This window comes from Cyprinodon tularosa, unplaced genomic scaffold (assembly GCF_016077235.1).
Source record: "Cyprinodon tularosa strain WSP-4 unplaced genomic scaffold, ASM1607723v1 ctg78, whole genome shotgun sequence".
In the NCBI taxonomy this organism is placed as follows: domain Eukaryota; kingdom Metazoa; phylum Chordata; class Actinopteri; order Cyprinodontiformes; family Cyprinodontidae; genus Cyprinodon; species Cyprinodon tularosa.
Window position 1 is genome coordinate 1,906,817 of NW_024039540.1, and position 60,948 is coordinate 1,967,764.

At 39.6% G+C, this 60,948-nt stretch overlaps 2 protein-coding genes across 3 annotated transcripts; one reads left to right on the forward strand and one right to left on the reverse strand.

The window, feature by feature from the left end:
• Positions 1-4,560: 4,560 nt before the first annotated feature.
• Positions 4,561-11,229, forward strand: LOC119773709 (protein C19orf12 homolog). Its single transcript, XM_038270828.1, is given in 4 exon segments — positions 4,561-4,739; positions 6,942-7,069; positions 7,072-7,092; positions 10,831-11,229. Coding segments are annotated over 4 exon segments (591 nt in total). The 3' UTR covers positions 11,094-11,229.
• A 2,178-nt stretch (positions 11,230-13,407) lies between these two features.
• On the reverse strand, positions 13,408-59,903 carry LOC119773720 (AP-2 complex subunit alpha-2). Of its 2 annotated transcripts, XM_038270840.1 has the most exons (23): positions 59,639-59,903; positions 54,414-54,482; positions 52,008-52,150; positions 46,707-46,900; positions 42,050-42,179; positions 37,961-38,062; positions 37,768-37,876; positions 37,516-37,666; positions 35,698-35,866; positions 35,331-35,468; positions 35,065-35,247; positions 32,289-32,386; positions 31,809-32,040; positions 26,462-26,626; positions 25,352-25,441; positions 24,768-24,901; positions 24,341-24,423; positions 24,103-24,192; positions 21,334-21,457; positions 19,575-19,691; positions 18,004-18,073; positions 16,791-16,925; positions 13,408-14,015 (listed from the first exon to the last, which is right to left on the reverse strand). In XM_038270840.1, exons 1-23 carry the CDS (start codon positions 59,703-59,705, stop codon positions 13,938-13,940), a joined length of 2,871 nt encoding a protein of 956 aa, XP_038126768.1. In that variant the 5' UTR covers positions 59,706-59,903; the 3' UTR covers positions 13,408-13,937. The 2 variants fall into 2 exon arrangements, with proteins under 2 accessions (XP_038126768.1, XP_038126770.1); XM_038270842.1 differs by lacking the exon at positions 25,352-25,441 and having other exon boundaries at positions 59,639-59,899.
• Positions 59,904-60,948: the final 1,045 nt, after the last annotated feature.

Here is a 60,948-nt window from a genome sequence, read left to right on the forward strand (position 1 = left end):
TCCAATTGAGTCATTGGAACACCTTATAATTATAACAAATACTTTTGTAAAATAAATTTGCATTTTTATTCCAGATCAGCTTGAGAGATATTTACTTCTTAAAGAATTGTCAATAATTTAAAAGCAAATTCAACCTAATTTATTTTTATAGAAGTTATTTTGCTCTACATGCATATAGATTTATTTACCCTTAAAGTTTAATGTAAATCTTAAGGAATTAAGGATAACAAATTAAACTTTAGCATTTAAATAATGACACAGGTCCTTGCTTATTTGAACAAATGTCCAATCATTGTTAAACAAACAAAATCTGTTCATTTGATTTAATTTTTAAAAATCTGTTTCATGACACTTTATTTGTTGTGATATTTGAACCTTATATCAATCCCCTTTATTACCAATTTAAACAGCTATGCATTAACTCTAACACATTTAACTCCTACTTTGTTTTGAAAACAGGTTAGGGAAGAGAATGAGCCACAGAAACTAGAAATTGTCCTTATTTTACAGTTTAACCTTAATTATTCCCGCATTTCTATTTTACCAAGACAAAAATAACTAAATTATCATTTCACAAATGGACAACATACAATAGAGTGGATCCACAACTATAGACAACAGATAAGACAAACTAAACACAAACAAATGGCCATAATATAAACTTTCCAATTATTTATACGCAGGTAATTTAACTCTAGTCTATAAACTATTCTGGCGTATTCTGCTGCCGTCCCTCAAAGTTAAACTTTGAAGCCCAGTAAAAAGCATTATCAATCATTTATAACTTTGTGTCAGGTGCTATTTAAGTCCTAATTCTGAAAGTTAGGATGTTTTTTTTCTTTTTTTTTTTTTATCATCCTAGATTTAAATCCATTAAGCAGGTTTTATTCTTTTTTAAACATACTTGTTTTAAATGTGCCAAAAATGATTATTATTATTTCCACTCTTTCAGAAAAATATGTCACTTTGAGTCAAATCCTCAGGAATTATTTCTTTTTTGCAAATCTGCCATTTTAGTTAATGAACTCATAGCCTTTATGTATTTTAGTTGCATTTTCCAAACTACAGCCCATATATTTGGTTAACTGTAATGTTTATTTACAGGTGCTGGTCATAAAATTAGAATATCATGAAAAATAGATTGATTTCAGTAATTCCATTTAAAAAGTGAAACTTGTATATTATATTCATACATTACATACAAACTCATATATTTCAGATGTTTATTTTGTTTAATTTTGATGATTACAAATGACAACAAATGAAAATCTCAAATTCATCATATCAGAAAATTAGAATATTACTGAAGACCAATAAAAACAAAGGATTTATAGAAATGTTGGCCAACTGAAAAGTATGAACATGAAAAGTATGAGCATGTACAGCACTCAGTATTTAGTTGGGCCTCCTTTGGCCTGTATTACTGCAGCAATGCGGCGTGGCATGGAGTCGATCAGTCTGTGGCACTGCTCAGGTGTTATGATAGCCCAGGTTGCTCTAATAGTGGCTTTTAGCTCTTCTGAATTGTTGGGTCTGGTGTATTGCATCTTCTTCTTCACAATACCCCATAGATTTTCTATGGGGTTAAGGTCAGGAGAGTTTGCTGGCCAATTAAGAACAGGGATACCATGGTCCTTCAACCAGGTACTGGTAGCTTTGGCACTGTGTGCAGGTGCCAAGTCCTGTTGGAAAATGAAATCTGCATCTCCAAAAAGTTGGTCAGCTGCAGGAAGCATGAAGTGCTCTAAAACTTCCTGGTATGTGGCTGCGTTGACCCTGGACCTCAGAAAACACAATGGACCAACACCAGCAGATGACATGGCACCCCAAACCATCACTGACTGTGGAAACTTTACACTGGACTTCAAGCAACGTGGATGAAGTGCCTCTCTTCTTTTCCTCCAGACTCTGGGACCTTGATTTCCAAAGGAAATGCAAAATTTACTTTCATCAGAGAACATGACTTTGGACCACTCACCAGCAGTCCAGTCCTGTTTCTCTTTAGCCCAGGCAAGACGCTTCTGACGCTGTCTGTGGTTCAAGAGTGGCTTGACACAAGGAATGCGACAGCAGAAACCCATGTCTTTCATACGTCTGTGTGTGGTGGTTCTTGAAGCACTCACTCCAGCTGCAGTCCACTCTTTGTGAATCTCCCCCACATTTTTGAATGGGTTTTGTTTCACAATCCTCTCCAGGGTGCGGTTATCTCTCTTGCTTGTACACTTTTTTCGACCACATCTTTTCCTTCCCTTCGCCTCTCTATTAATGTGCTTGGACACTGAGCTCTGTGAACAGCCAGCCTCTTTAGCGATGACCTTTTGTGTCTTGCCCTCCTTGTGCAAGGTGTCGATGGTCGTCTTTTGGACAACTGTCAAGTCAGCAGTCTTCCCCATGATTGTGTAGCCTATAGAACTAGACTGAAAGACCATTTAAAGGCTTTTGCAGGTGGTTTGAGTTAATTAGCTGATTAGAGTGTGGCACCAGGGGCCATCAATTTTGAACCTTTTCACAATATTCTAATTTTCTGATATGATGAATTTGAGATTTTCATTTGTTGTCATTTGTAATCATCAAAATTAAACAAAATAAACATCTGAAATATATGAGTTTGTATGTAATGTATGAATATAATATACAAGTTTCACTTTTTAAATGGAATTACTGAAATCAATCTACTTTTTCATGATATTCTAATTTTATGACCAGCACCTGTATTTTAAACATTGAAGTGATGAAAATCGCTGATATCATTGTTCATATGTTTTAGATTATATACATGTGTATTAATATTTTTGGAGGAAAGGAAAATAAAATTCTCTTAGTTTTTCATTTAGTGAAATCTAATTCAGATTAAACTGACAAATAACTTTAGATTTGATCCTATTGGATTTTATTATTCTTTCTTTTTCATCTATAAGGTGCTACTTTGTTTATATTTTCATAAGTCAGGGCAACCATCACCTTTTCTCTGTCTTAGTCACAGGGGCGGATCTAGAAAAATATTTATGGGGTGGCGAGAGGGGGGCAGGAATTTTTGAGGGGTGGCAACATATGGCATTTGTTTACACTGAATTTAATCACAGTTATCACAGTTTGGTGAGAATAGTATGTACAGTACTAGTGTTTCATGTGAAACAGTTCATATTAATAATACATCGTACAATGTGATCTCACTTAATAGGAGATAGAAGAATGATAACACTACTTCTAGAGGGGCCTTATGACAGGAAAGGTATTAAGGTAAGACACAGGTGCTGAGGTGCAGATGTGTGAGATTGACTGTAAGAGAGGCAGCTTTGCAGCATTTACACAAGAAGAAAGTATAGAAAGAAAAAGTTCCCCATCAGAGATCTATGGACTGAGCTGCACTAAAGTGAGCAGAACTACACAGTAGAAATAAATGGGTCAAGGCACCCAAACAAGGAACCAGACATCCATGTATTGTTTACTCTGAACACACATTTACCCCATTTGTTCCTCAGTAACTTGACATACAGCAGTTACGGCAACATGAAAGGGACATTTCATGCATGTAGATATGCTGTAGATAGAGCTGCTGTATCAACAATTCAACAAAAAGGCAGGTACTGTATGTTACATCAAAAATCTCCACAAATCTGAAAAGAAGCAACATAAAAATACATTTTTCTTGCAGTCTGAAAAAGTACAAAACATTTTGTGATTAGGTTCATACAGGTCATTTCTGGATAGTTTTACACCATATATACTAAAAAAAGAAACAACAACACTGCTTCATATTAAGCAGGATTTACACCAGTATCACATTTTTAACTTTTAACACTTTTGGTTTTATTAAAGGAAATATCAGATTTCCTCAGGTGCCAAAACAAAATGTAGCAGCTCTGTAAAGGTTCACCAGAGCATAACATAAAAGTTGACATGACTATAACAGCTGAATGCGGTGATTTCCCTGCTGCTCAGCAAAACACTTCACTAATTTATTTAGATCCAATGCCTTTGTGCGTTTTGATTTGAGTACAACCAAACTGATCGTCTCTTTTCTGTCATAGTTGACCCCAAATATGTCTTTATGAGCCTGAGACGTCAGGCCTAACTAACATCATGGATAGAGGAATATCGTTCCGCAACCTGATTTTTATCATCTCAAAATCAGCATTGCAGCTATGCTAGCAACATTGTGCTTTCATTATGATTTCATTTCTCGATAGATAGTTAATCAATTTTTACCTGTTTCATCCCGTGTCTCCTCTCCCCATCACCCCTGGCTCCCTCGCTTTGCCCCATTCGGTTTTCAAACTAATCAGTCTCAGTCGCTCTCGCGTCATCTCGTGCTGCATTCACTGCAGTCCGACATTAGAAATTAGCGGTCGTAATTCTCAAATTATCCATAATTTATAAGCCCTACTGCCAACTGGAGTGGCAGCAGGGATGGTAAGCTGTCATTTAGGGAGGCATTTGCCACCCGATGCCACTCCAGTAGATCCGCCTATGATTTTACCTTTTATCTGTCATCTGAACGGTTCATTTATACAGCCCCAAAGCCGAGAAACGGAGCGTGGCGTGCCTTAACTCAAGAAAATGCTAAAACAGGCTGTGGTCAAACCAGTGGAGATGGTATCAGAGTTCTCCAAACTGCGCACTTCTCAAAAGAGCACTCCACAGAACCCAACAAGGGAACTCATGGGAGTGGCTGCCACCGGAGCTGTGACTGCTTTGAGTTGCCTGTGGCAGAAAGGAACCGCTCAGAGCAAAGAAAGGTAATAATGGGACCGGACCTGCCGGTGGTTCTGTTCGGCTCAGAGCGGCTTTAGTTTCACTTTCAGTCCAGGAAAACAAAGCAGCTCCAGGGACCCCGGCCCGAAATGCCACTGGACCGAACCTGCTACGGTCCCTGGTTCTGGGTTTGGCCGTTAATTCTGAGTAATTTTAATTAAATCTCAGCGTTTTATACGACATGAAAAAAAGAAAAAAAAAATTACTATGCTATTTAGTTTTTTCTCTAAATTACCATAAATGTATTTATTTTTTCTCAGTGATGTAAACTCAGATACGGTAGCCCAGAGCGGTCTTGTCCCTCTGATACTTTTTCACGGTGGTTTTCTCGAGAAAACAAGTACATTTTCTCATTATCTAAAGATAATGGAAGCCCCTATGTCGTTAAAACGAGATGATTGGTGTGTGATAAAACTGATTACATCCTTCAATACCACAACAACAGCAGAGGATTTATAAGTCATGACAGCCTATGTGTCATTCTGTAACGAGATCATTGTTGGTTTGATGATTTGCTTCCACTTCTGATTAATAAGCAATTAGACCCATGCCTCCGGTGACTTAGCACTGGGTGTTTTCTGAACAGCCCCGTTGTTTCGCCGATACCAGGTATAAGATGCATTATACCTTTTTCATCAAAGTCATCAAAGGTCAGTTAATATCTGTTTTTGCTGCACAAACCAGCACAAAAGGAGCTGAGTTAATTGACACCCACTTTGCCTCATTTGAAGAAGGTGTGGGGGGGCTGGTTGACCTTTGATGACCTCTAGAAACATCTCTTTATATCTTTAAATTGATAGCGGCACAAACGGAAATTTTTGCTGCACAAACCAGCACAAACGTAGCACAAACGTTTGACACTAATTCTGTCTAATTTGAAGATGGTGGTGGGGGGCTGGTTGACCTTTTGACCTTTACATTTTCATTAATATCTTCAAAGCCAAAGCAGCACAAACGACAATTTTTGCTGCACAAACGTAGCACAAACGTTTGACACCGATTTTGTCTGATTTGAAGAAGGTGGGAGGCCAACTTCACTCAGGTGATGCACCTGCCCCCAAAATGAGTCCAGATTTAAGATTTTCCAGTCGTGCGAGAATCTTTCAATCAGCTCGACCAACAGCCTGATTGTGAGTCGTGTAGTGTACAGGGGGTATGAGCGGCGAACAGCCTCTCACTACCATCTCCCGATCAGGAATCATGAGGTTGGGAGAAAATCTAACATGTTTGATTTTCTCCCGACCGTCGTGGGCAAATCGCTCAGGGCGTAAACAAGGATTTTTCTTTTTCTTCTTCCTCTCAGATGTAAACACAGCAGCATGGCAGGGATGCAATGGGTGAAATGCAGCTCTGTCTGTAAAATTAACAGACTGTAGTAGTCAGGTTTGCTCAGCCATGTCTTTTTTCCAAATATGTCGTCACCTTTTTTTTTCAGGGCTTTCAGCACAAAAATGCACAAATTGCCAAGGCAACGCGGTTCACTATAGTGAGCTTCATATTCCCCTTCTATTTGTTTGGCTTCCGAATAGACGCGTTAGAGCAGTTCGATCTCACTGCGAAGCTGAGTCAGACGTGGTTTTTAGTCGTACAGTGTGAGCAGGTAGATCGCATCAGAGAACATGAATCGTGAGCTGCGAACTCGCACTGTATGACTAAACCCTGCGATTAGTCGTACAGTGTGAGCAGCTGCTGCGTGCAATGATAGAAAAAAATCACACAGTGTACGCTGGACTTAAAAAAACAGATTTGTTTCTACTGTATCCCATGCAATCCATTCATCCACCACCGCCTGACAATGAGTGAAAAGAAAGAGGAAACTAAAAACTGATTATTTGTGCACACACGGTACTGCAACTGCACAACTCCAGGCCCAGCAGGTATGGATGGACTGGGAATCCATGGCTGCTGGCCGGCCTCATTCGTTACTCATACAAGTTAATCATCTCGTTATCTTGAAAAATCAATAACTGTTTTCTCGAGATAACGAGATAATTATCTCGAGAAAAGAATTCATGGTTTAACTGTGATAACGAAATAGTTATGTCATTATCTCGAAAAGAGAAGGCAAGGAAAAAAAGTTGGGTATGACTGCTCTTGGCTTCCATACTCAGACAAATGTTTTTTTTCCCCCTGCTTAGTTTCAGCAGACAAAACCTAACCACTTTTCTTCTCCCTCTGTGCTTCAGCGAAAGGAAGGCGAGGCAAATAGAGGACGTCATGTGTCTGTGCTGTGAGCTGTCGGCTCATGATCAGATCAAAGTGGGGGTGAAAAGCTCGGCCAAAGCAGCGGTTGTAGCGGGGGGCACCGTATTTGTTGACCTGCAGGGATCCTAGTTGGTAAGAAGCTGGAGGCGGTGATTCGAGGGGCCCAGAAAGAGCCAAGAGGGGCCTAGAATCAGGGACATTTATAGGGTGCGTTTAAATTCATGGGCTGCATCCTCCAAGGACACGGCCTACCTGGACTGGATCATTTTCAAGTCCATGAAAATAAGGAGACCGGAAGAGTTGTGGCTGTGAATTCAAACAGGTCCAGCCTTCAGCGGCTTTCTCCGCAGTACGCTCTGTTGCTTAGCAACCGTGAATGTTGACACACAAAGCAGGAAAATAATGAATATCAAAACTGTTTTGTTTAAAAAAAAAATATTTTTTTCCAGAAATAAAAGCGAATGTATTGATAGAAACCTTAGTCCTTTTGCACATCTCTGATGTTGCTGCTATTTTCAAATATCCATAACTCTAAAAATATCAATAGCTGGATATTGGTTAATTATTCTCCAGGTGCACATATTTATATTTTTAAAACACTTTACAGTACAGGATTTTATTGTTTATCTTTTAACTCTTCTCTGTTATTATATTCTTATACATTTTCTAAGATCCACATTTGTGTGACCATTTTTTTCTACAATTTTTTTTTTGCTGCTGTAAACATCAGAATTTCCCCATTGTGGGACAATAAAGAGATTTTCTATTCTAGTGCATGGGTAGAAAAAGGGTAGAAAGATATAAGTAAATCAAACAATGTATTTATAAAAAAATATATTTGCAAAATCTCTTATATTCAACAACAAAAAATACATAGTTAAAGGAATAGTACACCCAAAACATGATTAGCCTTCATTTTCTACTCACCCCCATGCTGAACAACACTCTGGAGTACTTTTTTGATATCTCAAATGCATCTGGAGATCGGGGAGGCTTCTTACTGTCTGCTGACATTCAAATAATGGAGGTCTATGGTGACCGAGACAGAAAGGTCCATAAAAGTCCACAAAAAACGTGTCAATATTCCTCCATACTGCTCGTCCAATGTATTCCAAGTGTCCTGAGTGGGTAGCATCCAGAATTTACTCGAAACGAAGTCATTTAGAATGTTTTTAGAGCATAAACAGTAGTGTATAGGATTTCCTAAAAGCGCGTTCACGAGTCTACGGAAACCGCGGCAGACCAAACCAGATGAAAGTGCGCATTCAGCTCGGCAAAGAACTCATGCTCTTCCTCAACACTGAAGTCCTCAGACATTTTTCTTTCGTTGTTTCTTTCTTTGCACAGGTAAACAGCACATTTCTTCTTCTACGCTTGCATTATCGGCAGAGCAGACGCTGAATGCGCACTTTCATCTGGTTTGGTCTGCCGGCTTCCGTAGCGTCGTGAACGCGCAGGTGCGCGCTTTCAGGAAATCCTATACACTACTGTTTATGCTCTAAAAACATTCTAAATGACTTCGTTGGGTGTACTATTCCTTTAAGAAAATTTTGCAAAATAGCAATTAAAAAAAATCAGATTTATAGTCCCCACACAGCAGATGTATTAAAATCTGTTCTTAAATGTCAGCCAAACCCATTTACATAGTAAAAGATAAAAACCTTTAGATAAATCAAACATTACAGCCACATATCTGAATCAATAACCATTAAAACAAATATTTACAGTCATTTCAGACGGAACTATTCATACTTGTATTATATTAAACTGGACTTCCAATATTCACCACTGTACCTTTTCCCTCTGATCACGGAGCAGCCGGTTTGCTTGGTCTCACAATGAATCCTGGGATAACCAAGGAAAGATAGGATACATATGACCCATTGTTCAAATCGGGTAAAAAGAAGGACGCATTTGTAGGGCGCATAACTAGAAAGTCTCACTATGACGTAATCATCCTTCGAATCTGGCCTTCGGAGGACGCAGCCCATAAATTCGAACCCACCCATAGAGTGAATATTGTTTCATTATTGATGCTAAGACCATGTTTTGTAAAAGGAAGTTTAGAAGAAAAAATGAAATCCAGATTCTTTGACAATAACTTTTAGCTCTTTTTCTCAGCTTTTAATTTTGTAATTTTTTTCATTTTTTCCAAATGTCTGTTTTTTCCAGATCACCTAATCTTAACTTTCACTCTAATCCTTTGGATTGGAAAAAAAATGCAGTTTTATAAGAATATAATGTAAAACTGTATGAAAACCAAAAAAGAAAAAAAAATATGAAAATGCTTTAAAATTAAAAAATCTAAGGAAATAGTAGCAATTCTCAAAACTGTTATTGAAAACAAGAAAAGAAACATGTTTCAATTAGAAAAACTCAAAAACAAAAGATCTGCCTTTTTGATTTTAATAATTAAAGACATGCTAAAGTTATTCTCCACAAAAACTTGCTGATCTTCCTGCAGAAAACAGAAATTATGGTCTGTGCATCTATCTACTGTACCTCTATATTATAACTAGCTGTTGTTACCACGGCAACCAATTAACGTTGTTACTTTGGTCACTGGACTTCAAAGTAAAAGCATAATGCAGCTTCTTGGTGAGTTGTGTTTAACCCTGAGTTTTCATCTCCATGACGACGCAAAGCATCACAATTATTTTCCCTCTGGAAAGGTTCAATCCTCATCATTTAGCAAGAAGTGACAATCTGATACAAACTGATCAGCATCGCCTCCTGTCTTAGCGGGAAAATACGTCTTTTTTACTACTTGTAAACTATCATTAATCTACTTTAGTTATCATGACCCTAAAATGTAGCTTTTATTTTCTCTTCTTTTTCCAAACTCCATATCTAATTTTTTTTCCTTAAAGACACAAACTTCGATTAACTGATCTTTTTTTATAGGAATGAGTTCAGACCTGCATCGGTTTCTGGAACAACACGGCTTCACCACCATTTAACAGCCCAGTTATTTGAGTTGGATTCAGAAAATCAAAATAAAGATTTAATGGCCTTTATGCACAACTCCACTACTTCCTGAACAGCCGCTCTTTTGTTTTCTGTCTTTTTCTTCTGGATGGACTGATTAATGCAGGTGTGTCTGGCCATGGTTGGTGAGGTCAGACTCACCTGGATTAATCAGTTCATCCAGGAGAAAAATACAGGAAACAAAAGAGCTGATTTAAGGAAGTAGCTCAGCGCTGCCACCCGGTGGCAGCAGCAGCACATGGCATCAGGCTGATATTTAAACCCATTAGATGGGCCAGTACCAAACAGGGCCCCAAAGAACTGAACCAAAGACCCTCCGTTCCTGCAGAGGGTCCGCCACATTAAGGCCCGTCCCAAACCACGCAGTGGGTGGGCAGAGTGGACCGTTCAGCCCTTAGATAACGAGGCAGCATCAGTGCAGGCACTACAGAATGAACAATCAAAGGGTTAATGATGTCTCATTAATTATTTCATAAAGCTGGAACCAAAATGTCTCTTCTGACTCTTGATGCAGACCTCTGTGTTAAACTGCAGTCAAATGAACCAGTATTGATCAGCATTGAGGTCATTTCTAGAACCAGTGAACACATATTAGCTGATGGAGGGAGAAATAGCTGACATCATCCAGCTGATGCATCGTCTGTCCTGTTTGGTTCTAATGAACCAACAGCAGCTCAGATCCAGTCTGGTATTTAAAGCTGCATCATCAGCTCATCCATGAAAATCCTTTGGAAAAGTTCCCCCGTTCATCCAGACCAGGTTGCAGACGCAGACAGGAAACGTCTCTCTGTTCATTAGAGGAGGAATTCCCATTTTTCATGCTATCATCAAAGGTTTTCTTCCTGCATCATAAAGCTGTAACCAAGCCTCTGTGTCTCTGAGGTGGAGCGGTGGGGACTGCGCTGGGCTGGGTGACCTGCGAAACGTTCAAGCCTCTGCCTCAGATCCTGATGAAGCTTTCTCCGCAGCAGAAGCAGGAGCTCTATACACAGATCAAAAACGACCTGGGCAGCCTGGACTGGTTGGACGCCGAGGAGCTCATCCAGCTGGTTATGGGGAACGCCAGTCTGAAGCAGCTGGTCATCAACTCCCTAATCAACTACGTCACCAAGAAGCTCAGTGTTACACTCACAAATGAGAACTGAGCTTCATGGAGGAAGATCACTGATCTCTATTTATACACTGGATTGCTGATATCCCGAAAAGAGGCTTTTTTTTTTAAGTGTTGTATTTCTCATTTGAAAAAGTCATGTGCTGAAACATCCATCCATCCATTTTCTGTCACGCTTATCCCAGTTAGGGTCAGGAGGGGTGCTGGTGCCCATCTCCAGCAGTCAATGGGTGAGAGGCGGGGTCCAGCCAGGACAGGTCTCCAGACAAACAACCATTCACACACACACTCACACCTAAAGAGGATTTAGAGAAGCCAATTAACCTAACAGTCATGTTTTTGGACTGTGGGAGGAAGCCGGAGTACCCGGAGAGAACCCACACATGCTGATACAAAATGTAATTACCACAATGTCATCATTACATGTCTATTACAGGTACATCATCAATTTAGCACTTTTGGCACTTCTGTATTACTATGCTCCATTAACACATTCATTTTGTTGTGATGGATTTTTAAAATATGTTATATTACATGATTTATATACTTCATAATGACTATGCAATGAGATGTGCCTATTTTTTTTTTTTCATAAGCTACGGTAATCCACGTGATGAATTTATCTTTCTTTAAAAGTCTTAGGTCCCCCTGAAAATGAGAACATCATTGTTGTTTGATGTTTTAGAGCACATATTGTTTATGTTGCGACCGGTCTAATAGGGACTACCAATGTGGCGGCCAGTGGCTTCAATCCAACCCGTATTACCAACGGGCAATCAGCAGTGCAGTGAATAAATAGAACCTGCTAATAAACAGAGTAAACGTGCTTAAAGCTGCTCAGTGATTAGGAAGTCTTATTAATTCTGAAAAAACAGAAAAATGCTTTATTTTCTCTCTGAAATCTGAATAAAAACATTATTTCTTAAATCTATGAGTCTGTCTAATCCACAGATGGAGGCAGCCTGTCACTCCAGCCTTCATCCACTAGATGGCAGTAAAACTCAACACGTTTGGAGTTATTTAGTTTTTTCTTCAAAACTTTATTTTGAAAAAACCTCAGACTGACATCATATCCAACCATCAGCTCCTGTCTCATTTCCAGCACATTTGTTTCCTTTATTTTCAGGCACATAAAGCGAGGAGTAAGGCACCTTTAATGAAGGAAGAACAAAACGCCTCTGATGACTTTCACTCCTTAACAGGATCCTTTCAGCTTGTTAGGCTTTGAGCAAATGTTTGTCATCCTGAAAACGATTGAAAACTATTTTATTATTTTTCCCTTTAAATCTTAATCAGTTCCCAGGTTTATTTATTCCATCTTTTGTTTCTGTTTTTATTACTGGCTTAAACAAATAAATGGTTCACATGGATCGGTTGTTCATTTTTACAGTACGATCAGAAATCAGCACCGTCAGAAACTGAATTTGACTAAAACCTGTTTTCTAATTATTTTTTTTTTAGTTAAATGTAGTTTTTAAAATGAAATAGTCTAAAAAATGAATTATAAATCCAGAAAATTCAGACTCCTTTGAATGAAATTCCTTTTCAAAGTGATTCATTTAATGTCAGATTCAGTCAGACGGTCCAGGTTTCTGTCCGTACTTCCAGACCTTTCCATGACCATCACCTCATCAGTGGTTCTTCTCCCAGAATCGGCTCCGTTCAGAAGTTTGAGCTCCGACTAACCAGCATGCTGCTCAGTCAGGCTAAAGCAATCAAACCACTCAAAGTTCACATTTATAACGTCGGTATTAAAGTTCGGCGAGCAGAGACGACGTCTGGAAGTCAGACATTCCTACATGTCCGGTACCGATCTGTGAGGCAGCTGAGCTTTAATCTGTTTTAACTTTTATCACCTAAAAATATTCCCAGATGTTTGCTAGCATCATTTCCTCAGAAGCAAAAGGCAGCGATTCGGTAGCTTTGGGATCAGAAACAAGCAGCTGGAAGCAGCAGACAGAACTAAAAATATAAATTATAAGCGCACCGATTGAATCGGCCGATCAGCCTCGATTTCCTGAACTTTATTAGATCGATATTTCGACAAGTCTGAAAATCCTCCTGTCATTGCTCTAAACTTTGGTTGATATTAGAGAAGTTTTGATTGCTCCACAGGTACTGATGTTGATCAGTGAGGTTAGATTGGAAATCGATGCATCAATAGCATAAATATGCAGCCTTTCTTTGTTAGTGTTTTCCCATCAGCTCTGGGTGCAGGCGGCTTTTGTGGATGAACCAGTCGGGGTTCAGTGGAGCCGTTAAGGCGGCGGACTTCCTGCCTCTGGTCAATACTACGGAAACCTGCAGGCAAAATACTGACTGCTCAAAACTTCCCAATAGAACCCATCTTCAAAAAGTCTGAATTTTTTTAATAATTATTGATCCCATAGAGAAACAGGCCTCCATCTTGTTTGATCTCAAGCCGTTTTACAAACATCTGAGTCTTAGTTTAATAATTAGAAAATATTCTGGGTCACCAAAGATTCCCAAACAGGAAACAAAACTGAGGATTTTCTCTGAACAAACGTTCCTCCTGTTTTAAAAAAATGTTGAACTGTCCTGGCTTCTGATGTGATCCGTTCCTTTAAGGCACCGAGTGCAGAGCGATCGTGTAACAGCCGAGTTTAACGCCACAGAACAAAGATGGAGGATCTCCAGAAGCAGAAACTCCTCCTCATCACCAAGCAGCAGCAGGATGAGGCTCAGTGGGACACAAACACTGGAAGCTTTAAAGCAGTCAGGCTTCAATGGAGCTTTGTGCAAAAAAATAAATAAATACTAATCAGTTCAGATAAGAAGCAAGTAAAACAACACGTTCACTGTACAATATGACATTTCTGATGTGAAGTAAGAAAAGTGTAAAAGAATCCATGTGGGTCTAAAACTGTTCTGAGAGCAGCTCACACAGCCGCTGAGATACAGACTCCTTACTGGTCCGCAGGGTGAGGCGGTACATCTGGAAAAAAACACACGGAGAGACCAGTTACAGCATCTCTGATGGAGACAGACGTCTGATCCATGCATTTCTGTTGGATTTTATCAGACAGAGCGACTAAAAGGGAACGGCTTAAAAACAAACCGATGAATATTACAGAGGCAGAGCGCCTCGTGTCACTAGCTGATCCGCCCCGGAAGCACGATCCATCGTACCATGAGCATCCTGATATACAGGTGCTGGTCATAAAATTAGAATATCATGAAAAAGTAGATTGATTTCAGTAATTCCATTTAAAAAGTGAAACTTGTATATTATATTCATACATTACATACAAACTCATATATTTCAGATGTTTATTTTGTTTAATTTTGATGATTACAAATGACAACAAATGAAAATCTCAAATTCATCATATCAGAAAATTAGAATATTACTGAAGACCAATAAAAACAAAGGATTTATAGAAATGTTGGCCAAATGAAAAGTATGAACATGAAAAGTATGAGCATGTACAGCACTCAGTATTTAGTTGGGCCTCCTTTGGCCTGTATTACTGCAGCAATGCGGCGTGGCATGGAGTCGATCAGTCTGTGGCACTGCTCAGGTGTTATGATAGCCCAGGTTGCTCTAATAGTGGCTTTTAGCTCTTCTGAATTGTTGGGTTTGGTGTATTGCATCTTCTTCTTCACAATACCCCATAGATTTTCTATGGGGTTAAGGTCAGGAGAGTTTGCTGGCCAATTAAGAACAGGGATACCATGGTCCTTCAACCAGGTACTGGTAGCTTTGGCACTGTGTGCAGGTGCCAAGTCCTGTTGGAAAATGAAATCTGCATCTCCAAAAAGTTGGTCAGCTGCAGGAAGCATGAAGTGCTCTAAAACTTCCTGGTATGTGGCTGCGTTGACCCTGGACCTCAGAAAACACAATGGACCAACACCAGCAGATGACATGGCACCCCAAACCATCACTGACTGTGGAAACTTTACACTGGACTTCAAGCAACGTGGATGAAGTGCCTCTCTTCTTTTCCTCCAGACTCTGGGACCTTGATTTCCAAAGGAAATGCAAAATTTACTTTCATCAGAGAACATGACTTTGGACCACTCACCAGCAGTCCAGTCCTGTTTCTCTTTAGACGCTTCTGACGCTGTCTGTGGTTCAAGAGTGGCTTGACACAAGGAATGCGACAGCAGAAACCCATGTCTTTCATACGTCTGTGTGTGGTGGTTCTTGAAGCACTCACTCCAGCTGCAGTCCACTCTTTGTGAATCTCCCCCACATTTTTGAATGGGTTTTGTTTCACAATCCTCTCCAGGGTGCGGTTATCTCTCTTGCTTGTACACTTTTTTCGACCACATCTTTTCCTTCCCTTCGCCTCTCTATTAATGTGCTTGGACACTGAGCTCTGTGAACAGCCAGCCTCTTTAGCGATGACCTTTTGTGTCTTGCCCTCCTTGTGCAAGGTGTCGATGGTCGTCTTTTGGACAACTGTCAAGTCAGCAGTCTTCCCCATGATTGTGTAGCCTATAGAACTAGACTGAAAGACCATTTAAAGGCTTTTGCAGGTGGTTTGAGTTAATTAGCTGATTAGAGTGTGGCACCAGGGGCCATCAATTTTGAACCTTTTCACAATATTCTAATTTTCTGATATGATGAATTTGAGATTTTCATTTGTTGTCATTTGTAATCATCAAAATTAAACAAAATAAACATCTGAAATATATGAGTTTGTATGTAATGTATGAATATAATATACAAGTTTCACTTTTTAAATGGAATTACTGAAATCAATCTACTTTTTCATGATATTCTAATTTTATGACCAGCACCTGTACATCCAGGTTTCCATAAACAATTTAATTATAGAACTAAAATTACTTATTTCTATCCTTAAATCACTAAAGAACGCTTTTACACACCTTTAAAAAATGTTTTATGACTTTTTCTTATTTTTTTTATGCCTTTTGCATTTACTTTATTAAACTGCACTGGAAATAAATCTAAATCTAGATAAGTCATTTTTTCTTAAAATAAGTTCATTTGTTCTTGGATAAGGGAGGTAAAGAGACATTTTGCCAATGGAACAAGACAATTTACACTTAAAATAGGAAAACATAATTGTATTTTAAGTGCATTTGATCTAATTATCTTATTTCAAGAGGAAAACTGTTAATTTCATTGGCAGAGGACTTCATTTATCTACTCAAATTAAGGGTAAATACACTTCATTTGCTAAATTTGTACATTATTTCTAGATCGTTTTTCTAGTGTGACATCATCCGAAATGTTCACACTGCAAAAAGTTTTTTTTTTTAAAAGAAGACAATTTACATTTAAAATGAGAAAACAGATTGCATTGTCTTATTTCAAGTGCATGTTATCGAATTATCTTATTTTAAGACTAAAAATACTCATTCCATTTTCAACCTGCAATCTCATAGCGGAGGGAAGAAATCATTTTATGAAGAAAAATTTGAGCGAGCGTGGAGCCATTTCGACTTTGAGCGGTGAAGCAAATGAGCAAACTATGGCAAGCCAAGAGTGCCACTATTCCCATCTAATTATCATGTTAAGATTAAAATTTGCCTGCTAAAAGTGCCCATTTTCCAAAATTTCACCGCTTTTTCCGGTGTCTTTTACCAACGAGCACTGCTTTTTAGGTCCGTCATGATGGTCCCGCAGTATGGAAAGCCATTTGGTCCAATTAAAAAACATAAATAAATGGGACTTCCACTCCAGCTCTGTGTCCTTGTTTCAAACATTGATCTCTGTGGCGAGAGGAGAGAGTTTTACCTGTGCTTGTGTGTTGGGCTCCAGCCTGAGCAGGCAGCCCACCTGAGTGGTCTTAGTGTGGATGATTCCAGCCCCGACGAAGTTAGCAGGATTGGGATCCACGCCGTCCAGCAGAGCCACGCCGAAGCCCAACAGCTGAAGGGAGGAAAGAGAAGGAAGAGAAACCTTCATCAGAAAGATCCTGTCCCCAGTAGCTGCTGCTGATTCATTTAGGCTGAGATTGCTTTTTGTTTCCACTTACAGATTGGAAAAATTATCAATAAATAGTAAAAAAAAATATTAAATTAGGTGTATATACCCTGAAGATTCAAAGGGTTTTAAAGGAGATGCACATTTATTACTTTATTATGATGATTTATTCCACTCTTCTTTAGTACAGCTACACTGCAAAACATTGAACTCTAAATAAGTAATTTTTTCTTAAAATAAGTGCATTTTGTCTTGAATGGAGGTGGTAAGTGAGACACTTTGCCAAAGGAACAAGACAATTTACATAAAAAAAAAAAAAAAAAACTATTGCATTGTCTTATTACAAGCACATTTTATCCAATTATCTTATTTTAAGTGTACAAATACATTTCAATTTGCAAATCATCTCATTTACTTAAAAAAATTAAGGGTAAATACATTTGATTTAAGAAATTTGTACTTATTTCCAGATTGTTTTTCCAGTGTATGTTTTATTATGATCAGTAACATAATTAAGAATTTCTTTTCCTTCATCACTTATTACTTTATTATTTATATTTTACATATAAAATAAAAGTGGGTGTTGCCAGGTGGTTTTTACCATCCTTGTAATCTTATCCATGAAAGAGCAGAATTGTAATAAATACATTAATATAAATGTCCTATAAAACAAATAAATGTACCTTAAAATAAGTAGATGCAAGTTTATTTATTATATAATTAAAATATTAATGATATAAATAAATTGAAAATGCACCATTTGATATTTAAATGTCCAGTTAGGATATTTAAAATGATGAATCAAATGATTGAACATTACTTTCAATTTAAAAATGAAAACATTTACATAGATTTACACATAGATGTAGAGCAAATTAATGATAGAAGTGAAATGTTTGCTCTGCCGTATCCATAAAACCACTCTGTGCTACAACTAGACACTGGACTGTTTTGTGCTCATTTCCTCTTTTTTTTGGGTTTAATCTTAACAGCAGTATTTAACACTGAATGTCTCCCTGTTTACCTTGGCTTTGGCAACGTCTGTATCCATCTGGTTTTTGGCTTTGAAGATTTTCTGCACCTCTTGTTGAGGGCTGAGCACAAAAAACACAACAAAAAAGAAAACCTTAACTTTCAAAGAAAGGTTTTCAATTACTTCAACTTTTAAAACACAAACCTTATGAGGTAAAGTACAGAAGCGTATTGCATTCACCAAAGAAAAATTAATCGGACAGCTTTTCTCATAATTAAGAGCTTCTGTTCTCATAATTTAGAGATAATATATCACATTTAGGAGATCAGGAAGGACAGTCATTGCATTGCTGAGCTACGCTACATGAAACCTAAACAATGAGTGGGTTATCAAATTTAATATGTTTTTATTTCCATTTAGGTATGCGACAATGGGAAATAATGTGGATGGAATTAGTTTTAGTTTTTCAGCATTGCGCAGCAAATCCTTAGGATTGTTTAGGTGAAAAAGCCCACTCTACTCTGACTTACTGGCAGTCACACTGTTCCTGCAGGAGCAATTAAACCAGCACAGGATGCTTAATGGTTATAAATGGATGCATCTGAAATGCATCCCAGCTGGCTTGGTGTCGTCCCAAAGAACTGTCCACTGAGGCCTTCTCAAAATCCTACATCAGAGGTCACGGAATAGCGGACTGAGGTCCGGATCCAGAACCACCTGTTGGCTAATCAGGACCCAACCTGATTTAAAACATTTATACCGCATGTTGTCTGATGACAGTGTCTAATTTCACTTGCTGTCAGTCTGGGTTGCTGCTGCTGCTGCTACTTTTAGACACAGCAGGCAAACCTGTGGCAAGCCGGGCGATGGGAAAGAAGGAGAAGACAATGAGAAAAAGAGAGCAGAGAAAGTGTGGACTGCTGGAAGAACTGTGGTGAACTGGTGAAAGAAAAGTGAAATGGTGCTCAAAGATGACCCTGAACATTTAGAGGATGTTTGGCTCAACCTGCTACTGTGAAGTAGGATTCTCCACCATGAACAGAATCAAAAATAAATACGGATAAATATTGGTGACCCCTGATCTAGATCCTCAAAGAATACAGCTGAGGCTTCAGAATCATTTAAAACGACCAGGTCCTAGCTTCATGTCGATTCATATGAAAAACTAAAACCATACGGAATCTGTTTTAATGGAGCTGTTGAAGGATTTTGGCGTACGGTCATAAGGCTGCATGCTTACACCACAAGTAGCAATCCCCGGGTTAGAGCTGGGTACTTTATTGATGAAGGAGCAGGAAGTTCAACACTTATCAGGTCAGACCTCGGTACAGAGAACTGTTCAGAGGAACACATGCAGATATTTTTAAGTAGTAATCATGAAGACCAGTTTTCTGAGAGATGCTTCATTACTGGCTCAACTAATCATGACCAAATATATAGAGAAGATCTCGTTATTATGATATATTTTATCATAATTATCAGATACTGATCTGGTAATTATGAGATAAGCTGTGTGATTAGTTTTTTCTTTGGTGAAGGCAATACGCTTTGGTAGTAAAGCGACACCTGGAACCTAAAACGGTTTGATTTATTCTGTGAAGGATTGGAGGATTCAGGCTTACGCTCCGAGCTGCTTCCAACGTTGGAAGAAGTCCTGGGACGTCATCTCAGTGGGCTGGAAAAACTTATTAAGCATCACAGGCAGTTTGACTGTGATGTTCTGCAACGTTCCGCCGTATCTGTTCTTGCACATAAAGCAGACAGTTTAGGGAGGGAATTTTATGACATTATTGTTGCAGGAAAAAAATATGTTTTATGAATGATAAAAAACAATCCAGAAATAAAACTAAAAGTTTTGTAGAAATACTTTGTGTTTTTTTTTTTTAGATTTAAATGTAAACTTTTTTTTTCCCCTGATTTCTAATTTTTCTCATATTCAATTTTTTTTCCTATTTGAATTCTATTCAAGCTGCGTTATTCAGTCACATTCTCTTCTTTTCAAACCCCAAAACAAACACAGCAGTAAAACTGTTGTTGCCAACATCCAGCAGACCAATAGAAATGTGTCTTTGGCCCCCAGTCCACAGGAAGCCCCGCCTCCAGAGGTGCAGAGAATGTGATCTGGAAAACCCAATTTGAAATAATGCAATACGTAAAAATCTCATAAAACAAAAATAGGGGGGGGAAATAACTTTACAAAAACCATGAAGTAATTTGATAAAGTAAGATTTAAAATTGTTCTAAAAACACAAAATTTGAGAAAACATCAAAGTTACTCTCATAAATTTTTTTTTTATTAAGATGGGCTTTATACAGGAAAGAATAACTCTAATTTAATGTCTTTAATGCTCTTAGAAATCATTTTAACAATAATAATTAATTTCAACAAGTACCCATGACTCTCAAATAAACAGGGCAAAATGTTTCGTCATCTTTACCGTCGACAGGCTGCAGCCATGTCTCCATTTCCTTGTTTTCCAGCCAATTTTTTTTTATTATTTGCTTTTTCCCCATTCTCCATTTTTTTCTCCACCTCAGGTTCTTTTCCAGGCATATGGCTTTACGATCAACCGGAAGCAGTTCCGAACCAATATATCGCGTATATTACGTATATCTGACGAAATTGTTTTTATAAACCTTTTTTTCTTTTTTAAATAAAGCATTTTAAATGCTATGACGGAGTATTTGGGCCAGGTTAGAGATTTTCATTTTATTTTTTATCTTGAGAGCAAAGTCTTAACATTACGAGAAAAAAGTCTTAATATTACGAGAATGAAGTCATCATACAACCCGTTTCAGAAAAAAGAATTGAGCTCCGCCCAGCATATTATGGGCGACCAGCTCCACCAATCAACAACCTGAGTACGCTTTGACATTATGCCAAATTTGATTTTCTTATTTGTCAAACCGATGCCAAAGTATAACTTCACATGATGCTCGGCATTCCTCATTTTAGGGAAGAAAGTGCTTCTTGCAAGCGTGTTCATAAAATACAACTTGTTTCTCGTAATTGTACGACTATATTCTCATAATGTTGCAACTTTATTTTCAGAATAGAACAAAAAACAACTCTCTAGTCTGGTCCTATAAATGCAGAGATAATCACATTGAAAGAATTTTAATGCCAATTAAGGCCTTCGTTTTAAACAAAAAAAACATTGAATGACTTTTAATGATTTTTAATGACCCACGGAAACCCTGAGTTTCCAGGTTTTATTACTGGATTCCCTTTTCTTTTTTTTTAATTTCTGTTGACAAAAAATAAAATAAAAAATTATTTCATTGCAACATTAAATTCACAAAACTCCAGATGTTTTGCACGTAGGTGATAGACAGGAAAACCAAGCGTTAAAAAAATCCCAGATGAACTTTATCACTAACCTGAACTGAATGTTGAGCACAGGAGCCTCTGAGAAATCCGACACACACTCAATGTTCAGGATCTGCTGGAGCTGAGCTCCGGCCTCGATGAGCGGATCCACAGGCTTCACCTGAACGTTCAGCTGTGGAGCTGCTGGTCAAGGATTCTACCCACTGTCACACAGAGACCCGCTGCATTCCTCTCCATCCCATCCATCCATCTGGATTGAACTGGAGCTGGGATTGCTAGGATCCTCGCAACTGACTTTGATTGATTTTCTTATTAAATATCGTTGATGTGGTTTAGATATCTATTGATCTTCTGATGAACATGAGTGGCCGTGGTGTACCAGCGCATTTATTAATATTTGTGAGAAATTAATGATTATTATGGAGAAAAGAAAAACATGAAAACACTAAATAAACCTTAAAGTCAATTGATACTGAACTGTGAATAAATGAACTGATATCTTTCTCCTTCCAGGTTTAACCCAAACTAATCAGCTTTTGGTTAAAGAGCAGAGCGGTGATTAATCTGTTAGGAGATTTGCTGAAATGAGTACAGACCATAATACACCGAATACGATTTTGCATCCGATTCAACAGGAAATTGTGTCTGACGAGGTCGTAGCGTTTAGCGCTCATTGAAAGTCAACGGGGACGATCACAACCGACACGATTTTCTGCGAGAGAGCTTTCCTTAGGTCAGACTGAGACAGAGCCCAGGTCTATTTTAGTCGGACTACGCAGCAATTCAGCAGCAATTCATGGGTCTGACTGGAAGAGAGACGCGATTACAAAGTAAAACGCATCCGCTTTGGGGGAAAATACGAAATAAAAACTGTTAATCGCACGGGGGAAACAGTCAATTTTAAAGTCACATGGAGTCTCTTGCAAAAACAATCAATAAAATTGCAGCTAATGATTATTTTTCAAATCAATTAATCCGTCAATTATTTTTGAGATGCTACACAGACTCGTTAAAGCTACAGTGTATAATTTCCAGCGACATCTAACGTCCAGACTGCAGACCGCAGCAACATGAACATCTCCCCCCCACCGCTTCTCCCCCCCCCCAACAGTACGGCGAGCGTTACGGGACAAAATGTCTTCCACGACGTCCGCATCACCTACCTTCTCAAGTGATGAGGTTTGTTAAGTGATGAGGTTAAGATAATAAATATACCCGTTATTTTTTCTACATCGTTTTGACGTTTTGGTGAGCTGCTTTGCATGGTGATATAAACAATTGTAGTCATTAGTTTAACAGCGAGATTGTGTTCGCTGGAAGAATATATATTCCCCGTTTACAGAGTCCAAGTCTTGTTTGTGGCACGGGGGTTACAAGGCGAGGATGAGGGAGAGGAAGAGGGCGAGGAAGAGGGCAGAGAGGCCGGGGTGGGCGTGCAGCCAGGGCCAGGCGATGGAGGGGTGCCAGCGGGGTGACTAGAGAAGAGGAGGAAAAGCTTGAAGATCTCCAAAGGAGCCGGAGAGAAGTAACCGAGGTATATATCCAGAAAATTATTTTACAGAAAATTACTGAATCATTACCTGTGAAACGTCAAGGACGTTGCTGAATAAGTATACTGGAGAGTAACAGCATCATCACGCAGCATGTTATTGTAATGGGCGATCTCGCAATCGCTAGTTTATTGGCTCTGGGCTGCCGTAGCGCAAAGATGTCTGCCTCCATGGCTGCGAGACCCGCTCCTATGTAATTATAAATAACGAATTCTAAGGCAACGCAAATATTAAGGTTAAGAGGCTGAGCTCGTAGATGATGATAAATAACATAGTTATGTATAATATATTACATTTCTGACTGTATATCCCTGTAATTATTACACACTGTAGCTTTAAGTGGGGCTTGGCTGTATAGCTGCACTATGGGGTTTTTATTGATTATCGTTTATTTCTTTTTAATAACTTTTCATAATCAGTCAAATGCGGGGATTTTTTTTCTATTTGTGTATAAAACAGAGACAAAAGTGAAAAGAATCTGCACAGATCTGCTCACCCTGCCTAGTCAAAGCCTCTATATGTAGTCAACCTGACATGGAAAAAAATCGGATCGGAGATTAAAAACCTTTGTGTTCAAGGCTTAAAACTGGACGAGGAAGGCATCATTAATTGGGAGGACGGGAAAAAAAAACAGCTTCAGACTTTGCGAATGCGTCCCAATAATCGTGATCTTTGTTCTTCTTCTTTGCTCCATCGCCTTTATCTCTTTTCTTTTAGCATTTTGTCTAACTTTGCCTTTTGCTTCTGTTCTTTTTTCGTTTTGAACAGCTCATATCTACACTACCTCAGCGCGAGTCCTGCAACTTCAAGATGCATCTCTACTTTGATGGGTCAAACTACAGAATCACCGAATTATATTCACGCTTCAGTATGCAGCTCAGGCCTTCACAGACGGTGCGTGAGCCTGAATGAACCCTGCAGCCGTTTATGCTAAATGCTGCTGCTGTGTTCTCTAAAAACACAGGGGGCAGCAAGCAGGTTAATATGATCCACATCGGTGTCATTTCGCTGATTTAAAGACTGTAACAGCTAAACACTGAAAGAATGGGCTGTGGAGAACCCTGGAATTACAATCAAAGGGGAAAACATTTAAAAAACTGAAACTGAATGGAAACAAATGCCGACACTGCAGACGATTACTGAACCGTTCTCAGAGAGAGCGAGCAGTAATCAAAGACATTGGACAGGAAGCTTATTTATTACATATCTGCTTAAGCTTGTATGGTTTCCCCAGGCAGGGAAGAAGCTGTGAGGTAGATGAGAGGATATGAGTGCTGAGGAGGTCATTACTGGTCACCGACGTGGAGAAGCTTAGGAACTGTGTGGACGTCTTGTTGCCATAGAAAACATAAATACGACCTGCAGGAAGACAGGAAGTAAACCACCTCCTTATCCCATCCGACCATATTCCAATCTTTATACTGACTCAGATTTTAAACAGGTTTAAAAATATTCATCCTAAAAAATATAACATAACTGTATATAAGTCATACTTGCAGAGGCTCACCGAGGTTCTGACGGTACTCAGACTTCAGTCCAATCTGCAGAAGCTGGTTCTCATAGATGACACCGTTGTTTTTACACACAAACCTGCAATGTCAAAGTTAACAGTTTATGTAAATAACTGTTTATAACTGTAAAGTGCCTTGAGATGACATCTGTTGTCAACTGGCGCTATAGAAATAAACTGAACTGAATTGAACAGACTAGGATAACTGGACTAGGATTCTTGCAGCCATTAATTAACGATTAACAAATACTTATAAAAATAGTTATAGGTGGACAGTAAATCATCTAATTTCTTCCTGTGGATCCCCAGCTCCTCGCACGCTGTTAGCGACCGTTAAATTTACCAGCTGAACCTTTCCAGGTTGAGTACGTCAGTCTCCGCTCCTAACAGCCCACCCATGCTTTCATCATCATCACAGCCTTACCTGGTAAAATGCTCATCTGACCCTTCTGTGGGAGCAGGATTAGAGAGGTCAGTGAAGACGTCCACCAGCAGACTGGCTCCTGATGAAGGGGTGGAGTTTAGATTCAGTGCGTCGTTAAAGCCGAGGCTGGGACTCTGCAGGAGGAACATCATCAGATCACAGTTTTGCACAGAATTGGTAAATCGCCTGCATTCTTAAGGGCTGGTTATCCTCCCAGCAGCAGTGTGTCACAGTGAGCTTGTTGCAGATATTGATATTGATTTATGCTCGTTATTGAACCTATTGTTACCTATAAACTACTTGCTAATTAGGCTACAAAGGTTTATGGTTTTATTGTGAGAAACTGGAACAAAGTTCTAAAGGGATGACTTGTTGCAAAGCGCTGGAACCCTTGCATCCAGGGTTCAGGGGTCACCCTTAAGGGCGCCAGCCTTAAAGCCAACCTTCTATATCTCTGTAAAGGTTGTTTTCAATCATGTAAAGAACTTGGTCCCTTTCCTCCATATCTCCTCTCTAAAGTTGTTTCTCATGCATGAAGGAAGATGCAAAATTGAGACATTGAAGCATCTGCACATGCATTCTACCGTGGTTTGGGTGAAGGGCATGGTGGCGCTACAGGAGGAGGGGTGGGGTCTGTCTGTGCAAATGAGGTCTTCCAGCAGGAAATTAGACGTCTGATGGACAGAAAGCAAAAACAGGAGAAGAACTACAGACTGAGAAGCATAGAGAAAACAAGATAATGGTGGAAATCAAGGAGTCCAGTGATGCTCAGGAGGGCATCTAGAATAAGTAGGGTTGGAAATTGATAAGATTCTCACAATTTCGATTCCTTATCGATTCTCTTATCAATTCTCATCACAGTCATCTACATGTAATGGAGAAGGCATTCGTTTAATGAAAAAGCATTACTGTACAATTTTGCGAAATAAACTCATCTCCCCCTGATTTAAATAAAAGAGCATCACCTTTCTCTTTCGCTCCCTGAACTGCGGAGCAACTTGGTAGCATGTTTCGTTACATCGTTTGCAATAGCTGGAATCGTGTAAGAATTCCAGCTAGCAGTAGTTGTAATTAAACATGCTAGCAATGAAGGGCTGGATTAATGAGAAAGGCACACTCCCTTAATAACCCCAAAGAGAGGTAGGAGATTGGTTTATTTCCAGAAATCTCATATGATTTACTAGGAACCACATTAAGCACAGCCAGTGATATAAAACTAGCTACTTACCACCAGAGTTGCTTTCCATGCTGGTCGGAAGCATCAAATACACGGCATTTGTTAAAAAGTATGCCATGTTGTGTGCACAGGTGTTTTTTTCTACATGTTGGATGTGGATGTAATTGCCACTTTGCTGTGATTCCAAATCACCTTGTTATCATCTTTTTTTTCCTTAAAATGAAGCCAAAGTTTTGATTGCTTTACCCGATGGGACGCCATTTTTTTTGTTTTCCTTTTCTAGACTTACGCCTGCTTATGGAATGCCGTGTGCGTAACGTGTTAAAAACGTGACCTAAGTCGTGCTTCCCAGAGCCCTAGGCTCTGGTGCTGCCTGGAATCGATAAGAGAATTGTTAAGCGCGCTGCCGAACGGTGCCATGGAATTGGAACACACGGAACCGGTTCTGCACAGGAACCAGTTTTCGATTCCCGTCCCTAAGAATAAGTATTTACATACTTTGATTTATTTATGATACCTTGCTAGCTGGTTGGGTCTCCTCAGTGTGTTCGGCGTTGCCGTTGACAGTCCGTCGGGAATCGTCCATGTCAGGCAGTTTGCTGGAGCCCTTCTTCTTCTTCAGCTTAGCCAGGATGGACGACTCCCTCTCTGGGAATGGAGGCATTTCTTCTAAGACTGTGGCCTGTGAGCAAAGAGAAAACAATGCAGGCAATTGTTGAAATTGGCAGTAGATTCTCTAATTGCAGTTTTATGATGTCACTTTTGAGACATTTTTCTTCCTCTTAATCTGAGAGGTGTGGTGGTTAGAACCCTTACTAGAAAATACTGACATTTATTTAGACAGAACTACACATTTTGGGTAAACAGGAGGAGCTGTCCTCACATTAAGATAGATCTGAACAACCTATAAGGCCAGTTTTTTTTTTTTTACAAGACTAAATGCTGAAAACAGTTCAAAAAGTGCAAAGGCAAGCATCCTTTCTCATTGTACAAATTATAATACACTATATTGCCAAAAGTATTTGCTCACCTGCCTTGACTCACATATGAGCTTAAGTGACATCCCGTTCCTAATCCATAGGGTTCAATATGACGTCGGTCCACCCTTTGCAGCTAGAACAGCTTCAACTCTTCTGGGAAGGCTGTCCACAAGGTTTAGGAGTGTGTTTATGGGAATTTTTGACCATTCTTCCAGAAGCGCATTTGTGAGGTCGCACACTGATGTTGGACGAGAAGGCCTGGCTCTCAGTCTCCGCTCTAATTCATCCCAAAGGTGTTCTATCGGGTTGAGGTCAGGACTCTGTGCAGGCCAGTCAAGTTCATCCACACCAGACTCTGTCATCCATGTCTTTATGGACCTTGCTTTGTGCACTGGTGCACAGTCATGTTGGAAGAGGAAGGGGCCAGCTCCAAACTGTTCCCACAAAGTTGGGAGCATGGAATTGTCCAAAATGTCTTGGTATGCTGAAGCATTCAGAGTTCCTTTCACTGGAACTAAGGGGCCAAGCCCAGCTCCTGAAAAACAACCCCACACCATAATCCCCCCTCCACCAAACTTTACACTTGGCACAATGCAGTCAGACAAGTACCGTTCTCCTGGCAACCGCCAAACCCAGACCCGTCCATCAGATTGCCAGATGGAGAAGCGCGATTCGTCACTCCAGAGAACGCGTCTCCACTGCTCTAGAGTCCAGTGGCGGCGTGCTTTACACCACCGCATCTGACGCTTTGCATTGCACTTGGTGATGTATGGCTTGGATGCAGCTGCTCGACCATGGAAACCCATTCCATGAAGCTCTCTGCGCACTGTTCTTGAGCTAATCTGAAGGCCACATGAAGTTTGGAGGTCTGTAGTGATTGACTCTGCAGAAAGTTGGCGACCTCTTCGCACTATGCGCTTCAGCATCCGCTGACCCCGCTCCGTCAGTTTACGTGGCCTACCACTTCGTGGCTGAGTTGCTGTCGTTCCCAAACACTTCCATTTTCTTATAATACAGCTGACAGTTGACTGTGGAATATTTAGGAGCGAGGAAATTTCACGACTGGATTTGTTGCACAGGTGGCATCCTATCACAGTTCCACGCTGGAATTCACTGAGCTCCTGAGAGCGACCCATTCTTTCACAAATGTTTGTAAAAACAGTCTGCATGCCTAGGTGCTTGAATTTATACACCTGTGGCCATGGAAGTGATTGGAACACCTGATTCCAATAATTTGGATGGGTGAGCAAATACTTTTGGCAATATAGTGTATATGTTGACACAAAAAGCAGTGATGCCTAAATGTAAGGATTAAATAATAATGAAACCTTTAGCCCCTTTAACACATAATGCTCAGTTCTTAACTGGGTTCTTTACTGTAAACAACAATTATTCGGCTTTCACACAAACAAATTGGTCCCCTTAAATTACAGGGTCGTCACTTTTAACGCTTTACCTGGTAACGGAGGAATGGATGTACCTAATATAAAGAGTAGGTGATAAAAAGGCTTTAAATTAATCCAAAATATGTATTTTCAATGTTAAAAATAACAAGGTAAAAATACTGTAAGACGTTTATTTTTTAATAAATGTTAATAAAATATTGTCACACAGAGGTCGTAATTTTGTTCATTCTTCCTGTAGCGCCAGCCCCGTCCAGATAAAAATAGCCATTAGTAATGTTCAACCTTTTCACTATGAATCAGTGTGAGCTGAATTTGGTGAGAATGTGGAAATCACAAGACGCCATTAAGAGGAGGAGGAGGGGAGAGTTGACTGAGGAAAGCTGGTATTTGTTCTGCTGCTGCTGCTAGGAGATGCTAACCCAGATGGAGAGCTATGCTACAAAGAGTTCCAGTTTCTAAGTGAGGCTGTTAGCGATTAGCATCAGGATCAAAACTTTTTCTCAGATATATCAGAACTATGAGTTAACTAATGTTAGCTCTAGCTAACGAAATAAACAGTAGATCCTCAGCCAATCTCATTTGTTTATTTCATCACATATCTCATGTATAACGGGCACAAAAAGTTTGAGGCAGACCTAACCATAGACATCTATATGATTGCTGGAACTCTTATGGTGGCTTAACTGATGGCATCGCCGGCGGCCATCTTACTAAAGGTGAACGATTGGCACAAACACAAATCCACTTATTTAACCGAAATCTAGACAAATTTAAAAATGGTTTGGCTTCTTACAAATGTTATTAACGTGGCTACGATTCTGGATTCTAGAACATGTTGAAATGGCAGTATTTCCTTTTCACCGTATTTTCACGACTATAAGACGCACTTAAACGTCTTTTTTTTCCCTCAAAATGTGCGGTGCGCCCTTTGGTGCGGTGCGCCCTATGTGTGTTGTAACTGCGACTTTTGAGACCACCTCATTGAGGAGATGATGAAAGAGTGGCTGAATGTAAGGAGACCAGGTGTTTTTTTTTCCACTCATCACCATCGCTGTTAATATGTAACTCCATGCGTGCCCATCTCACAGCTGATGTGAAAAACATGGGGAAACAAATTAACGCTGTGCTCGCTGTTCAACCGCTCGACATCGGTGTGAACCGGACGCAGCAGGTGCAGCAGAAGCAGCGAGTTTACATGCAAAGTCAATGGTTGACGCGCGTATAGGTGCAGCAAAAGGTCCCGCAGCGCGTTTTGAGCAGCAGGCGCAGCGCGTCGGGAGCGTTTAAGCATCTGCCAACGCGCTGCTGCTGCTCAGATGGAAAAATTGAAGTTTTGCTGCTGGACGCGCCGCATCAACCAATCAGAGAAGCTGATCTGGGAGCTGACAGCGAGACAGACACAGCGCTCTGATTAACGCAAATGAAAAAGGCTGGATGGATGAGGAGATGATGAAAGCGTGGCTGAGGCAGGTGTATGTGAGGAGACCAGGTGGTTTTTTCCACGCATCACCATCGCTGCGTGCCCATCTCACAGCCGATGTGAAAAAAAAAGGTGAATCAAATGAACGCTGTGCTCGCTGTTATCCAGGGGGTCTGACAAAGGAACTTCAACCGCTCGACATCGGTGTGAAGCGGCCGTTCAAAGTAAGGCTGCGAGCGGTCGTGGGAGCGATGGATGACAGACGGAGAGCACAGTTTCAGGATAAGTGGAAGGCAGCGCCGGGCAATTAACGCCACAGTTTGCGGATGGATTGTAGATGCTTGGACTAACGTGTCTGCTGGCTCTGTTGTTCAAGCTTTCGCAAAAGCTCATTTCCAAGGAGCCGCCCGGCACGGAAAGTGACTCTGACAGCGAAGAAGGGGAAATTGGCATGTCTGATTTAGCGCAGCTGTTTAATTCAGAAACAGAGGATGATGACTTTGATGGGTTTGATTAATACTTTGTAATAAATACATGAATAAAGCACAATCATACTCAGTTTTGCTCCCGCTCTATTTTTCAACCTGAAAACTTAATTCAACAGCAGCCTCTGGGCGGGTCTCCTCTGGTTTCACCGCGGCGGCTGGCAGGTGTTTTTCATCTAAATAATTTAAACTGCAGGCACCAGGATACCGGTAATAAAAGCGAACATATTCCGTCGGCAGGTTTCAGGATTTTAAGTTAATTTAGGAGTGATCACAGCGCTCTGTCATCTGCGATGTGTCTGTCTCACGGCCAGCTCCCAGGTTTGATTAATACTTTGTAATAAATACATGAATAAAGCACAGTCATACTCAGTTTTGGGCCCACTGTATTTTTAAATACGCAGTAGAGGTATTTAAAGGTAGTAGAGGACATGTACCTGTATATAAAAAACGCGCCCTATAGTCCGGTGCGCCTTATGTGTGTGTTAAATACAGAAATGGGACACATAACTGAGACTGCGCCTTTTAGTACGGTGCGCCTTATGGTCGTGAAAATACGGTAATATGACTTAACTGTGTAGGACAGTTGTGCCTCTCAGGTAAAGCTAGCTAACATCATGTTATCAAGGCTGAGACCACAATTAGAATTTAATGGCAAGGTTTTATAAACAACAATGATGACTCTATAATCATAGTGTCTACGGCCTTTCAATGAGGTGGTATTAGCTGAAGTTTTTTCCCTTAATCATAGTTGCTAAAATAATGGAATGTAATTTTCCAAACTATGTTGCTACCAGCTTAGCAAGTATGATTTTAATAAACGTGCCCTGTTTAAAACGTAAAAACAATCTACCTCTACTGTATAACCAGGATGTACAGCAACTATACCTATCTCTATAGTTATGCTGCTGTATAGAGACCCTTTTTTATCATATCTCTATTCTCGCACTCTGCAGAATTGCTTTTTCTCACAGTAGCTTCATCTGGCCAGTTCCTGCTATGCTGCTGCTATAAACACCCTTGTTTAAAGATGTTTGAGCTCAGGCTATTTTACAGTGTAGTCCTGTTTCTCTGACTGTGACTGGCTGGATGTGCTCTCTTCGTCCTCTGACCTGGGAGCTGGCTCGGAGCTCGTCTGCCTGGCTGTGGAGCTGGTTGACAGTTACCTTTTTTCTATCTCTTCTTGTTTTTCTATGTCTGCTTCTGTCTCCTTGAACCCCAGTCGGCTTCAGCAGATGGCCGCTCACACCCAGCCTGGTTTTGCTGGGGGTTTTTTTCTCATTAAAAGGGAGTTTTTCCTCTCTACTGTCGCTACAAGCATGTTTGGCGTGAGGGATTGCCTTCAAGTCAATGAATCGATGTAATCAACTGGTTTGCCTTAGATAGAAAACTTTAAATCAATTTGACTGGATGATCTGGTGAACTGTAAAGTTCCTTGAGATGACATGTTGTGAATTGGCGCTATAGAAATAAACTGAATTTAACTGAATGAGGAGAAAACCCATCTTCAGTATTTACATTTTTTACAGTATTTGCATCAGACCGAAGCTCTTTTTGCAGAGTTTTTACTAACCAGAATGTCTGTGCTGGCGATGCAGCTGAGCCGGAGGTATTCCACAGCTCGCTGCTGTAGCTCCACATCAGCGTTGCGGAGCTGGCTGTCTGAACGGAGGACATCCTGGATCGTGCCTTTAACCTCCGGGAACAAGTTGATGAACTTGATGTAAGCTGAGAGCAGCAGAGCCCGAGTTGGTACCGAACACAAGTGGAACTTTGAATGTAGAAGATTGAACTGGACCAGAGGGCTGGAAATAAAGATATGATAGAAAATTAAACCTTGAAAAACAAGTCTGTTGCATAAAACTGCATTGTTAAAAATTGATTTAAAGGCTAATTAACATGCAATTATTACAACATTTCTCACATTAAATGAAAAAAAGGTTTTAAAAAGTCTGTATGTTTGCACACAGGTTTTTTTTTTTTTTTATAAATGTTAAAATTTTTTAAAGGTTAAAAGATAAGGTGCTAAAATATCCACTGATGCAGTCAGTACCTGGACCGTGGGTCACCAGCAATCAAGTTTCCAAACTCCCCAAGAATGTAACCTCCCACCTTCACCAGATTCTCATGACAGGCTGGAGCCTGGAGGGCCTACAGGGTATCAACATGGAAGGGAAAAACATTTACTGTGAGGAAAGAAAAGATACACAACAGAAACAGTGTCCCCAACAAGCAAAACACTGAGCTCAACAGCTACCAATAGAGGCCTAGATTATGATGGTCAATAAGATGAAACTAGTGTTTCAGGAGAAACACTGAAAGGACAGATAGGAGGTAAAAAGCTGAAAAAATCTGCTGATCACTGAGGATTGATAGGAAAATAGATAAGGGAAAAGAGGCTTAGATTTTTCAAAATACTCAGTATGTTATTGTCAGATAAAAAGCCTAATTCATTTGTTCCCTGTGAGAGATCCAGATTTTGGAATGTATTTAAGTATTCTTAATTTAAGTTCAAGTTTGTAGCCTAGTGGTTATAACATGTCTTAGATGTTTAGTTTGATGAATATCCAATTTATTTTAAAGGAAAAGTCCGGTCATATTCAGAATTCAAACTTCTGAAAGTACTTTAAATATGAAATTATTTCATACTGTTCAATAAATGATAAGTGTTTTAATTAAGAGTAATTTTCATTTAAATGTGCTTTACTGGAGGCATCCATGTTTGTCAAAGAAAACTACTGCTACCTGCTGGTTTGTGACGTCACGGTGCGGTATCGGCTGTTGATCAAGTCCCAGTGCTGTATCTGGTGTTTGTCACTATTATCCAAGTCATCATGAAAACATTCTTCTTCCAAATGTTGGCTACATATTACGTGTTTTTTCTCTGGCTTGAAGTTCGATGGCAAATCCTCCCTCTTTAAGTTGACAATCCAACGAAGAAACCAGCCGTGGAGGATCAGGAATCGGAAAGATGTACAGTATTACAACATGTTGGAGATCAGCCTGTTTTTCCAGTGTAGTCCTGTTTCTCTGACTGTGACTGGCTGGATGTGCTCTCTTCATCCTCTGACATGGGAGCTGGCTCGGAGCTCGTCTGCCTGGCTGTGTGTTTCCTGGACGGGGCCGCCTTTTACAGCTGCTTTTTGTATCTCTGCTTCTGTCTCCTTGAACCCCAGTGGGCCTCAGCAGATGGCCGCTCACACTGAGCCAGGTTCTGCTGGAGGTTTCTTCCTGTTCAAAGGGAGTTTTCCTCTCCACTGTCGCTACAAGCATGCTTAGTGTGAGGGATTGCCTTCAAGTCAACAAGTCGATGCAATCAACTGGTTTTCCTTAGATAGAAAACTTTGAATCAATTTCACTGGATGATCTGGTTGAACTGTAAAGTGTCTTGAGATGATATGTTGTGAATTGGCGCTATAGAAATAAACTGAATTGAATTAAATTGATTGCGACTGCAATTATTGTTTTAATTTTTTAACTGATTAACACTAAATTAATTAAATCACCGCAGTTTTAGGTATAGATAATGATCCATTGATCATTCCCTGCTGACTGGATTTTTCCTTTAAAGTCCAAGATATTTCAGTTTGCATCGTTAAAAAATGGGATAGAAAACTTTGTTGTTTTTCTTTGTTTACTTGGTTTTTAAATTATTGTACAATATTTCTTTGTAGTGAGCGGATGTTAATAAAAATATCTCGTGTGTGGTTGTGTGTCTACTTGTATAAGGGTAAAATATGTAATAAACAGGAAAGCTATAACTACAAATATTACCTTTAATTGTATCATCAAACATGCTGAAGATTGAAAAGGACCATGAAAGAGAAAGTAATATGAGCCGTTTTAAAACAGACACACGTTAACTACTCTCTGTGCACATCACATATCTCAATATTATATCAAACATTTTCAATACAACTAGGGCCCAATATGTCAACAATGAGTTCATGCTCCTCTGCACTTCTTGTTTGCTTTTTATAAGCTTATAGATTCTCTCCAACTCGCATTTGGACCCTTCTCTGTGCTCATGTCAACTTTTGTCAATTTGAAGGTGAAACCAATCTGACAACATCAACTTTGATTGGCTACTTTTCCATAAATCCCACCTCTTGAGACAGTTTTTTTCTTTCAACTTGTCTCTATGAACACTAGCAAAGCATATTCAGGCTAATAGTTGTCTTCAAGAGAAGATTTTTTATTGATAACCAAACGTTATCTTTGTCAACAGCTAACAGTTTTATAAACACAATACTGGTCATAAAAGGAAAAGTTTTTAGCAGTAAAAGCAAACTGATAGTAAATATCTGTGGCCTGTAATAAATGAGGGATCATTTAAGTCTCATTTTCCTAAGCATTAAAGTCGTAGGGAAGCGGCTGTTCCAAACGCTGCAGTTCCAGATTCTCCCCGACTGGTGCTTTACTTTACACGAGTGAATAAAGTGAATGCGAATGGTCATTTATCAAGGGAGCGGGATTGTTGTGGCGGAAGGTTTGCAAGCAAGTTTGATTGTGGGTGGTTTGTTGGAAGCATCTTGCTAACCAGTTAGCAACTTAGTGCTAGTAGGTTCCCAATAGGAAATTCCATTGGGACCAAGTAGCACTAAATTGGTGACTTAGACACAACACTGTCAAGGAAGCTCAATTTAACCCAACTGATCGAAAAAAGCTGTTTTTTGTAATTTCTCTGTTCTTTTCTGGATATAAGCTCAACATTTTTTATTTCCCTATTCTATATTTATCTCATCTTGAAAGGTATTGAACACAAATTAAGTACATTAGATACTCTGTATCATTATTAATACGATGCGGGGAAATATTTTGGTACCCACCTCAAAAACAGTCTTTGCAGCATAGCCTTGGACGTCGTCCTGGTTAATGACGATCTGGATCACACGGTACCACACCTCTTCACTCACATAGTCGCCAGCAATGCGGATCAGGTTGAGAATGGTGTCTACGTACCAGGTGTAGTCGACCGCATATTTCTCTGCCAGGATCGCCACCTTCAGCACCTGTGGGTGACAGTTCAGCGGCTGAGGAGAGGATCTTCCTCTCAGAGACTTAATGCTGAACGGGTAAGTTTTCAATGGCCTACGATCTCCTCTCTGATGGAGTAGTCTGCCGTCTCCAAATAGCTCAGCATCTCTGCTACTATCTGCTTGGAGTTGCTGCGGTCACACATGGCGTAAAGCAGGTCAACGGCCCGCTGGCGGACGCTCACGTCTCTCTCAGTCTGCATAAAGAAAACAAGAAGCAAAGACTTTAACTTTGGATCCTAAGGAGGTCTTCTGTCGGGTGAGCATACCCCGTCAGACCAGCATACCCATAGTCAATACGCATGCGCAAGACGTCAGATTTGTGTTTCTCCCTTCAGTTTTTTTTTTAACAGCAGGGGGATATCCACCCTGGCCGCATCTTGACATCGCCTTTGGTCAGACCCATCATGTGGTCCAGAAGCTCACCTTCAGGGCGTTGATGACAGTCTCTATGTGCGTCTTCACAGCCTCGTGGGAGAACTCGGAGCTGGCCAGCGTACACATGCTCTCCAAGGCCAGGTAACGGAGGTTGGTCTCCCTGTGCTGCAGGAAATGGCCCAGCTGGTTGCAGGCTCGGACCAACAGGTTGGGTTCGCTGAGAGACAAAAAACAAAAACAGCTTTGACTTCAGGACGCAATAAACAAGCCAGATGCCAGCACTGACAAAGGGGCGTCCCCTGTTCCCCCTACAGTTAGACCATCATCACAGGCAATGAATTTCACTCACTTGCACTTGTTTTGGACCCTAGCACTCGGTTAAGCGCATTCACATGTGAGGTTAGTTTGTCCCAATAGTTATAGGAGCTAGGGAGAAGTGCCCTTCGACCCTTAAAATGATCCCTTCAGATTGAGTGAGGTTTGGAGCCAACTTGGGAATGAGGTGACTTCCCAGAATACTTTGCGAACTCATTCAACAAGACGAGAAATGGCATCCCGCCGTGGGATAGACATGCGCAAATGTGAGTATATTATATTATATATATATAATTCTGGCACGACTGGAGAATCGGCCCAAATAGGGCAAAAAATTGTACAGTGTATTAGAGACTGACACGGGAGTGGATTTTCATTCCTGTCCCGTCCCACTCCCACAGAAAAAAATTGTGTCCCGTCCCGATCCCGTCCAGAGTAGAAATCTAAATCCTGTCCCGTCCTGGTGAAGTTACTCCCACTCCCATCCCGCTCCCACTCAGAATGACTCCTGCTCCTGCACCACTCCCATTCTTGTTTTTTTTTCCTAGCGCGGGTGGAAAAACTCAGAGCGGAAGCACTGTTGGTTTTTGGGTCGTGTCGTTTTTTTTGACTCGCATTATAGTGTAGGCTTCAAGGAAAAAACTACAAAATGGCAGCGGCGCGCCAGTGCTGGATTTTTTTTCCTTTCTATTTTATTTTATTTTTTGGCATCGATCCTAGTTTTTTTTTTTTTGTTATTAATGGTTTGCTCCCGCTCCCGTCTGCTCCCCTTAATGTTTAATCCTGTACCGTCCCAATCACGTGATCGTTACTAATACTGACTCCCATCCCACGGGAATCCCACGGAAATCCCGTGACCCATGGGATTCCCGAAAAAATTTCAGTCTCTACAGTGTATGCAGGGCTTTATTCATGAGGTGTTTGCAAAAGATTTATATTTTAAAATTAGCAAATTTTTAAAATGTAGTTTTTGAATTTTTTTTTATAAATGCACAAATTCTTTTCAAATCCAGATTTGACCCTCTTTAATTCATGGTGGTATGTGTTATATATAAGTTATATATATAACTTATAATTCATTAATGGCACCTGTTTGAACCCGTTATCAGTATAAAAGACACCTGTCCACAACCAGACTAAATACTTTTTTGCCCCACTGTATATATATAAAACGTATATATATATATATATATATATATATATATATATATATATATATATATATATATATATATATATATATATAAAACTTATATATATAACTTATATATAAATTATTATATATTTATATATAAATATTTTTTTTTACTGTATATAAATAAAAAACTATTTTGGGGGCTAAGGAGTTTTTGTATTTTTTTTTTTTTAAACAAACTTTCTTGGAAAAACAACAACAAGTGGGTTTCCTACTTTCAGTAATATTGGAACTAATTTCTCTTAATGTTCCTGTCGCTGACTGAAGGCTTCCTGCTTTGTTTCATTCATCTGTATCCATCATGGAAGGAAGGAAGGAAAAGCAGGTAAACAAAGGAGGAGCAGAAGGAAACCAACCTGTCATGGTGGATGATGAGGGCGATGGCTTCAAACAGGACAGCGTTTTTGGCGTTGGAGTGCTGTACCTTCTTAGATTTGGGCGGCTCCTGAGCCTTATTGAGGATGGTCTCCAGACACTCTGTCAGACGACTCTGCAGCGCTGCGTCCTCTGCAACATCACAACATTTTTTGCACTCATGTCCACTCGGCCTACAAAGAGTTTCAGAGGTGATCTGTTGGTGCCGTCAGGCCTGCTGCTCTGTACCGTACCGGGGGGAGGGTAGCACTGCAGGAGGCGCAACAGTTTTACCGACAGCCACGGCGCAGCAACAAAGTAGTAGGTATAGTCCTGCAGGTCGAGGGACGCAGAAGTCACGATCTGTGGAAAAGAAAGAGATCCCGATGGTGAAATCCAGTCTGAACCAGAACAGACGATGTCGGAGACGGTCAGAGCGGTACCCACCCTGCTGAGCCTGGCCACAGCCAGACACACGGAGGTTTTGAAGTCATCAGGACTCTTCTGGGCCAGAGTGGTGATGAGGCTGGTGGCTGCGGTGACCACTCCCTGAAAACAGGAACAGATCCTGGTGAGGAAGCCGACTCCATAGCCCATTTACACTATCCTGTTGAAACCGTGCCGAGATTGGGCCCAGCAAGGTAACAGAGATAACTGTTGAGTGTAAATGGCACGCAGAACTGAACCGGACCACGCCAGATACAACCAAACCGCGCTAAACTGGTACTAGTTCATCAGTAGGGCTCGGCGTGGTTCAGTTGACTTAGATTTATGCTACGTTTACACCGCAAACAGCAGGAGCAGCAAAAACACAACTGTTGCTTTATTTTTGATACTTGTACAAGTTTAGTTCTGACGAGCAGCTGAAGCATCTTTGCTGCTCTAGCTGTGCGGTGGAACATGGCTCTAATGCGTGTTGGGCGGAGGCCACCCTATCCTTCCTTTGCCTCTAACAATGCCAGCTATATTTGCTGTGATCAGTGGGTAAAAAGTAGTTTTAATGTTTTTAAGTGAGAAAATCCACCTGAAAACTTAATCTGTCAATGTCAATGTCAAATTTATTTATATAGCACTTTAAAAACAGGTATAAAACTGCACCAAAGTGCTGTACAGGACAAACAATAGTACTAATTAATAAAAACAGATTATGAAAACACTTCAAGTAAATGCCAAAGAATAAAAATGAGTTTTAAGAAGCGATTTAAAATGATCCAGGCTGTGGGCAGATTTAATTTGAAAAGGTAAATTGTTCCATAAAATTGGAGCAACAACAGAAAAAGCCCGATCTCCTTTCCTCTTAAGTCGGGTCCGAGGGACTGTCAGTAATAGCTGATTATTTGATCGTAAGCTTCTGGATACAGAGTGAAATTTTAAAAGGTCCCGAAGATAGGGAGTAGCTAATCCATTTAAAACCTTATAAGTTAATAAAAGAATCTTAAAATCTATTCGATAAAAGACGGGCAGCCAATGTAAAGATTCCAGTATGGGCCTTATATGGTCACGCTTCCTGGTTCCTGTAAGAAGCCGTGCCGCTGCGTTCTGGATCATTTGAAGTCGCTGAATCTGTGATTTATCCATGCCTCTATATAATGAATTGCAATAATCCAACCGAGATGTGATGAAAGCATGGATAAGTCCTTCAAAGTACTTAAAACAAAAATAAGATTTAATTTTTGCTAAAATCCGCAGGTGATAAAAACCGGATCTAACAACAGAGCTAACTTGTTTGTCTAGCTTTAAACAGCTATCAAAAGTGAAACCAAGATTCCTAGCAGAGGTCTGACAAAACTGAGCTAAAGAACCAAGAATCAGATCTGGATTTGTAGTCTGAGGACTTTGACCAAATAATAAAACTTGGGTTTTACTGTGATTGAGGTGAAGAAAATTTTGTTCCATCCAAGATTTGACTTCAGCTAAACAATCCATCAATAGCTGAAGAGATTCAGTTTTAATCTGTGCAGTAAGTTCATCCAGATTATCATCCTGCCTTTAAATATTATTTATCTGTCAGAGCCACTCAGACCCTGTACACCAGCGGTGCGCTGTCACTGGGAATCCCCTTCAACAGCAGCCTCTGGCCTCACCTCTTTGCGGTTTTGCCAATTCTGTTCGCAGCGACCGGACGTAGATCTTAGCGTTTTTCATGTAGGTAATCCGAAATGCAGGCATCAACATATTTTGCTGGCAGATTTCAGTATTTTAAGTTAATTTAGTGATCATGGTGCTCTGCATAAGCAGTGCTGTCTGTCTCCCTGCCAGCTCCTAGATCAGCTTCTCTGATTGGTTGATGCGGCGTGTCCAGCAGCAAAACTAAAATTTTTCAGCTTCAGCAGCTCCTGCTTTTGTAGCACGTCACACGCTGTAGATGCTCTGAAGCTCGTGAAGCGCTGCTCCTGCTAGTCATAACGAACTGCAGGACCTTTTGCTGCGCTGACCATTTACTTTGCGTGTAACTAGCTGCTTCTGCTGCTTTAGGTGTGAACGTAGCTTTAGACTTAAAGTTTGTCATTTTGTACATACAGTGCATACAAAAAGAATTTTTTTTAGTACAGCTCTCAAGACATTTCCCTTTTTAAAGTGCAGCTGTGATAAAATGTAAACATAAGACTGTTAAGTGTTTTGATGCCATATTCCCTGAAATAGTCGAGAGCTGTTCTTGGCTGCTGCCTTGAGGCGCCGCCACGTTCTCAGATAACAAAGAGTGCATGAGCAGACCATGTCATCTTCTTACAGTCAGTCTCCGTAATCAGGAAATTCCAGACATTCATACAAATACTAGCTTCTCTAGCGCGCCACAGGATTTCCAGAAAGGATTTTGCTCAGCGAGTGATGAACCTCAACGTCTGTCATTGTTTCCTGCATCAGTTAGCCTGATTAGACTATTGTTAGTCGTATCCACTTCCCAGAAGTCAAGTAAATTCACCAAAGGCTGCCTTCTTCACCTGACTCTCTGGAAACTTCCACAATGTTCCAGGCGCCTACATGTTGGTTTGCTTGTTTACCTCTAGAGAGAAGTAGTACCATAGATTGGCACTAGGAGGCGAGGAACCGCGCTAGCGTGGTGTGTAAACGGTCTTAAGGAACCAAGAACTGTTAACTGATCCAAGCTCGGTCCCAACTCGGCACAGATTGGTTTCACAGGGGTAGTGGAAAGGGGGCTAATGTCTCAGTTTCTCAGGGAGCTGATTCAATACCAACAGAGCCTTCGTTTGGACCCGGACCGCTGTTCAAGAACAGCACCAAATGATGCAGATGGAGAACATTTATCTTTAATTGAGGCTACATTATTAGCAGCAAATTAGGAAAATGTTTCCTAAAACATGAGGAGTTATAATGTCTCTTTTTTCTTACTCTTCAGTTTCAGACTTAAAGGCGTAGGGAAATCAAATTTAAATGTCAAATCATTCTGGCTTAAACATGTATATAAAATGTATTCATCTTTTATCAAATGCATTTATCTTTTATTGTCCCAAAATGTAGAACATTTCTATTTTTTTTTTTAAATCCTGTCTTAAAGTCTGTTTTTTTTTTTTTTTTATTATCTTCTGCAGGCCAGTTAGTTATACATCAGCCTGAACACCTAAATTCAGCCAATCATATATCAACCGTCATCTGTCAATCAAATTTTTTTGGTCACAGCATCTTGATTCATATGTCGCAGCTAATATACACAACTGTTGAAATAATTAAGGTCCATTGAGTTCCGTCCCAGTGTTCACGGGGATGAACGTCTGTGTCTTCAACAGGCGTAGAGCTAACGGAACCGGCAGCGTTGCGAGGCAAGGGCTCAAACATGTATAATAAAAAAATGGATGACGGAGGAGACTCATCCACGACCTCCGACACTAAACTCTCCTCCTCTTGCATGTTTCCTCTGTCCATAGCGTTCCTTGACAGTGTCGTTTCTAAGTCACCAATTTAGTGCTACTTGGTCCCAATGGAACCTACTAGCACTAAAATGCTAACTGGTTAGCAAGATGCTTCCGAAAAACCGGCCTCAATCAAACTTGCTTGCGAACCTTCCGCCACAACAATCCCGCTCCCTTCATAAACGACGAATCACATTCACTTTATTCACTCGTGTAAAGTCGGTACCACTCGGGAGAATTTTGAAATGCAAAGGTTGGAATAGCTGCTTCCCAACAACTTTAAATTGAAAACCGCTCAGCTCTCCACCATATTTCTTCCTCTCCGCTTACATGCCCTGATCAGATATCAGCCAAGCACATGTCATGAGCACATTTATAAACATGTTTAAGCGAGAATGATTCGACATCTAACTATGATTTCCCTACGACTTTAATAAATCTGCAGCTAAAGCAGACTGGGAACAGACCATTACAAGTTGCTGTCGTTGGTAGAATGAGAGAGATGATGAGATGGGTTTGGTATTCACCAAAAAGATTGAATTAATAATTTTCAGCTTATTTAATCTTTTAAACAGCAGAGTCTACAAGTTGTGTTTATCAGTGTTTTTACGCACCAGTAAAACCAGTATCTACTTCAGTTCTGCAGCAGAGGAACTCCCAGTCTTACCAGGTGCTGATCATTGAGCAGGTGGACCACCCGCGCCGCCCACTCCCCCATCGGCACCAAGTCAGGAGACGTCCTGTTGAGCCGCAGAAGGCAGAGAGCGGCGCTCTGCTTCACGCTGTCCATGGTGTCCCTGGAACAGAAACATTAGGCAGCTTAGTCTTCTGTTACACAGCGGCTGGGTGTTACAGGAAGGTTACATTTCATGCTCACATTCTGGGGAAATTTTAGTCAGTTTATTTCTATAGCGCCAATTCACAACACGTCAACTCTAGACACTTTACAGTTCACCGGATCATCCAGATAGATTGATTAAATTCCTTTTCTAAGGAAAACCGTTTGATTGCATCGACTCATTGACTCAAATCCAATCCCTCTCACTAAGCATGCTTGTAGCGACAGTGGAGAGGAAAAACTCCCTTTTAACAGGAAGGAACCTCCAGCAAAACCAAGCTCAGTGTGAGCGGCCATCTGCCGAGGCCAACTGGAGTTCAAGGAGACAGAAGATCAAATTTGTATTTCATTAGCTGGATTCTAGATTCAGAACATTTCAGAGCATTAGCCGCTAGACTGAAATGATTTAGGATGAGACGCGTACATTTATCCAAACGTTTACGCAGCTCCCAACAACCAAGACAGAGGTTTAAAAATTGAAGAAAGGTTGTATTGAAGGGATCCATGATTAGTTGTAACAATGGGCTTCATTTGAGTAATATTTATTCTGTATATCAAAACAAAATACTACAAGCATAGTGAGGCCTTAATGTATGATGGCGTATTAGGGCCAGGCTAGGGATTTTTATGAGAATAAAGTGGTAACATTACGTGAATAAAGTCGTAATATTATGAGAATAAAGTCGTAATATTATGAGAATAAAGTCGTAACATTATGTGAATAAATTTGAAATATTATTAGAATAAAGTCGTAATATTATGAGATAAAGTCGTAACATTACATGAATAAAGTTGTAATATTATGAGAATAAAGTCGTAATATTATGAGAATAAAGTCGTAACATTACATGAATAAAGTTGTAATATTATGAGAATAAAGTCGTAATATTATGAGAATAAAGTTGTAACATTATGTGAATAAAGTTGTAATATTATTAGAATGAAGTCGTAATATTATGAGATAAAGTTGTAACATTACGTGAATAAAGTCGAAATATTATGAGAATAAAGTCGTAATATTATGAGAATAAAGTCGTAACATTACGTGAATAAAGTGGTAATATTAGAATGAAGTCGTAATTAGGGTTGGGAATTGAAAAGATTTTCACGATTCCGATTCTCTTTTCGATTCTATGAAACGATTCGATTCTTTTCGATTCTTTTTTCGATTCCAATTTGGGGGAAAAAGGAGAACAAACAGTTTGATTATCAGAATCCACTTTGTTTACTTAACTATTGCACAATCTTACAAACTCAACAAGATCAAGATGTCCACAGGAAATGTGAAACTGGAGTAACATCTGTGTTTAAATGAAAAATGAATACAAGAACAAACTTAATAACCAACAATGTCTAATAACAAATTATGGGATAATAACCTATTTTAAATAACAAAAAATACAAATTATAAAACAGTAGTAGGGAAAATTAACACTTCTTTTGCAGAAAGATGAGCATATCTGCTTTTCTGGAAGGATACGGGATCTTTCAGGGCTTATGGTGTCTCCAGCCGTGGAGAACACCCTCTCAGATGGGGTGGGGCAGCGTATCTTGCTTGTTCCACCACCCACAGTGTGGCGCTATCCCTGCAGGGGATGGAGGGCAAGCTTTTACAGAGCTGGATTTCCTGGTCTACCCTCTGGGCTAAGGAAAGACGGGGCTTTGATTCACAAAGTGACCGCAGCTCGTTGTCTTCCTCCTCGAATTGTTCTTCCAACTTGCGTAACTTGCGTAACTTACGTAACTTGCGTAACTTACGTAAAAAACGTGACGTAAGTCGTGCTCCCCAGAGCCGGCGCTCTAGGCTCTGGTGCTGCGGGAATCGAAAAAAGAATCGTTCAGCGAGCTGCCAAACGATGCCATGGAATCGGAAAATACGGAACCGGTTCTTAACAGGAACCGGTTTTCGATTCCCATGCCTAGTCGTAATATTATGAGAAAAAGTTGTAACATTACGTGAATAAAGTTGTAATATTATCAGAATAAAGTCGTAACATTACATGAATAAATTTGTAATATTAGAATGAAGTCGTAATATTATGAGATAAAGTTGTAACATTACGTGAATAAAGTCGAAATATTATGAGAATAAAGTCGTAATATTATGAGTTAAAGTCGTAACGTTACGTGAATAAAGTCGAAATATTATGAGAATAAAGTCGAAATATTATGAGAATAAAGTCGTAATATTATGAGAATAAAGTCGTAACATTACGTGAATAAAGTGGTAATATTAGAATGAAGTCATAATATTATGAGAAAAAGTCGTAACATTACGTGAATAAAGTCGTAATATTATGAGAATAAAGTCGTAACATTACATGAATAAATTTGTAATATTAGAATGAAGTCGTAATATTATGAGATAAAGTTGTAACATTACGTGAATAAAGTCGAAATATGAGAATAAAGTCGTAATATTATGAGACTAAAGTCATAATATTATGAGAATAAAGTCGTAACATTACGTGAATAAAGTCGTAATATGAGAATAAAGTTGTAATATTATGAGAATAAAGTCGCTACATTATGTGAATAAAGTTGTAACATTACGTGAATAAAGTTGTAATATTAGAATGAAGTCGTAATATTATGAGAAAAAGTCGTAACATTACGTGAATAAAGTTGTAATATTATTAGAATTAAGTCATAATATTATGAGATAAAGTCGTAACATTACGTGAATAAAGTTGTAATATTATAAGAATGAAGTCGTAATAGTATGAGATAAAGTCGTAACATTACGTGAATAAAGTTTCAGTTTCAAAATGCAAAAAAAAGCTCAAAAGGTGTGAATACTTTAGCAAGGTTCAGGATGAAGGCTGCGATATGAAGCAACTGACACTATGGAGTTAATTTTGTTCACATTTTGTTGAAGGAAAATATAAAAAAAATCAGTCCAGAAATGAAACTTTCAAACTTTTTTAATCTGAAAAATAGTTTTAAGAGAAACTTTGCATTTTTCTCAAAATGTTTTATTTTCAATTTTATTTTATGTATTTTGTCAACTTCTTTTTTTTCAGATTTTATATTGTATTATATTGTCATAATGTATCTTCTTTCAAAAAGATACATTATCCCTTTTTTTTTAAATAATGTTTTAGTATTTTATTAACTTTTTTTAATATTCCTCCTGTAATTTTTTCCCCCACTAATTGAAATGTCTTTAAATCCACATTAACATGAATTCAACCCACTGTAGTAAACAGATAAATGGAGGCAGAAGATGTCTTTCAGTCATTAATGCACACATTCAGCGAAACACAGGAGCTCTTTCATGCTGGACACTAGGGATGGGAATCGAAAACCGGTTCCTGTTCAGAACCGGTTCCGTATTTTCCGATTCCATGGCATCGTTTGGCAGCTCGCTGAACGATTCTTTTTTCGATTCCCGCAGCACCAGAGCCTAGAGCGCCGGCTCTGGGGAGCACGACTTACGTCACGTTTTTTTACGTACGTTACGTAAGTTACGTAAGTTACGCAAGTTACGCAAGTTGGAAGAACTATTCGAGGAGGAAGACAACGAGCTGCGGTCACTTTGTGAATCAAAGCCCCGTCTTTCCTTAGCCCAGAGGGTAGATCAGGAAATCCAGCTCTATAAAAGCTTGCCCTCCATCCCCTGCAGGGATACGCCACACTGTGGTGGTGGAACAAGCAAGATACGCTGCCCTTGCTATCTGACTGGCTGAAAACTACCTCTGTGTGCAGGCTTCCTCCACCCCATCTGAGAGGGTGTTCTCCATGGCTGGAGACACCATAAGCCCTGAAAGATCCCGTATCCTTCCAGAAAAAGCAGATATGCTCATCTTTCTGCAAAATAACTGTTAATTTTCCCTACTACTGTTTTATAATTAGTATTTTTTGTTATTTAAAATAGGTTATTATCCCATCATTTGTTATTAGACATTGTTGGTTATTAAGTTTGTTCTTGTATTAATTTTTCATTTAAACACAGATGTTACTCCAGTTTCACATTTCCTGTGGACATCTTGATCTTGTTGATTTTGTAAGATTGTGCAATAGTTAAGTAAACACAGTTGATGCTGATAATCAAACTGTTTGTTCTCCTTTTTTCCCCAAATTGGAATCGAAAAAAGAATCGATAAAGAATCGAATCGTTTCATAGAATCGAAAAGGGAATCGGAATCGTGAAAATCTTTTCAATTCCCAACCCTACTGGACACCGTTTCATTCACAACACCTGTCCCACCAGAAATACTTTAATAATCTCAGGGCGAAATTACTTTCATTACATTACTCCATCTGTAATTGTAGAGTTACTATAGGACCAGTTTGATATAACACCATTTCATACTATATTTATAATTGGGGGATCCTCGCTCCATCTCGCCATCAGTTTAGAAAATGTTCAAGACCCCTGCTTTAGAGAAAAGCCCGCCCCCAGGAGAAAAAAGAATTTGATCTAGGAAAACAGCGGCATAATTAGAAGCTCTGTTTCTGTCTGAATGAATCATTTCATACAAACCCCGCCACCAGGATCCTGGGAATTTCCGAAGCAAACGCCTCGGCCATCTCTCTGCTCCCCACATTGGCGATGCAGTGCAGAGCCAGGTTCATGAAGGTGGGATTGCGGCTGGCCAGGTCATTCTTAATGGCATTGTTGATCAAACGGATGAGGTCACTGTTGGAGTTCACCAGCACTGAGATGAACAAGTAGCCCTGAAAGAAACAAGAATAAGCACCACATGATGGAAAAACCGGAATGAGTCAAAACATCAGAAAAACTACAGTTGTTTGATAGTTTGATCTAACTATGTGATCTTAATCGTTTAATCTTAAATTAAAAGGAATTGGCTTAGCATGATATCTTTACTGTATTCCCACACAGACAGGGCCTTATTTAGAGCCAACGGTCCGACAGAGATGGGCGCTTCTATGGCAGAACCAGCTGTTTACACGTTAGTCTTCAGCTAACCGTGCTGAGCTCTGATCCTTAACACCATTTAAACCCCGTCGACACGAAGGGAAAACGTAGATTTTACCCTGCGGTTTGGCCTCTCATTTACACCAAGACCTTGTTTTTAATCACAGAAAACAATTAAATCTAAAACCTCTGGTAGGCTTGTCCCGATCCGATACGTGGATCGGATCGGGACGCCGATATTGGCAAAAAAATGCGTATCGGCAAAGCATGTAAAATGCCGATCCAGACTGCCGATCCAGTTTTTAAAAAAAAATCGGGTCCGTATTTTCCAGTTTCGCCGATTGAAACGATCCATTCCAGTATTTTGCGCCTGTGTTTCCCTGTTTTGCATTTTTATTAAAACTTACAGTAATACTTGCACCTTTAACTGTTTACGGTTTTACTGTTCACTGTGCAATTTCAGATTGCTATTCATAATTTTGTCCAGTTTGTGTTTATCTCTTAATAAACAGGTAAGTTTGTTGTTACCAAGCATTGTGTTTTATTCAATCTCACCTAATTTAGCTGGCTAGATGTTATCAAGAGTACTAAAACCCTTTTCAACATGAGTCTTAAAACTAAGGCTAAATACTTTAACTTAAACTTAAATACATGCTCGGATAGGCTGGTATCGGCCAGTATCGGTATCGGATCGGAAGTCCAAAAACAATATCGGTATCGGATCGGAAGTGCAAAAACCTGGATCGGGACATCTCTAACCTCTGGCCAAAGTGCAGATTTCTGATAACGCCGGTTATGTGCTGCAGTTTCCACAGGGATAAACGGCTTTTTTAGCTTCTTAAAAGTCACATTACGCGCCAGAAAATCCTTAACGTCATGTGAGCGCCTGATGTTTACGGTTTTTATGGCACTCAACAGCGTATTTATGCGGGTCGATGTAAATAAGTTTTTTTAAAACAATGTTGTGTTCACGATGTTATTGAAAATGGAGGAGGGAAAATACTTCTTTCTCTAAATACCTGGCTATGTGTAAATGTGGCTTTACACATCACGCTAGCACGGTTCATCGCCTCCTAGTGCTGATCCACAGTACTACTGCTCTCAAGAAGTAAAGAAGCAAACCAACATGGCGGCGTCGTAACATCGGGAGAGTCAGGTGAAGAAGGCAGCCTTAGGTGAATTCACTTTTGTCTAATCAGGGCTTACGGACGCAGGAAACAAAGACAGACGTTGAGGTTCCTCACACTGCTAAGCAGAATCATCACTGGAAATCGCATGGCTCGGTATGGAAGCCAGTATTTTTATGAATGTCTGAAATTTTATGATAACTGTGTCTGGCTGTAACCAGCAACAACTAGGTTTTCAACTACAGGTGCTGGTCATAAAATTAGAATATCATGAAAAAGTAGATTGATTTCAGTAATTCCATTTAAAAAGTGAAACTTGTATATTATATTCATACATTACATACAAACTCATATATTTCAGATGTTTATTTTGTTTAATTTTGATGATTACAAATGACAACAAATGAAAATCTCAAATTCATCATATCAGAAAATTAGAATATTACTGAAGACCAATAAAAACAAAGGATTTATAGAAATGTTGGCCAACTGAAAAGTATGAACATGAAAAGTATGAGCATGTACAGCACTCAGTATTTAGTTGGGCCTCCTTTGGCCTGTATTACTGCAGCAATGCGGCGTGGCATGGAGTCGATCAGTCTGTGGCACTGCTCAGGTGTTATGATAGCCCAGGTTGCTCTAATAGTGGCTTTTAGCTCTTCTGAATTGTTGGGTCTGGTGTATTGCATCTTCTTCTTCACAATACCCCATAGATTTTCTATGGGGTTAAGGTCAGGAGAGTTTGCTGGCCAATTAAGAACAGGGATACCATGGTCCTTCAACCAGGTACTGGTAGCTTTGGCACTGTGTGCAGGTGCCAAGTCCTGTTGGAAAATGAAATCTGCATCTCCAAAAAGTTGGTCAGCTGCAGGAAGCATGAAGTGCTCTAAAACTTCCTGGTATGTGGCTGCGTTGACCCTGGACCTCAGAAAACACAATGGACCAACACCAGCAGATGACATGGCACCCCAAACCATCACTGACTGTGGAAACTTTACACTGGACTTCAAGCAACGTGGATGAAGTGCCTCTCTTCTTTTCCTCCAGACTCTGGGACCTTGATTTCCAAAGGAAATGCAAAATTTACTTTCATCAGAGAACATGACTTTGGACCACTCACCAGCAGTCCAGTCCTGTTTCTCTTTAGCCCAGGCAAGACGCTTCTGACGCTGTCTGTGGTTCAAGAGTGGCTTGACACAAGGAATGCGACAGCAGAAACCCATGTCTTTCATACGTCTGTGTGTGGTGGTTCTTGAAGCACTCACTCCAGCTGCAGTCCACTCTTTGTGAATCTCCCCCACATTTTTGAATGGGTTTTGTTTCACAATCCTCTCCAGGGTGCGGTTATCTCTCTTGCTTGTACACTTTTTTCGACCACATCTTTTCCTTCCCTTCGCCTCTCTATTAATGTGCTTGGACACTGAGCTCTGTGAACAGCCAGCCTCTTTAGCGATGACCTTTTGTGTCTTGCCCTCCTTGTGCAAGGTGTCGATGGTCGTCTTTTGGACAACTGTCAAGTCAGCAGTCTTCCCCATGATTGTGTAGCCTATAGAACTAGACTGAAAGACCATTTAAAGGCTTTTGCAGGTGGTTTGAGTTAATTAGCTGATTAGAGTGTGGCACCAGGGGCCATCAATTTTGAACCTTTTCACAATATTCTAATTTTCTGATATGATGAATTTGAGATTTTCATTTGTTGTCATTTGTAATCATCAAAATTAAACAAAATAAACATCTGAAATATATGAGTTTGTATGTAATGTATGAATATAATATACAAGTTTCACTTTTTAAATGGAATTACTGAAATCAATCTACTTTTTCATGATATTCTAATTTTATGACCAGCACCTGTATTTTGGCTAAAATAAAATTGCAATTATTTTTAACCAGTGTTGCGGTGGCGATTTTATTGATTTTCTCCCTTCTTTTTGGTGGCTAACCCCCTTTAAGTGTACTGCCACCTAAAGGCCTGGAGGAAGAAATTTAGTGTCTTGCTCTTGTTAAATGTATACTGAGGTCAAATTCAGCGGCTGCGCCCATCGAAGGCCAGATTCGGCAGCCGATTATGTCACAGCGCAGCACTGAGGTCTATTCGGATTGGAAGATTCCTGGTTATGCTGCAGACTTATGCAGCCTTCTTTGGACGGGTCCGGCGTATCCTCCATAGCCTTCGGTATCCCATGATTAATTATGAGTCCAAGCAAGCCAGCTGCTCCGTGCTCAGAGTAAAAAGTAAAATGATGCCAAACAGTGGCAAATATTGGAAATGCAGTTTAATATAATTCAAGTAAGTGAACAGTTTAGTCTGAAATAATGAAAATATGTGAGTCAGATATGTGGCGGGTTTGGTTTATGGAAAGGTTTTATCTGTTCCTGTGCAAATGGGTTTGGCGGACATATAAGCTCAGATTATAATATCTCTACAGTGTGAGGATTAAACCCCTGCAAATGTAATTAGCACACAGAACAACAGTGAGAAGTTAAGCGTCCATTCTTTGCTCGTTTTTTGTCTCAACAGGCAACAGAGTGTACGGGCGGTGAAAGAAGGTTGGACCTGTTTGAATCCATAGCTGAACTCCTCCAGCCTCCTTATTTTCAGAGGACGCAGCCTCTGAAATCGAAAACACCCGTGATGTGACTAAAACTGAATTCCTCAAAATGCAGAATCCAATTTTGCATCCCATCAGACAGAAAATCGTTTCAGACAGCATTTAGCACTCATCAAGAGTCAATAAGGACTAATCACACCGAACACGATCTTCTGCGGGCGCGGGGGGGTGTTGCTTAGCTCTGACTCCGATAGAGGTCCAGGTCTATTTTAGTCCGACTGCGCTGATATTCAGCGGCACTTTAAGGCCAATTTATGCTTCTGACACATAGCCTCTGCAACCGTCAAATCTGTCTCTCTGGTGCTGCAACCGTCATCGCCCACCTAAAAAAAATCATAACTACGCGTCGGATGGTCGCAAACCCATGCAGACCTCAAGCGGAAGTGCGCAGTCTAAAAGCAGCTGTGAATGGTCCTTGGTATGCGTTTCTGGCTGTCTGTGTGGACGTCTTTCTCGATTCGGTGACGGGGAGCGGCATTTTTAAAAACCGAGGAACATCTACAATGGACAACTATGACGAAAGGTTAATCGAGGAGGTTCGCTCCATTGACTCCACAACACTCCCACAGGCGCCGCCGAAGTTCTCGTGACCATCCACTGAAGTTCCCGCAAGTTCTCGAATAGGCTCCCCCTTGCGCTTTGGCGGGAAACTGCTCTGCGTCCCTAGAAATTCCAGACCAACGGTGCAGAAGCATACCAGCAAAACTGGTTCGTGACCAGACTCAAGTGGCATTTCATGTGTGCGGTTGCAGAAAACTAATCTGCCCTTTACAGACAGTATGTTTATCTGTTTATTTTTTTTACCCTTGACTATTAAGTTATTTTTATACACATTTGTGTGACCATTTTCTTTGTAATTTTTTGCTGCTGTAACACCAGAATTTAATTTTGAATTGAAAAAAAACGTACTGGATGGGAAGCGAAACATCTTCACACTTGGAAACCAAGTCCGGTGAAATGTTTTTAACTTTTCTGAAATGACAATAAAGGCATTTTCTATTCTATTCTATTTTCATGGGTCTGACAGGTAGAGAGACGCTGTTATAAAGTAAAACACATTCTCTTTGGGGGAAAATACAAAATAAGATCTGTGAATCGCACGGAAGACAGGTTTGGCTGACAGACTCGTGCAAAACAATTAAACATGGAAAAAAAAAACTCACGATTTGTTTCTCGGTGTATTTGTTGGAGCTCAGCAGGTTGACGGCCTCCATGTGTCCAAAATCGATATCATGGCCCAGAAGGAAGATGAAGAGCAGCTTGCAGACATATTTCTTTTTACTGTATCCATCCAGAGCCTTGTCTCCTAGCAACACACAGGGAACATACCAGCAAAGACGACATTAATGGAAGCTCAATGCCCTCAGAGAGGCGAGGATTATATCTGTGCCTTAACATTTACATTTTCAATAAACAATAAACCTCCAACCTTAAATGATAAAACGATCAGAGCCTCAGCACACAGCTCGCCTAACAGTGAAACAGGCTTCTTTCCTTTTAAACAACAGCAGCAGGAAAACCAGCAGTTTGCATTAAGCTGCTGTAGACTCAAACTATTTCAGGAAGTTGGGTGTTTTTGTTTAGAAACAAAAAACAAAAATGTTTGCACCGAACGGAAACTCCAAAAATAGGTAATGAATGCTGACTTTATTAGTTAAAATGGTTTTATTGTAAGCCTGCAACTATCGATTTAATAATCAATTAATCAACTGATTCTTTTATTGATTCATAATTTTATCAAAAGGGAAACATTTTCTGTAAATTTACATTTATAATCAAATAAATGTTTGGAATTTAGGAGAAAAAACTTGATGGTGTATTTTATTTGAACTGTAAATGGCAAAAAGAAGTAACAAAAAAATAAAATACAATATATATATTTATAAAAGCACAATACAAAATAAAAAGAAAATAATATGTTCGATCTTTATCTGTTTCTTTCTATATTTTATATAGTATGACAGTGATATTTTCTTTGAAACTAATTTTAGAAAAAGAAACATAAAAACAAGTAGGTCAGTGTATCTTTTAGTAATTTGATTGAATGTTTAGAAAAGGATTAAGAAAAATAAAACAAACATGTGGCTTTTGGATTTTTGTTTTAAAATTAAATAAAATAAAAGCAAAACATTTTTTTTCTCTTAAAAAATGAATGAGCAAAAGTAATATGGGTACATTTCAATCACCAAAAAACGAAATTACATGAAAAAAAAAAACTGCCAAAAAAATCTTTTTCTTCTTTTTTTTCAGAGAATGGATTTTGTCCTTTGATAATAGAACTAAATGTTATGCAAATTTAAAAAAAAGGAAAAGTAAATAAAATTTCATCAGACTCTGTTATGATTATAGAAATGGAAAAACAACATCCACAGAAATCTCAGTACAGATGTAAGAAGTAGGTATTGAGAAGAAAGGTTACGATTTTTGAATCAAAGTTGATTAAATGGTCTGAATTTGTGCAGCACTTTATCAAGACTGAGGAATCCAAACATCTTCACACATTAACCTCGTCAACTCACAAGCTGATGATGGTTCTGATCATATCCACTGTAAGTTCATAACTATTACACATGGTACTGTTTAATTTACTAACCCGTGGCACAAAAGCTCGTCTTTGCTCAGAGCTCTGTTATTTAACTGTTGTTGTAGAGCATTCTCTTCAGCACTTGGTGTAAATTTCAGTTTTCAAACATATGCGCAAATGTAACTTTGCTGCGTTTACGCGCTGTTATGAGTCTTGTGCATTTATGCTATATTCTGACTGGATGATCTGATTGGATTAGATCTATAAAGATCTGAATTTTTGTTGCAAACATTTTTTTCCTCTCTCACTAATATCTGAATCCTGTCAGGTTCTGGTGCTCTTGTGAAAAAAGTGACCAAATGCTGTCGATAGAAAAGTTTCTGTTTTATAGTAATATCAGTTTTTGCTGATCAACTTAAAAAAAGGAACACAGTTTTCTAAATTACTCTTACTACTATGGAGAAGTAGGGCCAGGCTATTAGGGCTAGGCTAGAGATTTTTTTATTTTTATTTCGAGAATTAAGTCTTAAATTTACAAGAATAAAGTCGCAATGAGAATAGTCATAAAATTATGAGAATAAAGTCGCAAGATTAAGAGAATAAAGTCGTAACATTACAAGAATAAAATTGTAAAATTCCAAGAATAAAGTAAAAAAATTACAAGAATAAAGTCGCAAAGACAATAGCCATAAAATTACAAGAATGAAAAAATCTCTAGCCTGGCCCTTATACTCCGTCATACTCTCACTCCTTTTTGACACAGAAAAAAAAACAATAACTTGTATTTTAATGAACATTTATGTGTTTTAAGTAGCATTTTTTCTAAAAAAAAAAAAAAAAAAAAATCAAATGACCAAAACATGCACAGACCTACAGATTGTTATTAGCTTGTTTATTCATTATTCATTTTGGTTCAATAAACTAAAAACATTTTAAAAAATGACCTCATGTATTTTGTTTTTAATAAATGGCTTCAGAGGACCTGCCTGAATGCTCTCAGTCCTGAAGCCTGCGCTGCAAAGGCTTCCTGCAGCTGCTAACCTACCTTTAAATTTGGAGCGGATGTTGGCTAGCTCTTTGTTTATCCTCTTCACTTCTGCCTCTTTACTTTTACCTGCAAACAGGATAGAAGGATTAAAAACATTGTTAGCATAGAAGAAACAAATCAAACTGTCTGGGTTCTCTCTGGTTCGTAGTCCGAGTTCTGGGTCCATCCCCATTCCTAAGGGGTGGAACCATTCTTCTGGCTCAATTTGCATGTTTTCTAAGCCAAAACAAGGCTTTGCTTTTGGTCCACTCCATAAAGCCTTGAACTCAACACTATTTCTGACATTTTAAATTGAAAAAGCTTCCTGAATGGGAAGCAAAACGTCTTAAAATTTGGAAACAAAGTCCAGTGGATTGTTTTTTAACTTTTTTGGAACAATCTCAGACATTATAGGAAAACAGAAACTGTTTTCTTAGATAAAAATCAAAAGTCTTTCTTTAAAGACTGCCAACACCCTGTTTTAATATTTAATGATGGATCACATCACTAAAGGCCTTTAGGAATAGATGAATAATTTAGCTTCAAACCACAGCTGCTCCGGTACGCTTAATATTATGTGGAATGCCAGTGGATGGATTATTTAGGAGGCTTTAATATCTTATACGCCTCATTGCTTAAATATAAAACATGAATCCATTCAGTTCGACTTTTACTTTCAGTCATTTCATTCATATTAAAATGTACCAAGATCCTAAAGCTCAGAGAGGCTGGAGAATTAGAGCAAAAGAAGTGAGAAAAATTATGATAGCGACCGAGTCGACCTGTGTCTAAGCAGCCAGGTCGCATTCATCCGACCTGAACGCCATTAATACCCGACATAGGCCACTATTTTGGCTTGCCATGAAGAAGCGGCAAGAAAAACAACAACCATGGCGGATGATGATGCGAATAGCAGTACTTATGTTCTAACATCTTGAAAAATTGTGTTTTTATGGTTGGGAAAGAACGCTGGATGTGCTCCAGCGCTGCCATCCATGTTTACTTCCATAAACACAGAGCACGCTGGCCTGTGATGTCACTGCGTCCTCTACTGCGCCTGCAGGACACCTGCGTTGTATGACTGCCGTTCACAAAAGAGATAGCACACAATTCGCATATATTTGGAAATGTGAACAGCAACGAATAAAAAATTTGAATTTCCCAAAAAATAAATTTAATTGAGCATCAAGGCCTGAAGTTCGAATGTAGCCTAAGTAAGTCCATCAGACACGGCAGGCACTAGAAGATGAGCACATCAAGCTACACATGTAGAAGGAGAGCAGTTTAAGTTGTAGATGACCTTTGGGAAAAATTCATTTTCATGTGAAAATATTTTGATTTCAGGAGCGAGCTACTCAGACAGCAGGGAACGTGGAATCAAAGTTCAATTAACTCTGTCTGTACCTGTTATCAGTCAAATTCCGTTGGTTCAATCAACATTCATTAAGTGATTCGTTATGTTATGACCCTGACACAGCTCGAATATTTAGACCAGCGTACGTCTGGCAAGTTAAGTTATGGGTGCGCTTCTATAAGTTATGAGGAGCACGCTGAAACAAGCTGACACACATTGACATAGGCGAGTACGTCGAGACGTATGCCAGCATATGCTATACTTGGCCATAAGTTACAGGTCTGATCGTTGACATACGTTCAGTGTAAGTTACTCATAAGTCATGGTGTCTAGCTTATCCAAAACCTATGAGTAACTTGTGCATAACTTATCAAGAACTCCGACGCATATCAACGTATCTGACGTGTTCCAGACGACCTCTGAACATGTTTCTAACTAATAGCTCCTGGTTAAAGTCGCAGGGAAGCGGCCGTTCCAACTGTTGCATTTCCGAATTTTCCCGAGTGGAGCACGACTTTACACGAGTGAATAAAGTGATTGCGATTGGTCGTTTATCAAGGGGGCGGAATTGTTGTGGCGGAAGGTTCGCAAGCAATTTTTGTTGTGGCCGATTTCTCTGAAGCATCTTGCTAACCAGTTAGCATCTTAGCGCTAGTAGGTTTCCAATGGGAAATTCCATTGGGACCAAGTAGCACTAAATTGGTGACTTAGAAACAACACTGTCAAGGAACGCTATGGACAGAGGAAACATGCAAGAGGAGGAGAGTTTAGTGTCGGAGGTCGTGGATGAGTCTCCTCCGTCATCCATTTTTTATTTAGAGGAGGAAAGCGGGGATTAAGTTGTTGTGGAAGAGGACGCCAGGGCAGCAGAAGCTTGGTTTGGTGTAGAAGGCTTCCAGCCGTACATGTTTGAACCCTTGCCTCGCAACGCTGCCAGTTCTGTTAGCTCTACGCCTGCTGAAGACACAGACGTCCATCCCCGTGAACACTTGGACGGAACTCAATGGGAACGGAGATGATTCTGATTTCTGATTTTAACCGTTGCGTATATTAGCTGCAACATATGAATCAAGATGCTATGACCGAAAGAATTAGATTCACAGATGACCGTTGATATGTAATTGGCCGAATTCAGGTGTTCAGGCTGACGTATAATTAACTGGCCTGTATAAGATAACAGAAAAAAACAAAGATTTTAAGACAGGATTTTTTTTTAAAATAGAAATTCTCTAAATTTTGGGACAATATCATCTGATAAAGAGTAAATTTATATAAATGTTTAAGCCAGAATGATTTGACATTTAAATATGATTTCCCTACAACTTTAAGAAAAATAACAAAAGTACTTCTACAAGATATTCCTGGAAAACATTTACAGACTGAACAAAACTCTTTATTTTGCTAAAACATAGCCTTAATGTATTAATGCTGATACAGGGCACTTACATTTTTTTACTAGATTATTAACTTCTTATCTTATTAATTAGCTTTTTATCTTTTTTTTTTACTTTTTCACTTCTTTTCAACTTAATTTACAGTAGGTAATAAATCATTCAAGGGCTCATATAATTGGTCAAATGCAAAAATAACATGTAAAGCCATGTAGAAGTGTCTTTGCTGAAAGGCTGGATATAAAGAGTGTGTTTCTAAACCTTCCTGAGGGATGGGGCGACTCCATTTGTGATCAAAAACATTAAAAGGTTAAATGAAGTAAAAGAGATATTCTGTCCTTTTCAGTTCAGTTTTATTTACCGATATCTGGCTCTGTAACCAGGAGGACTTTAATCTACAAGTAGATTCTGTTATTTTCAATTACTATTAAAAAACATCACTTCCTTTACAATAAACAACATTGTTTTGTTGTTTAGAAGAGTCTTTAAAGAAGAGCGGTGATTTTCTAAAGCCGGAATCAGAGTCAGACCTTCACAACAATCACCATTACTTCTCTGTTGTGAAACCAAACAAAGGATGTGTTGATGAAACAGGAAAACCTTGGTTTAGGTTTGGGAAACAGCTCAGGATCTAAAGCTTAAAGGCCGTCTGAAAACCCACCATCAGGGATAATTAGCAGGTTTTAACCACTGATCTCTATTTATTCACTGGATTGCTGATTGCCCCAAAAACATGAAGCCACCGTCTACCATGCTGGTTCTCCCCACTCCCACTCCCACACACATTCAAAATGCCTACACCTGTAGCATTTGGCTGCAAAAACAAGCAGTTTTCCGGCTGTGGGAAGATGTTCCACAACATAAACTAACCGGGAAAATCCACATATACACCGATGTATCCTATAGCATGTAGCGTAACATTACACTGGAAAAAATGGAAATCTAGATAAGTATTTTTTTGTTAAAATAAGTGCATTTGTTCCTGAATTGAGGAGGTAAAAGAGACGTTTTGCCAATTGAACAAGACAATTTACATTTAAAATAAGAAAAAACAATTTCAGTGTCTCATTTCAAGTGCATGTTTTCTAATTATCTTATTTTAAGAGTAAAAATTCTCATTCACTTGGCAAACTATCTTATTTACTTACTCAAATTAATGTTAAATACACTTAATTTACTTAATTCTGGATCGTTTTTCCAGTGTAGTCTGGCTATTTTGGACTGATAAAAGTTATTGACTGAATTAGCCATTTACATTGTGTCCAACGTAAGAAAACAGAAAGTAGAGTAAATAGAAAGTAATTTACAGTGAAATGTCAATGTAGTAATTCATTATTAAGCGGATGACACTGTCGTTTTTGTAGCATTTGTTGTATTTCTCATTTGAAAAAATCATGTGCTAAAATATATTGCATGTTATATTGCATTTGAACCTAGCTCCTAGCTGTCTATAAGTGAGAAGTGGGGTCCACCCTGGAAAGGTCTCCAGTCCATCACAGGGCAACACAGAGACAAACAGGACAAACAACCATTCACACACACACACACACTCACACCAAAGGGGAAATTAGATAAGCTAATTAACCTAACAGTCATGTTTTTGGACTGTGGGAGGAAGCTGGAGTACCTGGAGAGAACCCACACATGCTCAAGGAGAACATGCAAACTTCCTGCAGAAAGAACCTGGAACCTTCTTGCTGCAAGGCAGCAGTGCTACCCACTGCTCCACTAAGCAGCCCTTTCATGTTATGCTTTATTAACTTAACGTTATTGTGATGGATTTATATAATGTGTTATATTACATGACTTATAGACTTCATACTGACTATGCAATGTGATGTGCCTATATATTTATTATAAGTTGAAGTAATCTATTGATGCTATGAAACAGCCAGTGAGTGTCAAAGTGATGGATTTATCTTTCTTTTAAAAGTCTTAACTCCCCCTGAAAATGAGAACATCATCGTTGTTCGATGCTGTAGCGCACAGATTGTTTACATTGCGACCGGTCTATCTAGGGAGTACCAATATGGCGGCCAGTGGCTTCACTTCAACCCCACACCTACAACGGGTAATCAGCAATCCAGAGAATAAACAGAGATGAGTGGGTTTAACTGATGTCTTAGGAGATGAGGAGGAAACTTTTAATTACTTTTCTGTTAAAACTTCTTTACAGGACATCAATTTTTAACAGAAAACTATGAGGTAGACACTCCTGATGAAACACCCTGACTTTAAACTAGTAACTTTAGTTTCCCGAGAAATTCACCAGTTTTTATCTGCAGGGAGCGGTTCGGTTCACGCCCTGAACGCAACATTAGCCGCTGGGAGCTAACGGCTAACTAACGCTGTTGGAACAAACACACAGTCCAGCAATTAGTCTCCCCCCCTACTAACACCTGCTCTAATGACCCCGGTAGATACACCGAGCCGCCGGAGTCCGCCGCCGCCGTTACAGCGGCTGCTGTGGGTTAGCTTCAGGTTGAAAACAAACTCACAGTTCCTGATGTCTGAGATGAACACGGCAAGTCCACGCATTCCATCTCCTTTAGAGACCGTGGGCATTTTGTCCACTCCGTGTCGATGCGAGCTGTCTGTGTGACTGATAATGACACCTCAGCAACAGGAAGCAAGTTTCTAACTAAGTTGTTTTGGTTCAGTTAACTTCAGTCTGAGCAGGAGCTGCTCTACAGGAACCAGACGGACTGCGGCTGCGTCCCTTTAGCGCAGGAAACACCCCGCGCGCGGCTGCGTCCCTTTAGCGCAGGAAACACCCCGCGCGCGGCTGCTGCGCTCCGACCGTCTGGAAGTCCTTCTCACCGTCTGCGTTCGAAAGAGTAGCAGGTTGACCAGACTCCAGCACGGAGGAAATCTGGTTTCATTACTGCAAGTTTTTGACATCTGACAAAACAAAAATAGGTTTTTTAACTTAAATAAAAAGGCAAAGATGAATCTAAAAAAAAAAAAAAAACTTTTTAAGAGTAAGTTGTGTTTTCTCAAATCTTATTTTTTATCGTCTTTTACTATTAAAATTACGAGTATTAGGGCCAGGCAAGAGATTTTTTTTTTCAAGAATAAAGTCGGAAAATTACGAGAATAAAGTCAGAAAATTACATGAATAAAGTCATAAAATTACTAGAAAAAAGTTGTTAAATTACGAGAATAAAGGCGCAACGACAATAGTCATAAATTTACAAGAATAAAGGCATAACATTGCGAGACTTAAGTCATAAATTGTGGGAATAAAGTTGTAATTTACGGAAAAAAGTCACAACAAAAATAGTCATAAAATTAAGAGAATAAATTTGTAATATTATGAGAAAAAAGTTTTAAAATTACGAGAATAATGTCGTAAGTTACGAGAATAAAGTCATTGAATTACGTGAATAAAGTCGTAAGTTAAGAGAATATAGTCGCAACATTAAAGCTGCAGTCTGTAACATTGAGAAGAGAGCAAACTTCGACTGAAAATTTGAAGAAAAACAGGTTTCACGCCACTCCCCCACCCTCTCTGCTTCACTCATGCCCCACCTCCAAGCTCCACCCGTCTCACAGCACCTGCGCAGCTACCGCATGCGACCAGAAGCGTCCAAGCAGCGTACGCGGCATGGAGTGTGAACCGGTAAGAGCGATAACACTCACCTCCAAGCAGCTAGATATAAGATGCTGGTTATACCGACGTTTGCCGTGTAAGCAGTTGTCGGCAGGGGCAGTAAGGGCAGTTTCTCTTTCGCTGCTGGCTGTCGCTCCGCCATGACTTCCACGCGCGTCCTCCTGACTGCGGCAGCCGGGCGCTGCGGCAGGTTAA

Excerpts from the sequence above, each read along its gene's own strand:
- LOC119773720 (XM_038270840.1), bottom strand. The coding sequence starts at position 59,705 with ATGCCCACGGTCTCTAAAGGAGATGGAATGCGTGGACTTGCCGTGTTC. Across the intron at positions 54,483-59,638 it reads CATCTCAGACATCAGGAACT|GTAAAAGTAAAGAGGCAGAA; the intron begins GTGAGTTTGTTT and ends TCCTGTTTGCAG. Across the intron at positions 37,667-37,767 it reads GCAGTGCTACCCTCCCCCCG|AGGACGCAGCGCTGCAGAGT; the intron begins GTACGGTACAGA and ends GTGATGTTGCAG.